Raw genomic sequence first — 61,357 nt, forward strand, 5'->3', positions numbered from 1 at the left:
ATAATAATTCCTTACATTTATTATAGCGCTTTTCCAGATGCTCAAAGCGCTTTACAAATACACATTACACATATTGTTTAATAAGCCCAAACATTAGCATGCTGTGCCAAATGTCCCAGAATCCCCTGCTCACTGCACTTAGCCAACTAGCATCCACATTTCCAAAACAAATAGAGCGCCTTTTCATTAGTCATTACGTTTCATGCTCCACAAACTGAACGGTACGAGGTAACACACACACACACACACACACACACACACACACCACACACACACACACACACACACACACACACACACACACACACACACACCACACACACACACACACACAACACACACACACACACACACACACACACACACACACACACACACACACACACACACACACACACACACACACACACACACACACACACACACACACACACACACACACACACACACACACACACACACACGAAGGATTAAGAGTTGGATAATAAAGATAAGAGCAGATTTTCCACTGCGAGCAGAAAGGCACATAAGCTCCATTTATCCCAGTGAAATTCCACCATTCACACACGGTGAAAAACAAACCAATACATCTCATGCTCTCCTTTATAACTCTGAGCATGCTGCTGCTGTCAGGAAGCTACACAGGTTTTGTTCTAACATAAAATACCTCAGTACATACCCCACTCGTGGATTTAAAAACAGACGTCATCACGCCCAACATTAGCCGCCTTTAGTTTAGCGGTGGTGACGTGAAGTCATGTGACCGTGCTGTAGTTCCTTTATAGCCCAATATTAGCCACCTTTAGCTTAGCGGTGGTGACGTGAAGTCATGTGACCGGGCTGTAGTTCCTTTATAGCCCAACATTAGCCACCTTTAGCTTAGCAGTGGTGACGTGAAGTCATGTGACCGTGCTGTAGTTCCTTTATAGCCCAACATTAGCCTCCTTTAGCTTAGCGGTGGTGACGTGAAGTCATGTGACCGTGCTGTAGTTCCTCTATAGCTCAGCATTAGCCTCCTTTAGCTTAGCGGTGGTGACGTGAAGTCATGTGACCGTGCTGTAGTTCCTTTATAGCCCAACATTAGCCTCCTTTAGCTTAGCGGTGGTGACGTGAAGTCATGTGACCGTGCTGTAGTTCCTTTATAGCCCAACATTAGCCTCCTTTAGCTTAGCGGTGGTGACGTGAAGTCATGTGACCGTGCTGTAGTTCCTTTATAGCCCAACATTAGCCTCTTTTAGCTTAGCGGTGGTGACGTGAAGTCATGTGACCGTGCTGTAGTTCCTCTATAGCCCAGCATTAGCCTCCTTTAGCTTAGCGGTGGTGACGTGAAGTCATGTGACCGTGCTGTAGTTCCTTTATAGCCCAACATTAGCCGCCTTTAGCTTAGCGGTGGTGACATGAAGTTATGTGACTGTGCTGTAGTTCCTTTATAGCCCAACATTAGCCTCCTTTAGCTTAGTGGTGGTGACGTGAAGTCATGTGACCGTGCTGTAGTTCCTTTATAGCCCAACATTAGCCGCCTTTAGCTTAGCGGTGGTGACATGAAGTCATGTGACCGTGCTGTAGTTCCTTTATAGCCCAACATTAGCCACCTTTAGCTTAGCGGTGGTGACGTGAAGTCATGTGACCGTGCTGTAGTTCCTTTATAGCCCAACATTAGCCACCTTTAGCTTAGCGGTGGTGACGTGAAGTCATGTGACCGTGCTGTAGTTCCTTTATAGCCCAACATTAGCCACCTTTAGCTTAGCGGTGGTGACGTGAAGTCATGTGACCGTGCTGTAGTTCCTTTAAAGCCCAACATTAGCTTTTTATTTCAGAAATCATAAAGTGGTGTTAATATGTGGAGATTATAAATGTTTGTTTGACACAGAGATTATTTTCTGACATATCCAAAATCACACAGAGGAATCCCATTGGATCAGAGAGATGATGCCTTCAGGGACCAACACAGAAACACCACAGGAACCTGGCTGCTAACTGCTAACTGCTAACTGCTAGCTGCTAGCTGCTAACATTAACTCTCCTGAAGAATTCAAAAACATTCAGGAAGCATCAAGGCTGATGGGAAATGTAAAGAGTGCTGAGTAATAATCTGACAGTGATGGTTCCAGTGATACAAACAGACGCTTTAAAATAGAAATGTGTGTGTGTGTGTGTGTGTGTGTCTGTGTGTCTGTGTGTGTGTGTGGGAACCAGTGATCTGCAGCTCCTTATTGGGACAAAAGGAAAGAAGCTGCAGCTGCATATTTTGGAAACTCACTCTCGGAGGTCGGAGCCTTCGTCTTCTTTTTATCGGAGATGGAGTTTTCTGTCGGATCTGCAGGAGGACAGAGAGAGAGTTTGATGATCAGAGAACACTCTTGTTTCAGAAGATCAGAACTACAATAACCAAAGTATGATTCATTAAACACATGAAACTATAATCTCATGTCTGAAAAAGAGTTGGAAGATTACTGATTAGATCCATAAGGCAGCGGTAAACCAACTCATGGATACACAACTGGTACAAAACACTGCAAAGAGAGGGAGAGAAACTACCATAGAAATAGATCCAAATATCACACAAATATAAAACATAGATATCAACAACAACAGACATTTAATAAGACCTCAGAGTCGCAAAAGGTCAAACCAAGCAGCAACATAGATCCAAAGCAACACTAAAATAAGCAAAATATAAAATATAGATATATATAAATCATAACAAATACAAAACTACTGCAAAAGGTTTCATACAATTAAAAAATGAATGTTAACAAATATATAAAACTATATAAAATATTAAATAAATATATAATATATATAAAAGTAGCAAAATAGATCTTAAAGCATCAACATTTTGCAAAACCAACACTAAAATATGAAAAATAGTTTCATAAATGTATAAATAACAAAATGTGCAAAAAGACGTCAGACGCTCCAGAAAAGATGCAAACTAAAAGAGATGCCGGATCGACAAATTAAAAACCACCAATAGTTCCACAACAGAGGCAAAGTACATCTTGAACCAATTCTCAGAACTGTAATAGATATATATATATATAGATATATAGATGTATATAGATATATATAGATATATATAGATATAGATATATATAGATGTATATAGATGTATATAGATATATATAGATATATATAGATATATATAGATGTATATAGATATATATAGATATATATAGATGTATATAGATATATATAGATGTATATAGATATATATAGATGTATATAGATATATATAGATATAGATATATATAGATATATATAGATGTATATAGATATATATAGATATAGATATATATAGATATAGATATATATAGATATATATAGATATATATAGATGTATATAGATGTATATAGATATATATAGATATATATAGATGTATATAGATATATATAGATATAGATATATATAGATATATATAGATATAGATAGATATATATAGATATATATAGATGTATATAGATGTATATAGATATATATAGATATATATAGATATATATAGATGTATATAGATGTATATAGATATATATAGATATATATAGATGTATAAAACCACAAAACATTCGCAAAACTGCCACCAAAATCTGCAAAATGGCATAAAATAAATGCAAAAACACAAAACATCTAAAAGACAGACAAACGTACAAAACATGCAAATCAGCCACAAAAAGTTGCATTACAATAAAAAATGCATTTAAATAAGATCGAAAACTGCCAAAAAAACAGATCTAAAAACACCACGAATCAATACAAAGAATCCATGCGTTTGTCTTCAGACCGTTTGTCTCCTTAACAGATATGAAACGTCTCCAGAAAGCTCCTCTCAGACTCTTTGATTCACAGTCTGATTTAATTGAATTACAGGAAACAGACGCAGAAACCGGGGCGAGCTTTTTCTCGTTTACTGGAAATCTGAGGAGTTATTTCTCAGTTATTAAAAGGCTAACATGTTTAGATTGACGGTGAAAGTTTAACGGTGATGATGAAGTTTAGATGGAGTTTGATTCAACATTTATTTTTGTACGTTTCTGCCATCGTGACAAAGACTCCTCTCTAAAGATGCAGATGTCCCAGCAGCTTCTACTGAAGCCTTCCGAGTAAATCTCCAGAACGCCGACACCTCCTCATCTCCACCGCTCCAATGTTTTCTTTTGTGTTGCCATAAGTTAGTCTCTCTGCGCTGGTGCGCTGGGCTAATGCTAATGCTAATAATGCTAATGCCAGCAAATAAAATGGCGGCTTCACAAAACTTTTCTGAGTTTTACGGGCGTGGTTTGCAATCCGCCCAGCCAATAGGAATGGGAACCTTTTTCTCCCACGAAAGTACCTGCTCTCTAGCAGGGACTGAAAGGAAGTGGGAAGGTTCTCATGAACTAAGTTCTAGTTCCGAATTTTTTAGCTTTTTAAACTTTTTTTTCTGAACTATATCGGAACTATACTGGGAAAAGTACTCTGGTGTGAAAGCACCGAATGATGACAGTGAAGAATAATCTAAAATGGAAATTCATATTTAATTAATAATATCCAAACTGACCGATACAGAGAAGTATTAGGGCCACATGTGAAGTTTGAAATGTGTGATGTCTTTCTGATCAGCTGAATGGAGCAGTTATTAAATAATATATAATATATAATGATAGGTCTTACCGTCCACCAGCACCATGCAGCAGCTCTCAGATTTCCCCGCTGAGTTCTCCGCTCTGCATTTATATTCTCCTTCATCCTCAGGAAGAGCTTTCCCTATAGTCAGGGAGCACAGGCCGCCTGCACAACAACAACAACAACAACACTATTATTAAAAATGTATATTAACATTGTTATTAGTATTTTTTGTTTGTTTTATTTAGATATTATTATGATGTATTATATCTTGTTTTTTTAAATTACAATTATTATTATTGTTTTAATTATTTATACATCTTATGATGTTACGCCAAAAAATGTTGTTAAAAATATACAATTAAAAAATATATGTATTTTATTAAAATGTGCGAACATTTAAAAAAATACGTTTATTTAAAAATAAAATCAGTAAAAATTCTTACAGCAATTTATTTATTTCACTTTAGTTTTCCACAACTTTTCTTTAATAATATTAACAAAAAATAACAAACTGAAAATATATTATGTGTGTGTGTGTTTGTTTAGGGGTGTTGTGGGGACCTGTGATTGATCATGCAGTACGCGACCTTGAAGATGTTTACCCTTTCTTATTCCTGCATTTCCCATGATCCTTTTCATTATATCATCCATTATTTTATTAATTGATTTGTTAATTAAATTGTGATTCATTATATTGTAAAAGATATTCAGCTTATTGATGAAACAGGGAAATCGAGGCTGTTTTATTTTTGAAATATTGATTATTAAATTAGGTACAGAATAATTTAGATTCTGCCTTCAGGGGTCCTGGTTAATAACAAGGTTAGAGTCACTGCAGGAAGTCTTTAACCTGTTAAGCCCGAGAGACCCCGGTACCGGGGCCCTCCCACAACATCTTGCAGGAAACAGTGTCTGAGGGCATCCTAACATTTAATAAACTATGAATGCTTTATATGTAACGGGAAGAAACTCATCAAACTGATCTTTTTTTTTCATTTGAATTAGCAACGAGCGAAAAATGCTAACAGATTACTGCACCGAAACTCACTCATAAAACCTTATTATGTATTCTTTCTGCACATCCAACCCATCGATCTGATCGTGAGATGACACATAATCATACAATACAAAAATAAAATACATTATCACTATATGATAAGAACTTGCGACATTATAAACAAAAACAGACATCAAAACATGTGGTGCTAGGTAGCTAAAAACGCTAACATGGCTCACCTGTGTGGTAGTCTGGTCAAAAGTGGTATTCAATGGCATTAAAACGATAAAAACGCTGCTGAAGTTAATCCATAGGTTAATCCAATGTGTCTGTGTCACTTTGAATGATTTCTGATAATCCATGAGCAATAAACCTGCTTTTCCGTTTCCAGATGTCAGAGCGAGAGATAGGTTCACTCTGATGCAAACCTGCACGCGCAAAGCCCCCACCTTTTTTTTTTATCATGTGTGTGTGTGTGTGGGGAAATTCACCTTTGACTCTATTGGCTCTAACGGTCAAACAGAGATGTCAATCACTAAAATCGACCAATGGGTTCCAGAGAAACGGTAAAACCCCCATTTCCACCCAAATCACCTCAGAGGGGGAGTTTTCTTTGCTAAGCCTCTCTAAAAAGGTCAAATATCACTTGTTTTGCACCAACCTTGATACAGGGTACTTATTATATGTTGTACTTTGGATACCTAAAGCTTTTAGTCTATCTTACCATCATCCAAGGGTAGTTTTCACTATAAGTACAAAATATATTTTGGACGGACACTATAATTTGCAATTTTTTACCATGTTCAATCTGAATTTACTTTAAAATAAAAAACATCTATATTGATTCTGACTCTTCTACATCCAACTCACAGGTTTATCATTACTTTGAGAAAAAAGATGATTCATTTAACCCTTTTAGAAGGGAAGATATGGTCATTTGTTCTGGGAATGTCATTTTCGAGCCTGAGACCTGGAAAACAGGCTCGGGGGGGGCTTAACAGGTTAAGTGCAAATGTATACCGATGATGCGTTCATCTTTGTACACGGGAAAAACACTGACATTATCTCATCCTGTCTCTCAAATGCTTTGCACAAGGTTCAACACTGGCTGAACAACATTTGCTTACAGTTAAATGCAAAAAAAAACAGTATGCATGATGTTCAGTAAACGACCAGTCAAAATCGAAGGATCCAATGTGTTTTTAAACGGAGCAGAAATAGAACTAGTCCCCCACTTCAAGTATCTTGGAGTCATTCTGGACTCAAACTTGACTTTTAAGAAACATATTAAGAAAGTATCCAATACCGTTAAATTCAACTTGCAACATTTTAAACAAATGAAACCTTTCTTAACTGTCAATCCTGCAAAGTCATACCTCATACTGTATGATCCTATCCCACATTGAATACTGTTTGACAAACTGGTCGTTTGCTTGAGCCACAAACCTGAAACCCAGAGAACAGCTGTTCAAGAGAGCTACCAAGGTGTTTGACAGAAAGCCACATTCACACCACCACTGTACCATCCTTGATGAACACCATTTCTTGAGTTTTGACCATTTTAAGTCTTTTAAAAGTATGAGCTTTATTTATAAATGTTTACATGGACTGCCCCCCCCCCCCCCCTTAGGGGAATTCATCCACATAAAACACACTGGACGCTGCACTAGGTCAGAAACCAGAGGAGACTGAGGTCCACCGCAGACGGACCACTTTTGGACAAAATGTCCTCTCCGTTAAAGACAGCTCTTTCTGGAACAGCCTCCCGACTGAGTTACGGGATTGTCCCACTTTCAATAGCTATCTCCTCTTGCCCTTTAACAGAGGGGTATCTCCTCTTGCCCTTTAACACAGGGGTATCTCCTCTTGCCCTTTAACACAGGGGTATCTCCTCTTGCCCTTTAACACAGGGGTATCTCCTCTTGCCCTTTAACTCAGGGGTATCTCCTCTCCTTTAACTCAGGGGTATCTCCTCTTGCCCTTTAACTCAGGGGTATCTCCTCTCCTTTAACTCAGGGGTATCTCCTCTTGCCCTTTAACTCAGGGGTATCTCCTCTCCTTTAACTCAGGGGTATCTCCTCTCCTTTAACTCAGGGGTATATCTTCTTGCCCTTTAACTCAGGGGCATCTCCTCTCCTTTAACTCAGGGGTATATCTTCTTGCCCTTTAACTCAGGGGCATCTCCTCTCCTTTAACTCAGGGGTATCTCCTCTTGCCCTTTAACTCAGGGGTATCTCCTCTCCTTTAACACAGGGGTATCTCCTCTCCTTTAACTCAGGGGTATCTCCTCTCCTTTGACACAGGGGTATCTCCTCTCCTTTAACACAGGGGTATCTCCTCTCCTTTAACTCAGGGGTATCTCCTCTCCTTTGACACAGGGGTATCTCCTCTTGCCCTTTAACACAGGGGTATCTCCTCTCCTTTGACACAGGGGTATCTCCTCTTGCCCTTTAACTCAGGGGTATCTCCTCTCCTTTAACTCAGGGGTATCTCCTCTTGCCCTTTAACACAGGGGTCTCTCCTCTCCTTTAACTCAGGGGTATCTCCTGCCCTTTAACTCAGGGGTATCTCCTCTCCTTTAACACAGGGGTATCTCCTCTTGCCCTTTAACACAGGGGTATCTCCTCTTGCCCTTTAACTCAGGGGTATCTCCTCTTGCCCTTTAACTCAGGGGTATCTCCTCTCCTTTAACACAGGGGTATCTCCTCTTCTTTAACTCAGGGGTATCTCCTCTTGCCCTTTAACTCAGGGGTATCTCCTCTTGCCCTTTAACTCAGGGGTATCTCCTCTTCTTTAACACAGGGGTATCTCCTCTTGCCCTTTAACTCAGGGGTATCTCCTCTTGCCCTTTAACTCAGGGGTATCTCCTATTGCACTTTAACTCAGGGGTATCTCCTCTTGCCCTTTAACACAGGGGTATCTCCTCTCCGTTGACTCAGGGGTATCTCCTCTCCTTTAACACAGGGGTATCTCCTCTTCTTTAACACAGGGGTATCTCCTCTTGCCCTTTAACTCAGGGGTATCTCCTCTTGCCCTTTAACTCAGGGGTATCTCCTATTGCACTTTAACTCAGGGGTATCTCCTCTCCGTTGACTCAGGGGTATCTCCTCTCCTTTAACTCAGGGGTATCTCCTCTCCGTTGACTCAGGGGTATCTCCTCTCCTTTAACTCAGGGGTATCTCCTCTCCGTTGACTCAGGGGTATCTCCTCTTGCCCTTTAACTCAGGGGTATCTCCTCTCCGTTGACTCAGGGGTATCTCCTCTTCTTTAACACAGGGGTATATTTTTAAGCCAATAATAATTCAGTTTGTTTGTTGACGCAAAACGTAATAACTTGAAGGATTAATAAAGTAAAATAATATATAAAGAAAAACAAAATAAAGAATTATATTTGTTGTTAATCCGTTTGTTTAATGTCAGTAGCCTGTTCATCATGTTTCATCCTATAAACCTGTTAAGAATATATTAAAACTCACAATAATGTAGTTATTATATATATTGTACAATAATAAACACTAACAACATTAAGACTGAGTTACAAACCATTTCGTTGTTGTCACTCGTTTGTTTTAATAAACCCATAGTACAGTGTTTACCATCAAATTAAAGAAGCTTACTATAAATACACCTGTCTCTTTAACGGATGAGAATTAAAAATAAATACAAGGTCCTCACACTGCGTGGTCCTCACATGGGCAGTAAGACGAACCCCTGTGTGTGTGTCCCATGTAAAGTGATCTGTTCACATGAATCCCAACAATAGCATCACATCCTGTTGTTTCAGAGCTCTATTAATAGATTCAACAGTTGCTCTAAGTCCTCCATCTTTTCTCTCACACAACTTCATCCGGACACTTCGTCCACTTTCAATTTGGAAGGAAAATATAAAAATGGAGAATCAGATGGAAGTTTAACGGGAACGTCAGCCGAGGACGTTTAATAAGCTCCTCACGGGAAGTGAAGATGAAACTCAGATATTTAATTATTACGTGTGTATTCTCCTTTGTAAAAGATAACAACAATAACTCCTTTCTCACAATCTACCAAACTAAAATATCCAAAAAGCTTAAAATATTCAGACTAAAAAGCAGTGAAGACTTTCAAAATAAAGGTTTTATAACGAGGGAGTTAGAGTAAACGTTCACCTGAATCTCAGCAGGGTTTCTCCTCGTGCAAAGTGAAGATAACACAGAGATTATTATGTATATGCTGTAATGTAATACCTTGTTTCATATCAAAGATAACACCTATAACTTCGACCGACAATAATCTCCTAAAAGCTTCAAATATTCAAACTAAAAAGCTGTGAAGACTTTCAAAATAAAGGTTGAATTGTATGTATTATGTTATTGTTGTGCATGAATACAAATGGTAATAAAAAACGTTCATTTTAAAATAATTTGGTGGTTATTAGAGACTACCAACAAAAATATCCACAAAAGCTTCAAATATCCCATAATTTTTTTTTTAGGTGATGCTTTTATACGGAGTAGGCTTGAGTGTGGTCGTGACATCTGACCTTTTGAGTTTGATGCATAAAATAGAATGACTCTTGGAAACAGTGCGGTCGTGCAAAGTGAAGATAACACAGCTATTACATTATTACTTAGATGTTATGATTTCTCTTGTTCTATATAAAAGATGGACACCTATAGCACGATGCAGAGACTCTTGTCTCACAATCTACCAACAAAAATGTCCAATGCATAAATTAGAAATGGCTTTTGGAAACAGTGCCGACATGCATCCGATAACACAACTTTATTCTCATAATCTACCAACAAAAATATCCTAAAAGCTTCAAATATCCCCCCAAAAAAAGTTAAATGGACTTTTTGAGCTGGAGGTTTTAAATGGAGTAGGCTTGAGTGCGGTCGTGACCTCTGACCTTCGTTGGCGAGCACGATGAACTTGGAGGGTTTGATGGTCTTCCCGTCCAGCGTCCAGGTGACAGACGGAGGATCCGAGGCGTTCAGACGGCACTGCAGACGGAGGATCTGTCCGTCGATCACCGTCACGTCACAAAGCTTCTCCAAGAACTCAGGAGCCATCTTCCCCCCCGCCTTCTTCTCCTTCAGACCCTCGTCCACACAGTTGTTCTCCGCCATCTTCTCCCCGTTCTTCTCGGGGCTCGTCTTCTTGATGCCTTCTTCCACCTTTCAGAGATGGATAGATGGATAGATAGATGGATATAAATAGATAGATAGATAGATGGATAGATGGATAGATAGATAGATAGATGGATAGATAGATGGATAGATAGATAGATAGATAGATGGATAGATGGATAGATGGATAGATAGATAGATGGATAGATAGATAGATAGATAGATGGATAGATAGATAGATAGATGGATAGATGGATAGATGGATAGATAGATAGATGGATAGATGGATAGATAGATAGATAGATAGATGGATAGATAGATAGATAGATGGATAGATAGATAGATAGAGAGATAGATGGATAGATAGATAGATAGATAGATAGATGGATAGATGGATATATAGATAGATGGATAGATAGAGAGAGAGATATATGGATAGATAGATAGAGATAGATAGATAGAGAGAGAGAGAGATAGAGAGAAAGGGTAACATTACAATTTAGTGTTATTAAAATTGTGAAGGCTAAACATGTGACATGAGTTAAGATGAGCACGAAAGAGGTACCATTAGCGTTGATAAAATAAGGTATGCTAACAAAATGTGAGTTAGCATAATTAGCATAAGTTATTAGGGGAATAAATAAAGCACACATTCATTTAACAGAGGTCAGCTGAGAATGAATAAAGTAACGTTAGCATTCGAGAAGTTTAGCATAAAGAGAAGCTAAATGTTAGCATTATAAAAGGAGCTAAGTGTTAGCATGATAAAAGAAGCTTAATGTTAGCATTATAAAAGAAGCGTAATGTTAGCATTATAAAAGGAGCTAAGTGTTAGCATTATTAAAGTAGCTAAATGTTAGCATTTAAAAAATAACTAAATGTTAGCATTATAAAAGTAGCTGAATCTTAGCATTATAAAAGAAGCTGAATCTTAGCATTATAAAAATAACTTAATGTTAGCATTATAAAAATAACTTAATGTTAGCATTATAAAAGTAGCATAATGTTAGCATTATAAAAGAAGCTGAATCTTAGCATTATAAAAATAACTTAATGTTAGCATTATAAAAATAACTTAATGTTAGCATTATAAAAATAACTTAATGTTAGCATTATAAAAGTAGCTTAATGTTAGCATTATAAAAGAAGCTGAATCTTAGCATTCTAAAAATAACTTAATGTTAGCATTATAAAAATAACTTAATGTTAGCATTATAAAAATAACTTAATGTTAGCATTATAAAAATAACCTAATTTTAGCATTATAAAAGTAGCTTAATCTTAGCATTATAAAAATAACCTAATGTTAGCATTATAAAAGTAGCTTAATGTTAGCATTATAAAAATAACCTAATGTTAGCATTATAAAAGTAGCTTAATGTTAGCATTATAAAAATAACCTAATGTTAGCATTATAAAAGTAGCTTAATGTTAGCATTATAAAAGTAGCTTAATGTTAGCATTATAAAAGTTTATAATAATAAACATCCGCACGTTTTTCTCGGCTGGTTTCGCTCCGCTCTTCTTCCCCAGCACGGCCCTGAAGTCGACCTGCGGCGCCGCGGCTTTCCGATCCTCCGCTTTCTTCACACCTTTCAGGTTAGCCTTGAAGTCCATGATGATGATGTTTTGGCGGCTGCGCTCTTCCTCCCTCACCTCCTCCTCTTCCTCTTCACGGTTGTTTTTGAGTGCTCCGTGTCCCAGAAACGAGCTGAAGTGCAGCTTCTGGTCCTCCTCCTCCTCCTCCTCTTTCTTCTTCTTCTTCTTCTTCTTCTGCAGGAGCGTCTTCTCCTCCTGCTGCAGGTTCTTCTTCTGCTGCTCGTTGGCCTCCTGCCGATTGACTCTGCTGCCCTGCTGCTCTCCTCCTCTCACTGTTCCTCCTCCTCTTCCTCCTCCTCTTCGTCCACTGGGCGAACGAGCACAGAGACAGATGGAGGGGAGAGAGAGTAAACAGAGCTGGGTTAAATCCCCTGCAGGGGGGGAGACCTCGACTCAAAATGTCCACGCTACATCACAAGTGACTCGACTGCCCTTATATGGGCATGCACCCAGATCGGCCTGAACACACACACACACACACACACACACACACACACACACACACACACACACACACACACACACACACACACACACACACACACACACACACACACACACACACACACACACACACACACACACACACACAGTCGTCCCGGTTGCTTAACGCTCCGTGTTCTTGTGGGTTTTATTTTTACACAGCAGTTGAAATATAATATACTCTTTGTTGCTTCCAACACACACACACACACACACACACACACACACACACACACACACACACACACACACACACACACACACACACACACACACACACACACACACACACACACACACACATATAGCACACACACACACTCACATATAGCACACACACACACACACACACACTCACATATAGCACACACACCCACTCACACACTCACATATAGCACACACACACACACACACACACACACACACACACACACCACACACACACACACACACACACACACACACACACACCACACACACACACACACACACACACACACACACACACACACACACACACCACACACACACACACACACACACACACACACACACACACACACACACACACACACACACACACACACACACACACAGTGTAAACAGAGGGAGAGGAAATGCTGGCTCTGATTGGTTTGGATGATATGGACGGATTAGAGAAGCTTTATTATGAGAATCGGAGGAAATAGGAACAGACAGAGAGACAGAGAGACAGACACACAGACAGACATACAGACAGACAGAGAGACAGACAGACACACAGACAGACAGACAGACAGACATACATACAGATAGACACACAGACAGACAGAGAGACAGACAGACACACAGACACACAGACACACAGACACACAGACAGACAGAGAGACAGACAGACAGACAGACAGACACACAGACAGACAGACAGAGAGACAGACACACACACACACAGACAGACACACAGACACACAGAGACAGACAAACGTTAGCATTATAACATATTGTTAGAGGGTTAGGATTCATCGGCTTTTTCCAATGCAAGGGGGGGGGGGCCCTTAGCGTACATTTTCAACTTTCCGGGATGTCCATCGGCTTCTATAGAGCTCCCTAAACGTATGTTGTAGACGACTTGAGATCGCGAGCGAATGCTACCCACAGATCCATTCTCACAGCGTTTATCAACCTTTTTCTTACTCAATATCAAGCCACACTTATTGTTTTTACTTCTTTATTTTAATTGAATAATGTAGGACTTTTGTTGCCGTCAGTTATGGGGAGAGTAGGGGCTCAGAATACTGAAATCTGTATCTGTATCTGTATTAATGGGCGTGCCGTTGTGCAATTGCCAGGCAACGCAATAATTTACAAACTCTTCAACTACAACCCTAATTATATTTAAAAACATTTTAGAAGGCCTCACCAAATACTTTAATGTAAATTCAAATGTAAATGTGAAGGGATGTGTGTAATGTGGTGATTGACATTATTCACCCACGGATCTATGGGTTGGGGTATTGTTCCGCACGGACATTTTAGTTAACCGGACTTCCTGTTGATGTGAAATCCGAAAACATTTAAAAAAAAGAAATAATACTTTATTCCGAGTTTACTTGCTTTTCTCTTTGGAGGTCATCACATAACGGCATTGTAATACACGGTTCGGCTGCATTGAATATTACACATCTGCCATAGTTCTCTATTTATAGAGCCCTGATGAGAAGACTTCTAGACAAACAGGAACAACTGCCGCCGAAACTGAATACGTGACGTGGATCATAAATATATCAGCAATTAAACTAAATCTTCAATTTCTCTTCACACAATAAGTCTCCTTGCAGTATCAATACTAATTCGGCTGACTTTTATATTTGATCCAATTGGTATATTGGTATATTTACACCATAACGGTGCACAGCTGATAGAAAGGGACACCTGGTGGTTAAAGCACGTTATAATGTATTATTTGTATTATTAGATATTAATAGGAGACACAGACAGACAAACTAATAAGGCTTTATTTAAACATTAAAGAATACTTTAGGTTAAGGTCTTATTTTGAATAAGAAAAAAGCTTTGGGGGTATACATATTAAGCCTGACAAAGTACTAATATACTGCTTTCCTGCAATGTTAACTACAGTATGTTTAAGCACTTATTTTAACTGTTTTTTTTACATATGTATTATACTCTTATAAGATGTACAGTGGGGCAAAAAAGTATTTAGTCAGCCACCAATTGTGCAAGTTCTCCCACTTAAAAAGATGAGAGAGGCCTGTAATTTTAATCCTAGGTACACTTCAACTATGAGAGACAGAATGGGGGGAAAGAATCCAGGAAATCACATTGTAGGATTTTTAATGAATTAATTGGTAAATTCCTTGGTAAAATAAGTATTTGGTCACCTACAAACAAAAACAATTTCTGGCTCTCACAGACCCTGTCCACAACCTCAAACAGTCACACTCCAAACTCCATTATGGCCAAGACCAAAGAGCTGTCAAAGGACACCAGAAACTAAATTGTAGACCTGCACCAGGCTGGGAAGACTGAATCTGCAATAGGTAAGCAGCTTGGTGTGAAGAAATCAACTGTGGGAGCAATTATTAGAAAATGGAAGACAAACAAGACCACTGATAATCTCCCTCGATCTGGGGCTCCACGCAAGACCTCACCCCGTGGGGTCAACATGATCACAAGAACGGTGAGCAAAAATCCCAGAACCACACGGGGGGACCGAGTCAATGGCCTGCAGAGAGCTGGGACCAAAGTAACAAAGGCTACCATCAGTAACACACTACGCCGCCAGGGACTCAAATCCTGCAGTGCCAGACGTGTCCCCCTGCTTAAGCCAGTACATGTCCAGTCCCGTCTGAAGTTTGCTAGAGAGCATTTAGATTAGGGATGCACGATAATTATCGGCCCGATAATTATCGGTCCGATATTAGGAATTATGACGTCATCCCGATAAACCCGATACCAGTATTAATAGCCCCGATAATATACAATATATTTTTTTGGTAAAAAAAAAGAAAAAATACTGCGGTGTGGGTGGATTGGGATGAGAGGCGCTTGTTTTTCACTCGGCTCCTCCCGTTTTGCCAGTACTGTGGTATTAGTGGTTGAGGAAGAGGGGAGTTTTTCACAAATCCAGCGCTCCCTAACTCGTGAAGCCAGGACAGTAAACAAACATGTCGTTGGTGGTATGGGCGTTGGAGCTATGTGCAACTCAAGGCATATGCTCGAACCGGAGCTGCCTGGACGCTGCAATCATGTTGCGCACTATCCGTGCTGAGTGTACTGACTTTTCGTACAATGTCCCACTGTCTGGCTTCCTGCATAAAGTCAAGTGCTCGGCGCAGTTGTGGCGAAATGTCGCTCCTCTGTTTTCATTTAAACAGCTCCGTATATCCGTTAGCGCAGCTAGCTAGCACCAGATGCTAATAACAACAATGCACGTAAGGTCTCTCTCTCGCTCGCTTGGGCCACACATACACACACCCTCCCGGTCCTCCAGATGGCCAGTCGGTGCCTGCCGGTGAGCGTGGAAGTGTGGTCTGCCACAAGCGGGCGACAGGAGCGGGGCTGTCAGCATCAGCTTGTAGATGGTATTTTAAACTCGATGCGCTCTGAAACTACGGGGCGGCCGAGGACAAAAAATACACATGCGTTAAGGCGAGACACCCCAGGTGAATAGGGTAATTTTTTTTAACTTAAAGGTATCAGCTAGAAATTTCTCCAGTTAATTACTTACAATAAGGCAATTGTCTTTTGTATTACAAGTTTTCTGAAATAATATGTTTAAATATGCAAATTATCCATTATCTCATTAAATATGCACATATTTTAACACATTTCAGGAATCGAAATCTGAACTTTGGATATAGCCAGATTCAAAATTCTTGTTTCATTTTGTAGTCATATTAGTATCTAAGGCTTTTACAGAAGGGATATTGGATATCTCTTTTTATCATTCCATAAATCAGAAAATACTGTCAACAGCCCTAAAATATCCATTTTCACCATGTTTTTAGGTATACAATGTTGTATAATTCAGGCTATGAATTATATATGAACAAACCCTTCTGTAAAAGCCTTCATAATATTGATAGGAATATAACTGGAAGGTTTGGTGTCTCTACGTGCTACTGAAGTTGAAATTTCGAACTCAGAGTAGGAGAAAAAACTCATTTTGAGAAAACGACCTTTAAAGATTGCAGTGAGGCGCTAGCTAAACCCTCCTGTTCTTTGGATGACAGCTTGCGCATCGACGCACTCCGTGAAGGTATTTCATGTTCAGGGTCATTTTTTTTTATATAACCTTGCTTCGTGCAAGTGACAATTGTTGTCGTCTTCTCTGTGAACGTTTTTTTCGCCGTTCTTTTGGCATTTTGAGATTTCAATTTCTAGCTGAAAGCTAACCAGGAAGTGTTTTAGCACACCACGTGACGCATCTGAACGAATCACGTTGTCAGAAATTGACACCAGCCAATGAGATTTTGTTTCTTGGTTTAAGACCCCTTTGTGCTTTCACGATTGGTTGCTGATACAAAGGAAATGACCATATTTGGATCCGATGAGATTGTGCAGGAGAGACGGAGCTTTCCAGCGATACCTCTGTTGACATGGTGCACACAGCGGTCGCGGTACTTTATGTTACGTTAGAATGCTAACTTTTGGTGAATTTAGGAGAAATCTACAGACGCAAATAGACAAACTATAGTAAAATAAACACTTAAATGTGTATTTTGTACGTTTTCCTTCCAAAAGCCTGAAAGAAAACATGTTATGGAATCAAAAAAGCACAAAATCTCAAAATTGACCAGTACTTGAAAAACGATGTTTTTGCCTGCCGTGTCTCGCCTTAATCGCGTTAAAATAATTAGTGGCGTAAACGTTTTTTGTTATCGGTATCGGTCTTGAGAAGCAGGAAGTTATCGGTATCGGTATCAAAAAACCAATATCGTGCATCCCTAATTTAGATGATCCAGAAGAGGATTGGGAGAATATCATATGATTTGATTTGATTTTGATATACTTTATTAATCCCCGTGGGGAAATTGTTTCTCTGCATTTGACCCATCCTAGTGTTAGGAGCAGTGTGCTGCCATTTTGAACGGCGCCCGGGGAGCAGTGTAGGGAACGGTGCCTTGCTCAGGGACACCTCGGTAGCACTTGGTCTTGCCGGGACTTGAACTGGTGACCTTCCAGTTGCCAAGACAAGTCCCTATCGACTTTAGATTAATAATAACCTTTATTAGTATAAAAGTGCTTCGTTAATAGTTCTAACGCTCGAAGTGGAGTCGAAAGAGATGAGTTTTCAGTTTGCGCCGGAAGATGTGCAAGCTATCTGCTGTCCTGATGTCAATGGGGAGCTCATTCCACCATCTTGGAGCCAGGATAGCAAACCCACGTGTTTTCGCCAATGGGAACTTGGGTCCCCCTCGCAGCGAGGGTGCAGCGAGTCGTTTGGCTGATGCAGAGCGTAGTGCACGCGCTGGGGTGTACGGTTTAACCATGTCCTGGATGTACGAAGAGCCAGATCCATTCGCAGCATGATAAGCAAGTACCAGTGTCTTGAAGTGGATTCTAGCAGTTACCGGAAGCCAGTGAAGGGAGCGGAGGAGCGGAGTGGTGTGGGAACATTTAGGAAGGTTGAAGACCAGACGAGCCGCTGCATTCTGGATGAGCTGCAGAGGTCGGATGGCACATGCAGGTAGACCAGCCAGGAGGGAGTTGCAGTAGTCTAGGCGTGAGATGACGAGAGCCTGGACCAGAACCTGAGTCGCTTTCTGAGTCAGCTGGGGACGCATCCTCCTGATGTTGTAAAGCGTGTATCTGCAGCAACGGGTTGTAGCAGCGATGTTTGCAGTGAAGGACAGGTTGTTATCTAGGGTCACACCCAGATTCCTTGCAGTCTGAGTCGGGGAAACAACTGAGGTGCAATGTTGATTGTTAGGTCAAGAGTGGGACAATCTTTTCCCGGAAGGAAGAGCAGCTCAGTCTTGTCAAGGTTGAGCTTGAGGTGATGAGCAGACATCCACTGAGAGATGTCAGCTAGACAAGCAGAGATGCGTGCGACGACCTGGGTCTCTGAGCGGGGAAAGGACATAATTAATTGGGTGTCGTCAGCGTAGCAGTGGTGAGAAAAACCATGCGGGCTAATGACTGATCCGAGCGAGTTTGTGTACAGGGAGAAGAGGAGGGGACCAAGAACAGAGCCCTGAGGGATCCCTGTAGTTAATTGACAAGGGTCGGACTCAGACCCTCTCCAAGTCACCCTGTAGGTACGGTCTTTGAGGTATGAGGTGAGGAGGGAAAGTGCAGAGCCTGAAACTCCAATTTTTTGGAGAGTGCGAAGGAGGATCTGATGATTCACCGTGTCGAATGCAGCAGACAGGTCCAACAGGATGATGACAGAGGAGAGGGATGCAGTTTTGGCAGTGTGCAGTTCCTCAGTGACAGCAATGAGAGCAGTTTCTGTGGAGTGACCTGCCTTGAAACCAGACTGGTGCCGATCCAGAAGGTTGTTCTGATTGAGATAACAGGAGAGTTGTTTAAAGACAGCGCGTTCAAGTGATTTAGACAGGAACGGGAGGAGAGAGACAGGCCTGTAGTTTATAACATCAGACGGGTTGAGAGTGGGTTTCTTTAGGAGAGGGTTTACTCTTGCCTCCTTGAGACTGTTTGGAAAGTGACCAGAAGTTAGAGAAGTGTTGATGAAATGGGTGAGAAACGGTAGAATATCAGGAGCGATAGTCTGAAGGAGGTTTGAAGGGATAGGGTCCAGAGGACAGGTGGTAGGGCGGGCAGAGGTAATGAGGGTAAGAACCTCACTTGGAGAGAAAGGGGAAAAGGAGGTTAGTGTGTTGGTGGAAGGAGGGTCTGGTGACCCAGCGGTGAGTAAAGGTGAGTCAGAAAAAGAAGAGCGAATATCATCAACCTTTTTTTCAAAGTGGGTAACGAAGTCACTTGACAGAAGTGAGGAGGGGGGAGGGGCTTTTGGAGGGTCCAAGAGGGTGGAGAAGATGGAAAATAGTTTTTTAGGATTGGAATAGGAAGATTGGATCTTATCTTGAAAGAAAGTGCTTTTTGCCTGAGAGATCGAAGCAGAGAAAGAGGAGAGGAGAGCTTGATAGGTTAGGAGGTCGTCACGATGTTTAGATTTCCACCGTTTCCGCTCTGCTGCCCTAAGGACGGTTCTATTAGCACGCAGTGCATCATTTAGCCAGGGAGCAGGAGGGGACTGACGAGCCTGCCGAGATGTGAGAGGACAGAGAGAGTCCAGAGAGGATGAGAGAGTAGAGAGGAGAGTTTCTGCAGCAGAGTTTGGAGGCAGGAGTTGGAACGAGTCAGAGGAAGGGAGGGCTGAGAGCACCGATGAGGCAAAGGTAGAGGGGGAGAGGGAGCGAAGGTTACGGCGGACAAGTGCAGGATGAGAAGAGATTAGTTTGTTATGTTTGGAAAGGGGTAGAGAGAATGAAATGAAGAAGTGATCGGAAGTGTGGAGCGGGTTTACATAGAGGTTAGAAGTAGCGCAGTTCCTTGAGAATATGAGATCAAGGACATTGCCAGCTTTATGAGTCGGTGGGGATGGAGACAGTGAGAAAGCAAAGGCGGTTAACAGGGATGTTAGTTCGTCTATCTTCCCTGTCTGGAGGTTGAAGTCTCCGAGAAGTACAGCGGGAGGGCCAGTTTCAGGGATGTGTGAGAGGAGATGATCTCATTCCTCCAAGAAGTCCCCCAAGGCGCCTGGTGGACGGTAGAGAACAACAATGGTTAACTGTATAGGATGGGTTACTGTGACGGCATGGAATTCAAAGGTGGAAGGAGTGAAGTTAGGTAGCTTGAAGAGGGAAAAGCTCCATTTGGGAGAGAGCAGGAGACCAGTGCCACCTCCTCTGCCAGTTGTTCTGGGTGTATGGGAGAAGGAATATGCAGTGGAGAGAGCTGCTGGGGTGGATGTGTTGGATGGAGTAATCCAGGTCTCAGTGAGAGCAAGGAAATCCAGAGACTGCAGGGAGGCGTAGCCAGAGATGAAGTCAGCCTTAGGAACAGCTGACTGGCAATTCCACAGGCCACCTGAAACTAGATGTTGGATCTCAGTGGAGCATGTGGGATAGATGAGAGCAGGCCGGTTATATCGATTACGAGATACACGGGGCCAGTGATAATTGCGAGAAGACACATGAACAGGAATGGAGAAAATACACATGATTATAGCATGAGGGGCTAAACAACCAAATAAAATAAGACACCAGCTCAATCAGAGTAGGATTTGCCTCCTCTTTGCCTCCCTCGGGACTCCCGCAGGACTCTAATGTCTTTGCCAGTCTTACTCCCGCAGGACTCTAATGTCTTTGCCAGTCTTACTCCCGCAGGACTCTAATGTCTTTGCCAGTCTTAGCCTGTCTGACGCTGAAGCTGACGCTCCAGGAAAGTGCTACCTAAAATGGACACCTGATTGCTGAGTTCTCACAGCTGTGGGGCAACGTCCCTTTAATTAGTTAACTCTGCAGCTGGTGGCCCTCAAAAGGAAATCTAGACTGGCTTCCTCCTGATTTGTTATTGTCTTTTAAGTCAATTACATTAAACCCTAAGTTATAAAGTTATGAGTTTAACCCTTAATACAGTTACACATACTCAATAAAGCTCTTAGTATTCTACAAATGTTTAAATCAAAGTTAACCCTAGCAGTCAGTTAGTTCACTTTTAAGGTTTCAGTCAAATGACTTGTCCCAAGTTTCTGCCTGACAGATACTGTAGCGGTTTTGAGTTTTAAAATCACAATTCCAGTCAGATCAACTACAGAGCATTGATACAGAGTACACACACTGAAACAGAGAAGCCTAAAAACACAATGTTACTCACACAATTCTAGAAGTCTCCAGTAGCTTTCCTGTCAAAATCGAGTTGCACACTGCTCTAGAGGAGATCTGCATGGAGGAATGGGCCAAAATACCAGCAACAGTGTGTGAAAACCTTGTGAAGACTTACAGAAAACGTTTGATCTCTGTCATTGCCAACAAAGGGTATATAACAAAGTATTGAGATGAACTTTTGTTATTGACCAAATACTTATTTTCCACCATAATTTGCAAATAAATTCTTTAAAAATCAGACAATGTGATTTTCTGGATTTTTTTTTCTTCTCATTTTATCTCTCATAGTTGAAGTGTACCTAGGATGAAAATTACATGCATCTCTCATCTTTTTAAGTGGGAGAACTTGCACAATTGGTGGCTGACTAAATACTTTTTTGCCCCACTGTATGTAGATAGTATAAGAAATGTGCAGAATGACAGTTTAATGGTGGAGGTATACACACATATTGATAGATGTCTTGTAATGCACTGTTGAGGAATCTGCGACCCAAGTTCTTCATCTCCGGCCTTGTCAGGTATTGAACAATCAATAAATAAAGAACACAGAATTATTAAATAAAACACATAATTTGTATGATTATACTAAATGATTTACAAATAAACACCACTGCATATTTACAACTGTTACACATGCTGATGTAACGCAAATGTTTCCAACTTGGGATCAATAAAGTATATCTTATCTTAAGATGATCGATGGCTACTGCCATATTTGCAAAGTTTGCCTCTGAACCTTGACAAGTGCATGTTTCAGGCTTATCAATGAACAACAGGAGGGGTCACAGACATAAGACCAGCTGTTAAATAAAGCTCTTCTGACCTTAGCTGGTATGTGGGTATATATATTAATGCTGCCCATTATGGGCACAAGCAATTTTCACCCATTTATTAATTATATGTTTTAAATGTGAGTGTTTCCTATCCCCTAAACCTCCAGGGATGTACACAGTTTAATACTGGCAACTTCTTATTATGGGAAATACGAAAACGTCTTTTAAAACTACAACTCCCAGTAGAGACGTGCCATAGATAGAGAACATGTTGCGAAACACAATAGCCAGCATGTGTAGTTCTGGGGACGGGGTGGGGGAGGGGGGGACGGGGTGGACCCGTTCAAATCCAGTTTGGACAGTCTGCCGTGGTTCCATCCCATTTCAAAGTGCTGTTCCACGCTCGGTGTAACCCTCGGCGCACACTCAAACATCCAATCACAGAGCTTGAGGACTATCACGGGGTTTGTCAAGCGAAGCGGAGAGAATACTTACTTCCGGACAAAGTTGAAAAAGCCGACACGGCCGCCCCCCCTTGCGTTGGAAAAAGCCGACACAGGGGACTTGACATAACGTCAACATAGGCCGACCTGGGAGTGAGGATGTGTTGCTGAAAGAGCTGTGATGCTGAAGGAATAAAGGGTGAACCAGCATCTCACCTGTCTGTCTCTCGTCCCGTCGACCTGTCTGTCTCTCGTCCCGTCGACCTGTCTGTCTCTCGTCCCGTCGACCTGTCTGTCTCTCCGTCAGTGACAGACAGACAGGCCACAGCGCTGCACTGCCCAACCTGGTTCCTGAGGACAGACGGTCAACACAACAGACAGTTATATTACTCACTGCACTAGACTGAATAATTTCAGAGAGTACCCCAGAGGGTACCCCAAATAGTAGAGAGTACCCTATAATGTACCCCAAAGAGCAGAGAGTACCCCAGAGGGTACCTCAAAGAGTAGAGGGTACCCCAGAGGGTACCCAACAGAGCAGAGAGTACCCCAGAGGGTACCTCAAAGAGTACCCCAAAGAGTAGAGAGTACCCCAGAGGGTACCCCAAAGAGTAGAGAGTACCCGAGAGGGTACCCCAAAGAGTACCCCAAAGAGTAGAGAGTACCCCAGAGAGTATCCTAAAGAGTAGAGAGTACCACAGAGAGTACCCCAAAGAGTACCCCAGAGAGTACACCAAAGAGTAGAGAGTAGCCCAGAGAGTACCCCAAAGAGTAGAGTGTACCCCAGAGGGTACCCCAAAGAGTACCCCAGAGAGTACATCAAAGAGTAGAGAGTACCCCAGAGTGTACCCCAAAGAGTAGAGAGTACCCCAGAGAGTACACCAAAGAGTAGAGTACCCCAGAGAGTAGAGAGTACCCAAGAGAGTACGCCAAAGAGTAGAGAGTACCCCAGAGAGTACACCAAAGAGTAGAGAGTACCCCAGAGGGTAACCCAAAGAGTACCCCAAAGAGTAGAGAGTACCCCAGAGGGTACCCCAAAGAGTAGAGAGTAACCGAGAGGGTACCCCAAAGAGTAGAGAGTACCCCAGAGGGTACTCCAAAGAGTAGAGAGTACCCCAGAGAGTACCCCAGAGAGTACCCCAGAGAGTACCCCAGAGAGTACCCCAAAGAGTACCCCAGAGAGTACAACAAAGAGTAGAGAGTACACCAGAGAGTACCCCAAAGAGTAGAGAGTACCCCAGAGAGTACACCAAAGAGTAGAGTACCCCAGAGAGTAGAGAGTACCCCAAAGAGTACCCCATAGAGTACCCCATAAAGTACCCCAGAGAGTACATCAAAGAGTAGAGAGTACCACAGAGAGTACGCCAAAGGGTAGAGAGTACCCCAGAGAGTACCCCAGAGAGTACCCCCAAAGAGTACCCCAGAGAGTACCCCAAAGAGTAGAGAGTACCCCAAAGAGTACCCCATAGAGTACCCCATAAAGTACCCCAGAGAGTACCCCATCGAGTACCCCAAAGAGTAGAGAGTACCCCAGAGAGCTAGAGAGTACCCCAGAGAGTACCCTAAAGAGTACCCCAGAGAGTAGAGAGTACCCCAGAGAGTACCCTAAAGAGTACCCCAGAGAGTCCCCCATAGAAGCTAGAGAGTACCCCAGAGAGTATCCCAGAGAGTACCCAAGAGAGTACTCCAGAGAGTACCCCAAAGAGTACCCTAAAGAGTACCCCAGAGAGTACCCCAAAGAGTAGAGAGTACCCCAGAGAGTCCCCCAGAGAGCTAGAGAGTACCCCAGAGAGTACGCCCGAGAGTACCCCAGAGAGTACCCCAAAGAGTCCCCCAGAGAGCTAGAGAGTACCCCCGAGAGTACCCCAGAGAGTACCCAAGAGAGTACCCTAGAGAGTACCCCCGAGAGTACCCCAAAGAGTGCCCCAGAGAGCTAGAGAGTACCCCCGAGAGTACCCCAGAGAGTACCCAAGAGAGTACCCTAGAGAGTATCCCAGAGAGTACCCCAGAGAGTACCCTAGAGAGTATCCCAGAGAGTACCCTAATACTTATTTATACCGTATACTGGTCCTTCTCTTGTGTCATGAGACTGTTGTAAGAAAAGCTACTGAACCTGTCTTTGTAGACACGCTTTACTTTTTCTTAGGAGTGCAAAACCCTTTTCTTTTGAATATTAGTTTTCTCCTGTGTTTACAGTAGAGTAGGTAAGAAGATGTTTGTGTTTAAAGGTTTGTTTGTTTTATGGTTTTGTTACTCCTGTGAGTAATATTATTTTGGTAATTAAATGTACCAAACGGCATTCTCTGAGTCCGTGTTCTTGGGAGTGGGGAGAGTGGGGAGAGTGCACATTTTGTGCTGCGCCTAAGTTCCCCTAGACCTGGGCGTAACAGTACCCAAGAGAGTAGAGAGTACCCCAGAGAGTATAGAGTACCCCAGAGAGTAGAGAGTACCCCAAAGAGTAGAGAGTACCCTAGAAAGTACCCCAAAGAGTAGAGAGTACCCCAGAGTGTAGAGAGTACCCCAAAGAGTAGAGAGTACCCCAGAGAATACCCTAAAGCAGTGATTCTCAAACTTTTTTCAATAATGTACCCCCTTTGAAAAAAAAATTCAGCCAAGTACCCCCTGATCAGCGCAAAAAAATGCCTATATAAAGAGGTACAGTACAGCGCTGCACCATCAGTGACTGATTTATTAAAACAACAACCTTGTAACTGAGAAACACTTAAATGCTACATTTCAAATGTTTACAATCCATCACTAAATTCATGGCAAACCAATTTTAACATCATGCAATAACACTAAGACGACATTAGTTGCATTGAACTGATCTTAATTTTAATTTTAATAAGTTGTACTTAATGTAGTGTGAAACATGGGCTTGTGCTTCACTGAGGATCTTTGTCATTCTGACAGGGAGGCAATTGCCGTTATTACACTTCGAGTTTTGAAATATGTGTAACTCTGTTCATATAAAACCCACACTGCTCAAACTTCCTTACTTTTCCTAAAATTGGTATATTTATTTATTTTGGGGCGTGGGGAATCAAGAGAAAAAGTTATATGAGCGTTTTATGAGCATGGGATTTTGACCCCTCATATAAACATATGCATAATGCTGCACTATACTTTGCGGCCACACGCCGTTGCCAAGCAACGCTTATTGTTTATGTCCTTTGACACGCAGGCAGTCATATAATTAACTAGAACTATCTAGATCTGATGGATTTTAACATAAACGTGAGTGAAGTATAACCGGACGCGAGAGAGAGATCAGATCAGCTGCTGCTGACGGAGAACACGCAGCTCTGCATGATCACAGCTCCGCCGCTGTGACGGACCGTTGAGCGAAGTAAAATACACAAGAGTTAGACCTAACACACTTAGCTAGTTGATCTACTCTGGAACTAGCTAAACTAGTTATACATATATTTATTCTTTACTGTCGGTTCACTTATTACAGGTTCAGCGAGCTGCACGAGACTGACGGGCTGTCAGGAGAGGGAGAGGAAAAGAGAGCACTCTTTATTTTTCCCATTTTATTATCCAGAGTTTCTGTAAACCTTTGAATAAAGTAGTTAATCTACTATTAGTAGTTTGTTTAAATGCATTAATTACGTTTTTTTTGTTCATTAACATAAAATAAATCTCACGTACCCCCTGCAGTACTCCAACGTACCCCCCGCGTACACCCATTTGAGAACCACTGCCCTAAAGAGTACCCCAGAGAGCTAGAGAGTACCCCAGAGAGTACCCTAAAGAGTACCCCAGAGAGTAGAGAGTACCCCAGAGAGTACCCCAAATAGTAGAGAGTACCCCAGAGAGTAGAGAGTACTCCAAAACGTAGAGAGCACCCCAGAGAGTACCCCAGAGAGTAGAGAGTACCCCAGAGAATACCCTAAAGAGTAACCCAGAGAGCTAGAGAGTACGCCAGAGTACCCCAGAGAGTACTCTAAAGAGTACCCCAGAGAGTAGAGAGTACCCCAGAGAGTACCCCAAATAGTAGAGAGTACCCCAGAGAGTAGAGAGTACCCCAGAGAGTAGAGAGTACCCCAGAGAATACCCTAAAGAGTAACCCAGAGAGCTAGAGAGTATGCCAGAGAGTACCCCAGAGAGTACCCCAGAGAGTACCCTAAAGAGTACCCCAGAGAGTACCCTAAAGAGTACCCCAGAGAGTTTTCCCGGGTCGCCGAGGGTGCTGGCGTTGTTTGTTCGCCGCTCCTCCGCCACAAATCTTTAGTACTCCAAATAGTAGAGTACCCCAGAGAATACCCCAGAGAGTAGAGAGTACCCCAGAGAATACCCCAGAGAGTAGAGAGTACCCCAGAGAGTAGAGAGTACCCCAAAGAGTAGAGAGTACCCCAGAGAGTAGAGAGTACCCCCAAAAGTACCCCAAAGAGTAGAGAGTACCCCAGAGAGTACACTAAAGAGTACCGCATAGAGTACCCTAAAGAGTACCCCTGAGAGTCCCCCATAGAAGCTAGAGAGTACCCCAGAGTATATCCCAGAGAGTACCCAAGAGAGTACTCCAGAGAGTACCCTAAAGAGTACCCCAAAGAGTAGAGAGTACCTCAGAGATTCCCCCAGAGAGTCCCCCAGAGAGTACCCAAGAGAGTACCCCAAAGAGTACCCCAAAGAGTAGAGAGTACCCCAGAGAGTACCCAGAGAGTACCCAAGAGAGTACCCTAGAGAGTACCCCAGAGAGTATCCCAGAGAGTACCCCATAGAGTACCCCAGAGAGTACCCCAGAGAGTACCCCAGAGAGTAGAGAGTATCCCAGAGAGTATTCCAGAGAATACCCAAGAGAGTACCCCAGAGAGTAGAGAGTACCCCAGAGAGTACCCCAGAGAGTAGAGAGTACCCCAGAGAGTACCCCAGAAAGTACCCCAGAGATTACCCTAGAGTACCCTAGAGCAGTGGTTCCCAAACTTTTTGTGCCCAAGGCACACCAAAGGACAAGTAAACATCTCAAAACACACCTATTGTGCAAAATAGCCCTTATAACACGTGTTATCACTCATATCATGTAAAATATCTGTAAATGTGCATAATTATTTACTAATGCCAAATAAAATGTGACAAAGACAACTATATTATTCATGAAATATCTATTAACGAAATATTTCAGAAATTAATTTGAAACGTTATCAAATTAGGCTTCATCAAAGCAGCAACACACTCATTTAAACCAGACAGGTCACAACATTAACATTTCAGCAATCAGCATTGAAACATGTGCTATTGTAAATATTTTGCCGACTTACAAATTAGTGAGATACATGTGCCTGTCGGGGTGCGCAGATTTTTGTTATCCTTGGTGGCACTGAGGAGAGGGCCACTCGCAAGTCCTATTCAACAGAGATCCGTGACCTCCTGTTGTTCTTCATGTAAATCAGAGTAGAGAACGCCAACTCCAGAGATGGGGTCGTTACTAATTTTTTTAAATATATTACATATTACTTTAAAAAAAGTAATATATTACACTATTTCGTTACTATCTACATAAAGTAACTCGTTACTTTACTCGCCGAGCACGTACGAACTTGCGCATGCCTGAGTGGCAATAACTCTCCTTACCAGCAGGGGCGGCGGTAGTGTGTATTTGTCATTCAAAACAGGCAACAACCGGAAAACAGAGAAGAAGAATAGACGACGTGATATAAACAAACAACAAATAGCGTGTGCGGTAGCTTCACCTTAGCATGTGTTCTTTGCAGGTGTTGTTGAGGTTTGACCACGTGGTGTTTCCAGCAGTGGATAACAGCTCCTGGCCTGGACACAGTTTGCACCTCACCGTCACATTCCTGTATATTCTTCGGACGAACTCAAAGTAATGGGCAGACCTCCACCCCTCGAAAGTTATCGCTGACTCAGCCATGTTTATGCAGCACTGCACGTGGAGATGTGGACGCGCAAGTCACGCAGATTACGTACATATAAACCTACAAAGTACTGATATTATAGTAAAAACATTATTATTTTTGTGTAGTTGTATATTGCAATAATAACATATGGTTGTCACAAAATCCCACGGCACACCCGGACTTGTCTCACGGCACACCAGTGTGCCGCGGCACACCGTTTGGGAACCACTGCCCTAGAGAGTACCCCAGAGAGTATCCCAGAGAGTACCCTCGAGGGTACCCAAGAAACTAGAGAGTACCCCAGAGAGTACCCCAAAGAGTAGAGAGTACCCCAGAGAGTAGAGAGTACCCCAAAGAGTAGAGAGTACCCCAGAGAGTATCCCAGAGAGCTAGAGAGTACCCCAGAGAGTACGCCCGAGAGTACCCCAGAGAGTACCCCAAAGAGTCCCCCAGAGAGCTAGAGAGTACCCCCGAGAGTACCCCAGAGAGTACCCAAGAGAGTACCCTAGAGAGTACCCCCGAGAGTACCCCAAAGAGTGCCCCAGAGAGCTAGAGAGTACCCCCGAGAGTACCCCAGAGAGTACCCAAGAGAGTACCCTAGAGAGTATCCCAGAGAGTACCCCAGAGAGTACCCTAGAGAGTATCCCAGAGAGTACCCTAATACTTATTTATACCGTATACTGGTCCTTCTCTTGTGTCATGAGACTGTTGTAAGAAAAGCTACTGAACCTGTCTTTGTAGACACGCTTTACTTTTTCTTAGGAGTGCAAAACCCTTTTCTTTTGAATATTAGTTTTCTCCTGTGTTTACAGTAGAGTAGGTAAGAAGATGTTTGTGTTTAAAGGTTTGTTTGTTTTATGGTTTTGTTACTCCTGTGAGTAATATTATTTTGGTAATTAAATGTACCAAACGGCATTCTCTGAGTCCGTGTTCTTGGGAGTGGGGAGAGTGGGGAGAGTGCACATTTTGTGCTGCGCCTAAGTTCCCCTAGACCTGGGCGTAACAGTACCCAAGAGAGTAGAGAGTACCCCAGAGAGTATAGAGTACCCCAGAGAGTAGAGAGTACCCCAAAGAGTAGAGAGTACCCTAGAAAGTACCCCAAAGAGTAGAGAGTACCCCAGAGTGTAGAGAGTACCCCAAAGAGTAGAGAGTACCCCAGAGAATACCCTAAAGCAGTGATTCTCAAACTTTTTTCAATAATGTACCCCCTTTGAAAAAAAAATTCAGCCAAGTACCCCCTGATCAGCGCAAAAAAATGCCTATATAAAGAGGTACAGTACAGCGCTGCACCATCAGTGACTGATTTATTAAAACAACAACCTTGTAACTGAGAAACACTTAAATGCTACATTTCAAATGTTTACAATCCATCACTAAATTCATGGCAAACCAATTTTAACATCATGCAATAACACTAAGACGACATTAGTTGCATTGAACTGATCTTAATTTTAATTTTAATAAGTTGTACTTAATGTAGTGTGAAACATGGGCTTGTGCTTCACTGAGGATCTTTGTCATTCTGACAGGGAGGCAATTGCCGTTATTACACTTCGAGTTTTGAAATATGTGTAACTCTGTTCATATAAAACCCACACTGCTCAAACTTCCTTACTTTTCCTAAAATTGGTATATTTATTTATTTTGGGGCGTGGGGAATCAAGAGAAAAAGTTATATGAGCGTTTTATGAGCATGGGATTTTGACCCCTCATATAAACATATGCATAATGCTGCACTATACTTTGCGGCCACACGCCGTTGCCAAGCAACGCTTATTGTTTATGTCCTTTGACACGCAGGCAGTCATATAATTAACTAGAACTATCTAGATCTGATGGATTTTAACATAAACGTGAGTGAAGTATAACCGGACGCGAGAGAGAGATCAGATCAGCTGCTGCTGACGGAGAACACGCAGCTCTGCATGATCACAGCTCCGCCGCTGTGACGGACCGTTGAGCGAAGTAAAATACACAAGAGTTAGACCTAACACACTTAGCTAGTTGATCTACTCTGGAACTAGCTAAACTAGTTATACATATATTTATTCTTTACTGTCGGTTCACTTATTACAGGTTCAGCGAGCTGCACGAGACTGACGGGCTGTCAGGAGAGGGAGAGGAAAAGAGAGCACTCTTTATTTTTCCCATTTTATTATCCAGAGTTTCTGTAAACCTTTGAATAAAGTAGTTAATCTACTATTAGTAGTTTGTTTAAATGCATTAATTACGTTTTTTTTTGTTCATTAACATAAAATAAATCTCACGTACCCCCTGCAGTACTCCAACGTACCCCCCGCGTACACCCATTTGAGAACCACTGCCCTAAAGAGTACCCCAGAGAGCTAGAGAGTACCCCAGAGAGCACCCTCAAGAGTACCCCAGAGAGTACCCTAAAGAGTACCCCAGAGAGTAGAGAGTACCCCAGAGAGTACCCCAAATAGTAGAGAGTACCCCAGAGAGTAGAGAGTACTCCAAAACGTAGAGAGCACCCCAGAGAGTACCCCAGAGAGTAGAGAGTACCCCAGAGAATACCCTAAAGAGTAACCCAGAGAGCTAGAGAGTACGCCAGAGTACCCCAGAGAGTACTCTAAAGAGTACCCCAGAGAGTAGAGAGTACCCCAGAGAGTACCCCAAATAGTAGAGAGTACCCCAGAGAGTAGAGAGTACCCCAGAGAGTAGAGAGTACCCCAGAGAATACCCTAAAGAGTAACCCAGAGAGCTAGAGAGTATGCCAGAGAGTACCCCAGAGAGTACCCCAGAGAGTACCCTAAAGAGTACCCCAGAGAGTACCCTAAAGAGTACCCCAGAGAGTTTTCCCAGGTCGCCGAGGGTGCTGGCGTTGTTTGTTCGCCGCTCCTCCGCCACAAATCTTTAGTACTCCAAATAGTAGAGTACCCCAGAGAATACCCCAGAGAGTAGAGAGTACCCCAGAGAATACCCCAGAGAGTAGAGAGTACCCCAGAGAGTAGAGAGTACCCCAAAGAGTAGAGAGTACCCCAGAGAGTAGAGAGTACCCCCAAAAGTACCCCAAAGAGTAGAGAGTACCCCAGAGAGTACACTAAAGAGTACCGCATAGAGTACCCTAAAGAGTACCCCTGAGAGTCCCCCATAGAAGCTAGAGAGTACCCCAGAGTATATCCCAGAGAGTACCCAAGAGAGTACTCCAGAGAGTACCCTAAAGAGTACCCCAAAGAGTAGAGAGTACCTCAGAGATTCCCCCAGAGAGTCCCCCAGAGAGTACCCAAGAGAGTACCCCAAAGAGTACCCCAAAGAGTAGAGAGTACCCCAGAGAGTACCCAGAGAGTACCCAAGAGAGTACCCTAGAGAGTACCCCAGAGAGTATCCCAGAGAGTACCCCATAGAGTACCCCAGAGAGTACCCCAGAGAGTAGAGAGTATCCCAGAGAGTATTCCAGAGAATACCCAAGAGAGTACCCCAGAGAGTAGAGAGTACCCCAGAGAGTACCCCAGAGAGTAGAGAGTACCCCAGAGAGTACCCCAGAAAGTACCCCAGAGATTACCCTAGAGTACCCTAGAGCAGTGGTTCCCAAACTTTTTGTGCCCAAGGCACACCAAAGGACAAGTAAACATCTCAAAACACACCTATTGTGCAAAATAGCCCTTATAACACGTGTTATCACTCATATCATGTAAAATATCTGTAAATGTGCATAATTATTTACTAATGCCAAATAAAATGTGACAAAGACAACTATATTATTCATGAAATATCTATTAACGAAATATTTCAGAAATTAATTTGAAACGTTATCAAATTAGGCTTCATCAAAGCAGCAACACACTCATTTAAACCAGACAGGTCACAACATTAACATTTCAGCAATCAGCATTGAAACATGTGCTATTGTAAATATTTTGCCGACTTACAAATTAGTGAGATACATGTGCCTGTCGGGGTGCGCAGATTTTTGTTATCCTTGGTGGCACTGAGGAGAGGGCCACTCGCAAGTCCTATTCAACAGAGATCCGTGACCTCCTGTTGTTCTTCATGTAAATCAGAGTAGAGAACGCCAACTCCAGAGATGGGGTCGTTACTAATTTTTTTAAATATATTACATATTACTTTAAAAAAAGTAATATATTACACTATTTCGTTACTATCTACATAAAGTAACTCGTTACTTTACTCGCCGAGCACGTACGAACTTGCGCATGCCTGAGTGGCAATAACTCTCCTTACCAGCAGGCGGCGGTAGTGTGTATTTGTCATTCAAAACAGGCAACAACCGGAAAACAGAGAAGAAGAATAGACGACGTGATATAAACAAACAACAAATAGCGTGTGCGGTAGCTTCACCTTAGCATGTGTTCTTTGCAGGTGTTGTTGAGGTTTGACCACGTGGTGTTTCCAGCAGTGGATAACAGCTCCTGGCCTGGACACAGTTTGCACCTCACCGTCACATTCCTGTATATTCTTCGGACGAACTCAAAGTAATGGGCAGACCTCCACCCCTCGAAAGTTATCGCTGACTCAGCCATGTTTATGCAGCACTGCACGTGGAGATGTGGACGCGCAAGTCACGCAGATTACGTACATATAAACCTACAAAGTACTGATATTATAGTAAAAACATTATTATTTTTGTGTAGTTGTATATTGCAATAATAACATATGGTTGTCACAAAATCCCACGGCACACCCGGACTTGTCTCACGGCACACCAGTGTGCCGCGGCACACCGTTTGGGAACCACTGCCCTAGAGAGTACCCCAGAGAGTATCCCAGAGAGTACCCTCGAGGGTACCCAAGAAACTAGAGAGTACCCCAGAGAGTACCCCAAAGAGTAGAGAGTACCCCAGAGAGTAGAGAGTACCCCAAAGAGTAGAGAGTACCCCAGAGAGTATCCCAGAGAGTACTCCAGAGAGTAGAGAGTACCCCAAAGAGTAGAGAGTACCCCAGAGAGTAGAGAGTACCCCAGAGAGTCCCCCAGAGAGTTCCCCTAAGAGTACCCAAGAGAGTACCGTAGAGAGTACCGTAGAGAGTACCCCAGAAAGTAGAGAGTACCCCAGAGAGTACCCCAGAGTGTAGAGAGTACCCCAGAGAGTACCCCATAGAGTAGAGAGTACCCAGAGAGTAAAGAGTACCCCAAACAGTAGAGAGTACCCCAGAGAGTAGAGAGTACCCCAAAGAGTAGAGAGTACGTCAAAGAGTATCCCAGATAGTACCCAAGAGAGTAGAGAGTACCCCAAAGAGTAGAGAGTACCCCAGAGAGTAGAGAGTACCCCAAAGAGTATCCCAGAGAGTACCCAAGAGAGTAGAGAGTACCCCAGAGAGTAAATAGTATACCAGAGAGTAGAGAGTACCCCAGAGAGTATCCCAGAGAGTACTCCAGAGAGTAGAGAGTACCCCAGAGAGTAGAGAGTACCCCAGAGAGTACCCCAAAGAGTAGAGAGTACCCCAGAGAGTAGAGAGTACCCCAAAGAGTAGAGAGTACCCAAGATAGTATCCCAGAGAGTACTCCAGAGAGTAGAGAGTACCCCAAAGAGTAGAGAGTACCCCAGAGAGTAGAGAGTACCCCAGAGAGTATCCCAGAGAGTCCCCCAGAGAGTCCCCCTAAGAGTACCCAAGAGAGTACCGTAGAGAGTACCCCAGAAAGTAGAGAGTACCTCAGAGAGTACCCCAGAGTGTAGAGAGTACCCCAGAGAGTACCCCATAGAGTAGAGAGTACCCAGAGAGTAAAGAGTACCCCAAACAGTAGAGAGTACCCCAGAGAGTAGAGAGTACCCCAAAGAGTAGAGAGTACGTCAAAGAGTATCCCAGAGAGTACCCAAGAGAGTAGAGAGTACCCCAAAGAGTAGAGAGTACCCCAGAGAGTAGAGAGTACCCCAAAGAGTATCCCAGAGAGTACCCAAGATAGTAGAGAGTACCCCAGAGAGTACCCCAGAGAGTAGAGAGTACCCCAGAGAGTAAATAGTATACCAGAGAGTACCCAAGAGAGTAGAGAGTACCCCAAAGAGTAGAGAGTACCCCAGAGAGTAGAAAGTACCCCAGAGAGTAGAAAGTATCCCAGAGAGTATCCCAGAGAGTACCCCAGAGTACCCCAGAGAATACCGAGTACCCCAAAGAGTACCCCAGAGAATACCGAGTACCCCAGAGAGTAGAGAGTCCCCCAGAGAGTACCCTAGGGAGTACCTTAAACAGAAGCTTAACTCATATTTTCCATATCTTCATGCAAAACAGGTCTATGAAACACATGTTGTCTGCTGGTTAGTGATAGTTATTTCTCTTTCTATACTGTATTGAATGCACAGACTGCAAACTTTTTTGTAAACACTATATCTGTTTTGAGGTATATCAACAGGATTACTCCCCATTTGATCTACCTACTAATGATTCAATATATTTGTAGTGGTTCCTCTGTAAAACACTGCATTTGACTGTCTTATTACCACAAAGTGAACAAGCTGATCCATCAGAGGAGGGCCTCTGTATGTCAGGAGGCCGAGGATAGATTATGGATTTATGGACGGGGGAGGGGTGGTGCTTCCTTTTGGGTTTAATCCTCGCTTCATCTGCATACTGTAGAGGATTATTTTAGCATGCTGCTGTCCAAAAAACATCTGCTTATATTTGTAGTTTTGTCCATATATGTTAAATCCAACTCAAAAACATGTGATGATACAGAGAGCGGTTCTCTCACCTCAGAGTGATCACATACTCTCCAGCGTGAAGATCTGTAACCCTCCTGAGGAAGAAGAGGGAACATGTTCCTGTTAGTGTCACGTATTGATTAGTGCAGGATCTACAGATGTATTTAACCCTCCTGTTGTCCTGGGGTCATTTTACCCCAAGGGACATATTTTGCCGTGAAAATATATATAATATTCATCAAATGGTCTAAACATGATGGGGGTTGTTCAATGCTATACAGGAGAGGACTCTTTAAAGTAGAGACAGGGGACTCTTTAATGACCTGATCAGCAGTGAGATGACGTCCTCTTTCTGCAGCAGTTCGTAGTCGCCCCCGGAGGTCAGAGGTCGTCCGGCTCTGGCCCAGGTGCACCCTGGGAAAGGGTCTCCAGCCACAGCGCAGGACAGCAGGACGTGTTGACCCTGAACCGCTCTCACTGCTTTGGGCTTGGTGATGAACCACGGCTGCACCCCGTCCTGGGGCTCTGGAAACAAACACAAACAAATACTGCGGCTTCAGTAAAACATCTTGGGCTTGTTTTTAAGAATGTATTATCAGGAGGTCCCAGAACCAGGCGCTAAACATGCAATCCAGTTCGTAGTGTAAATGCAGTGTGATGGACTGTAAGGGATTGTTATGTTGATTGCAGTCAAAATATGTTTTATTTATCATTTGTATTTTGTATATCAATTTGAAACATTTTGACCATAATTATCAAATATCCACTCAAAGGTTTTTTGCGATATTTCTTCTGAATTGTCTTTTGTTTACGCTCATTCCTTTTGTGCTGAATTTCAAGATAATTCCAGAAGAGTTTGCGATAAACTGAAACAGATAATGATCCAGTGTTTGAGCCTCACCCTCCACGGTGAGGCGGCACTGGGTCCGGTCCTCTCCGAGCCGGTTCGATGCCCGGCAGCTGTACATCCCGGTGTCCTCTGGGAAAACCTCCTGGATCATCAGAGAGCAGAGAGTCCCGTCACGAAGGAGATGGAAATCCTCCGTCTCAGAAACCTGCTGTTCATCGTGGAACCAGACCACCTCAGGGGGGGGGAGACCTGGGAGAGGACCAGGGTTTCAGGGAAACTACTGAGATGAGTTTCTGCAGCATGGGCCGAGGAAGAACACAATAACCAGAGAGGGAACAAGTACACACATCCTTTACTCAAGTAGAAGTACACACATCCTTTACTCCAGTAGAAGTACACACATCCTTTACTCAAGTAGAAGTACACACATCCTGTACTCAAGCAGAAGTACACACATCCTTTACTCAAGTAGAAGTACACACATCCTTTACTCAAGTAGAAGTACACACATCCTGTACTCCAGTAGAAGTACACACATCCTTTACTCAAGTAGAAGTACACACATCCTGTACTCAAGCAGAAGTACACACATCCTGTACTCAAGCAGAAGTACACACATCCTTTACTCAAGTAGAAGTACACACATCCTGTACTCAAGCAGAAGTACACACATCCTTTACTCAAGTAGAAGTACACACATCCTTTACTCAAGTAGAAGTACACACATCCTTTACTCAAGTAGAAGTACACACATCCTTTACTCAAGTAGAAGTAAAGATACTCGTGTTTAAAGATACTCTGGTGAAAGTAGAAGTACTGACTAAACTTCTTTCCTCAAGTGAAAGTAAAGAGGCTTTGAAGTGTACTTCAGTAAAAAGTACCCATAACTAGCAGCTGTTTTAAAGAGTACCTGACCTCCCTTTATATTAATAGAACAATAATGTCATTGTTAGCTAATGAATGTTTCCATGCTGAACAACGGCAACATGACAACGTTTCCATTGGTCCCTCTTCTTTAGAGGAGACCAGGAAATGATGGATACACGGATCGTGTTCAAATCAATAGGCACGCAATGACTCTAAAGAATAATGATCACGCATCAAACACACATTCAGACTAAAGGAACCAGCTGTTTGGGAAATTGCTCCCATCACTCTTGTACTTATTTCTGTCATCTTATTGGTTAGCATCTAACCAAGTAGCAACAACATGTTCCCCTCTACCCACAAAACTAAGCAGAAGGAGAAAACTCTCTATTGTTGGAAACTTGGCTAAACATTTTTTGAATTGAATGAACCTTTTTTTTGGTGAATTTGTTTTTTTTGGTCAACTTTTTTTTTCTTTTGTCACCAAATGTTTATTTTTTTGTTGGCAGCTATTTTACCCCTGGTTTATCTCAACGATAGTGAACTTCTTAAAAAGATCCCTACATTTTAAAATATATAATTAGTTCTGAATACTAGTGTTTTTTAATGAAACCTCATACAAGGCAAGCAGTCCAGTTTAATTATAATGAGTGACAGCAGAGAGGCTCTCAGGTAGCAGCTTATATGGAGAAAACCCTCTGTGGAAAATCATTATGTAACACACACACATGCGCACACGCACACACACACACAACTGGGTTCATAATGTCCAGCCTTAAGCTATTGTTCACTTCTATAGTACCTGATAATCAATGCATAACTCTGTCAGAACACACACACACACACACACACACACACACACACATGCAATGAGGAAATGAAGAGCCCTGACTTAAATCTGTCCTCATCTCCAACATTTCTCTGGGGGTCTGACAGGAAATACCACAGCCAACACACACACACACACACACACACACACACACACACACACACACACACACACACACACACACACACACACACACACACACACACACACACACACACACACACACACACACACAACACACACACACACACACACACACACACACACACACACACACACACACACACACACACACACACACACACACACACACACACACACACACACACACACACACACACACACACACACACACACACACACACACACACACACACACACACACCGGTTAGCTCCACCGTCATGGTCACCGCGCTGCCGTCCATCACCTTCAGGTCTGCGAGACGGTAGAGGAATCGAGGCGCCTGATTGGCTCTGACCTCCGTGACCTTTGTGACCTTTGACCTGCTGCGGCCCTGCAGTGACCCTGAAACAAAAGCACATGAAGAAGAAACATCACACCTGTTCACCTGTTTAGAAACAAGAGAGAAGCACATTCACAGGTTAAGGGCCGTTCTGTAGTCCTTTCTTTACTTCCGGCACACAGTGACATCACTACATAACACTCACGCTCCTATTGGGTAGTGCTCCAACACATTGTAAGTGATAGGCTAAGGGGGCGGGACATCTCTAAACCATCGACCAATCACAACAACTTTTTTTTCTCTCTTCAGTAAGTGGAGACTCTAGAGGCTTCTCAATACTCAAATTTCCCCTCCTCGACTCCTCGACTCCTCGGTCCTCCGGTAGTGACCCGGAAATGAATTTTAGCGCACCATGTTGAAGGACATCTAATTTCTCTAAATGCACTTCGAGGACCGAGGATCGAGCGTCGAGGAGTCTCTCTGGAGGAGCTCTAACCGAGGAGAGAGGAGAGAGGAGAGAGGAGAGAGGAGGCTCTCTGGAGGAGCTATAACAGAGGAGAGAGGAGAGAGGAGAGAGGAGGCTCTCTGGAGGAGCTATAACCGAGGAGAGAGGAAAGAGGAGAGAGGAGGCTCTCTGGAGGAGCTCTAACCGAGGAGAGAGGAGAGAGGAGAGAGGAGAGAGGAGGCTCTCTGGAGGAGCTATAACCGAGGAGACACTGATGGGTCCTCCACGGTCCTCCACGGCTCCTTCGCGGATGCATTTTCCCCTCCTCGGTCCTCCGCTCGCATCTCCTGTGGGCGACACCAAGTCTCGAGGAGGGGACATTTAAGAATTGAGAAGCCTCTTCTGTGTACTTTAATAATTATGTGTCTCCTCTCTGGCATGCCTGAGATGTACACAGAACAAATCCTGTTTCCACACACACATGTGTGTGTGTGTGTGTGTGTGTGTGTGTGTGTGTGTGTGTGTGTGTGTGTGTGTGTGTGTGTCGGGGGATTTCCTGCTGCAGGAGGGTTTTCTCCCTCTGACTGAATTCCCTTATAAAGAAAGGAAACCCATCCCAAAGGCACGCGGCTAAGTGACCACTAATGCAAAACCAATCACATTCAGTTTTATGGTGGTCTCTCTCTCAGAGGTTAGCATCTCTCTCTCAGAGAGACACTTCGCCGGGTTGATAATCAGGCCGTGTTGGTTGAGCCTCGCGAAAAGGACCCGGATATGTGCCTGGTGCTCTTCGGAGGAGGAGCTGGCGACCAGGATGTCGTCTAAATAGACGAAGATGAATGGCATGTCTCTGAGCGCTGAATCAATCAGCCGCTGAAAGGACTGAGCTGCGTTCTTAAGTCCAAACGGAATACGCAGGAACTCGAAAAGCCCAAACGGTGTAATTACCGCAGTTTTGGGGACGTCCGAGGGGTGCACCGGAACCTGGTGGTAGCCCCGCACCAGATCCACCTTGGAGAAGACCAGCTTGCCCGCCAGATGTGCAGAGAAGTCCTGGATGTGAGGGACCGGGTAGCGGTCTGGCGTAGTGGCGTCGTTAAGGCGGCGGTAGTCACCACACGGTCGCTAGCCACCGGCTGATTTAGGGACCATGTGAAGCGGCGAAGCCCAAGGGCTGTCTGAGTGGCGGATGATGCCCAGACGCTCCATGTTCACGAATTTCGCCTTGGCGACTGCCAGCATGTCAGGGTTGATCCGCCGGGCCCTAGCGTAGACAGGGGGGCCTTCCGTGTCAATGTGGTGCTCTACCCCGTGTTTGGTAGTGGCAGCGGAAAAGGTGGGCTGCATCAAGTCGGGAAACTCACTGAGAAGGTGCTGGAACTTGTCGCCCTGTGAGAGTGAGCTGGAGAGCCCGCTGAATGATGCCTCGCCGCGGGTACACATGAACGAGGCAAACGTCAGTGCGTCCACCAGGCGGCTGTTCTTGACGTCCACCAGCAGTCCGTGAGCGCACAGGAAGTCTGCGCCGAGGAGGGCGAAGGAGATGTCAGCCGTGACGAAATCCCACTTAAACCGCTGACCCTCGAAGCACAGGTCCACTGTCTTTGTGCCAAAGGTGCAAATAGGGGTGTCGTTAGCGGACCTTAAAGGTGGGCCGTGGCCTCCACCGGCGGCGTCCTCCACAGTAGCCGGCAGGACGCTCCGCTGGGCTCCTGTGTCACAAAGGTGTCTGCGACTAGAGAGGGTGTCCCTGATGAACAGGAGCCGGTTGGATGTGCCCACGCTCGCGGCCACTACCGAGCGCAGGCCTTGGCGTTTCCCGTTACCTTGTAGGTGCAGGGAGGACGGCACATCTTCGTTTTCGCCCCGTAGCGTGCATGGTAATAACACAGGCTGGAGTTGCTGACGTCGGCCCAGGAGCTTCTGCTAGATGGCATGCCTGTACCAGGAAAGGTGCCGCTGCGTGTCGGGGCCAGCACCTCCGGGGCAAAACGCTGGGTTGTCAGGGAGTACCGGTCAGCTTCTTCGGCCAAAGCGCGGGGCTCAGTAATAGCCGTGTTAGCGAGCGCTGTCTGTACATGCGGCGGCATGTGCCGAAGAAACAGTTCTATGAACAAAAAAGTAGGTTCTTCCGTACCCAGCAGGCTGAGCATCATCTCCATGTGATCGGAAGGCTTGTTGTCCCCCAGGCTATGAATAGCGAGCAGGCGTCGGGCCCGTTCTGACAGCTCGAAAGTATTTAGCAGGAAAGCCTTGAACGCTGCATATTTATCCTGGGCAGGAAGAGATGTAATAAAGCCCACCGTCCGGGTCGCAGTGGAGCTCCCCGGCGCCGAAACGACGTGAAAATAGTGCGTGTGTGTCAGTCACTCCGCGGAGGGCGAACTGAGCCTCTGCCTGAGCGGACCATGCAGCCGCAGATGTCTCCCAAAACTCCGGCAGTTTGAAAAAAACGGCGTTACTTGCCATGCTCGGTTCAGTCTCGGATCCTTCAACGAGACTTATGTCGCGGTCACCAATGTAGTGCCGAGAGACGGGAGGCGGAGGCGGGGTATCGAAGTTAAAAGCTACACTTTTATTTAGCATCTGAACAATACCCCTACCCATAGATCCGTGGGTGAATAATGTCAATCACCACAATACAATAATATTCAATCCCTATTACACAGCTTATCAAACTCACCACACACACCAATAGTCTCCTGGTGGTCATACTACAGGAAGGAGAAGAAGAAGAATATGCTTTTGAATCATTTTGGGGAATATTTATAATGTAAATCTTCAATAAATATGGCATCATCTTCAATAACTTTACTATCATACAGTATATTTCTACCAAACTCACTATTTGCATTGTTGTCGTTAGCATCTGGTTAGCTAGCTGCGCTAACGGATATTAGAAGCTGTTTCTCAAACAAGGAGAGGGAGAGCTCTGTCCTATCGGACTGAGAGAGAACTACAGCTCAGTGAGGTAAGGGACTGTTTAGATACTTTAGTCTAGTTATCTCAGTGGCTCTCAAACGCTTTGGTACCATTTATGAGAATAAATGAAAAACAGGTTTGAAATACTATGATAGTAAAACAAGAATACAGTTTGAAGGTAAGTGATTTGTAAAGTATCCATAAAGAAAAAGAACACCTGTTTCCAGTTGTGTTTCATCTGGTTCTGAGAGATGTCTCCATAGATCTCTGAATGCTCTCTCAAAGGGCACCAGGTTGATGCTTTCACTTCAATATTTAACAATAATCTTTCCAGGGGAGCATGCCCCCGGACCCCCTAGAGGAGGTGAGGAGGTGAGGACCCCCCTAGAGGAGGTGAGGACCCCCTAGAGGAGGTGAGGACCCTCGTAGAGGAGGTGAGGACCCCCCTAGAGGAGGTGAAGACCTCCTAGAGGAGGTGAGGACCCCCCTAGAGGAGGTGAGGACCCTCGTAGAGGAGGTGAGGACCCCCCTAGAGGAGGTGAGGACCCCCCTAGAGGAGGTTAGGACCCTCGTAAAGGAGGTGAGGACCCCCCCCATAAAATATCACTTCACCTCTGCTTACACCTATATGCCGTGTTTCATGCTGTGAGCTGATTATCGAGCCTTCATTGTAGGAGTCGCGGGTACACTGTGTGTGTGTGTGTGCTGTACACTGTGTGTGTGTGTGTGTGCTGTACACTGTGTGTGTACTGTACACTGTGTGTGCTGTACACTGTGTGTGTGCTGTACACTGTGTGTGCTGTACACTGTGTGTGCTGTACACTGTGTGTGCTGTACACTGTGTGTGTACTGTACACTGTGTGTGCTGTACACTGTGTGTGTGCTGTACACTGTGTGTGTGCTGTACACTGTGTGTGTGCTGTACACTGTGTGTGTGCTGTACACTGTGTGTGTGCTGTACACTCTGTGTGTACTGTACACTGTGTGTACTGTACACTGTGTGTGTGTGTGTGTGTGTGTGTGTGTTGTACACTGTGTGTGTGTGTGTGTGTGTGTGTGTGTGTGTGTGTGTGTACTGTACACTGTGTGTGTACTGTACACTGTGTGTGTGCTGTACACTGTGTGTGTGCTGTACACTGTGTGTGTGATGTACACTGTGTGTGTGATGTACACTGTGTGTGTGTGTGTGCTGTACATTGTGTGTGTGTGCTGTACACTGTGTGTGTGTACTGTACACTGTGTGTGTGCTGTACACTGTGTGTGTGTGTGTGTGTGCTGTACACTGTGTGTGTGTGTGTGTACTGTGTGTGCTGTACACTGTGTGTGCTGTACACTGTGTGTGTGTACTGTACACTGTGTGTGTGTACTGTACACTGTGTGTGTACTGTACACTGTGTGTGTGTGTGCTGTACACTGTGTGCGTGCTGTACACTGTGTGTGTGTGCTGTACACTGTGTGTGTGTGTGCTGTACACTGTGTGTGTGTGTGTGTGTGTGTGTGTGTGTGTGTGTGTGTGTGTGATGTACACTGTGTTTGTGCTGTACACTGTGTGTGTGCTGTACACTGTGTGTGTGTACTGTACACTGTGTGTGCTGTACACTGTGTGTGTGCTGTACACTGTGTGTACTGTACACTGTGTGTGTGTTGTACACTGTGTGTGTGTGTGTGTGTACTGTACACTGTGTGTGTGCTGTACACTGTGTGTGTGTGTGTGCTGTACACTGTGTGTGTGTGCTGTACACTGTGTGTGTGCTGTACACTGTGTGTGTGCTGTACACTGTGTGTGTGCATTGTACACTGTGTGTGTGCTGTACATTGTGTGTGTGCTGTACACTGTGTGTGTGTGTGTGCTGTACACTGTGTGTGTGTGTGTGTGTGTGTGATGTACACTGTGTTTGTGCTGTACACTGTGTGTGTGCTGTACACTGTGTGTGTGTACTGTACACTGTGTGTGCTGTACACTGTGTGTGTGTGTGTGTGTGTGTGTGTGTGTGTGCTGTACACTGTGTGTACTGTATACTGTGTGTGTGTTGTACACTGTGTGTGTGTGTGTGTGTACTGTACACTGTGTGTGTGCTGTACACTGTGTGTGTGTGTGTGTGTGTGTGTGTGTGCTGTACACTGTGTGTGTGTGTGATGTACACTGTGTGTGTGCTGTACACTGTGTGTGTGCTGTACACTCATGAGGCATTTGTAAAACCTGTTTAGTTTGTTGGTGGAATTATGGCAGGAAATTAGCTCCAAATGATGCCGAAGTAACAACATACTGATACCGGTTAGTAAAAACCATGAGTTAATGCTTTGAGTCTGCAGACAGACGGCAGAGAAACACCTTTTAAAATTGTTTTATAAATGGAGATCGGCTAAGCTAACGCAGTATATGCTCCGACCGTCCACACTCACAGCAACGGCCTACAGACATAAATAAACCAGCGACTGTATTCTCCATGACACAGGCAGTCTGTGGTTTGTACTTGTTTAACTGTTGTCTAGTTTCTGAACAGATATGAGGAGCTGTGAGCTCTGAGTGCTAACAGCTAACAGCTAACAGCTAACGGCTGTTTTCTGACGGCAGGCTGAGATCCTCACCGCTGATTGGCTACCGCACGAACGCGTCATTCGCATCGCGTCCGTTGTGAACGCGCCCATGGTTTATGCATGGATCAAGAATGTTGTTAGAATTTTGAATTCATAAGAATAACTAACTTGCATGAAGCTGCAGTGGATAAGCCTCACAGTTAAAATGGCCCTTGATGTTATCTGCTCACTGCAAGATGTTGTTTCTTTCTCTGTTGTTGCTGTCAACAAAATAATTTACTCATTCACTCAAAGAAATGGAAAATAAGTGACATACGTTTATATTTAGGATTGTAATGAAGGAATGAATGAAACTTAAAATGATGTAAATATATATATTTATCCTTTTTGACTTGTTAGTTGTGTTCTTGGTTTAATCAAATTGGAAGTTGCACCAAATGATTTGATGTAATTCAAAGTTAAAAGTTATGTCCGGGCCATCTTTTTCACTCAATTCTGCAATAGATAGATCTCGCCTTTCACCGAGGCCGAGGTCGGGGATCTTGGGCTTAAGAAGGTCGGTGAGCAGTGAAGGATGCAGACCCCAAAACGCTGCTCTCTGACTCAGGCTCAGTTTACAGTCCAGTCTGCTCCTCTCTCTCAAACTGACAGAAACATAGAGAGGAGTGCTCTCTCACAGAGGATCCCCAGGCCATGCCCTTCTTGGGGCGGCTTCAGTGTGTGTGTGTGTGTGTGTGTGTGTGTGTGCGTGTGTGTGTGTGTTTCTCTGTGCGTGTGTGTTTATCTGTGTGTGTGTGTGTTTCTCTCTGTGTGTGTGTGCGTGTGTTTCTCTGTGTGTGTGTGTGTGTGTCTGTTTCTCTGTGTGTCTGTTTCTCTGTGTGTGTTTCTCTCTGTGTGTGTTTCTCTGTGTGTGTGTGTGTGTTTCTCTGTGTGTGTGTGTGTGTGTGTGTCTGTGTTTCTCTGTGTGTGTGTGTGTGTTTCTCTGTGTGTGTGTGTGTGTGTGTGTGTGTCTGTTTCTCTGTGTGTGTGTTTTCTGTGTGTGTGTGTGTGTTTCTCTGTGTGTGTGTTCTGTGTGTGTGTGTGTTTCTCTGTGTGTGTGTTTCTCTGTGTGTGTATGTGTGTGTGCGCGTGTGTGTGTGTGTTTCTCTGTGTGTGTGCTCCTGCAGCAGCGTGTTTTGTCTTTATATGGTTCCCTGCTCTCTCAGTTTAACGGTCTCTGGTTCCGTCTCTTCTTCTCTTCTCACGTTGAGTTCCTCCTCCTCCTCTCACACTCTAACATCACAGTTTTCTATAAACTCAGGAATCTCCTTCATCGGAGCAAAGCCATAACCTTCCTCTCTTCTCAACAGTTTGAACACCAGTCGATTGTAACGATGTGAGACGATGGGGTTCGATAACTGCTCTGAAGAAATCACAGTATTTCATAACATCTAGATAAGAGATGTGAGTTTATCTCTCAGCGTGTTAGGATGTTATGGATTAGGATGTTATGGTTTAGGATGTATGGTTTAGGATGTAATGGTTTAGGATGTTATCGTTTAGGATGTAATGGATTAGGATGTTATGGTTTAGGATGTAATGGTTTAGGATGTTATGGTTTAGGATGTAATGGTTTAGGATGTAATGGTTTAGGATGTAATGGTTTAGGATATTATGGTTTAGGATGCAATGGTTTAGGATGTTATGGATTGGGATATTATGGTTTAGGATGTAATGGTTTAGGATGTAATGGTTTAGGATGTTATGGATTAGGATGTTATGGTTTAGGGTGTTATGGATTAGGATGTAATGGTTTAGGATGTTATGGATTAGGATGTTATAGTTTAGGATGTTATGGATTAGGATGTTATGGTTTAGGATGTTATGGATTAGGATGTTATAGTTTAGGATGTTATGGATTAGGATGTTATGGTTTAGGGTGTAATGGTTTAGGATGTTATAGTTTAGGATGTTATGGATTAGGATGTTATGGTTTAGGGTGTTATGGTTTAGGATGTTATGGTTTAGGATGTTATGGATTAGGATGTTATGGTTTAGGATGTTATGGTTTAGGATGTTATGGTTTAGGATGTAATGGTTTAGGATCTTATGGTGTAGGATGTAATGGTTTAGGATGTTATGGATTAGGATGTTATGGATTAGGATGTTATGGTTTAGGATGTAATGGTTTAGGATGTAATGGTGTAGGATGTTATGGATTAGGATGTAATGGTTTAAGATGTAATGGTTTAGGATGTTGTAGTTTAGGATGTAATGGTTTAGGATGTAATGGTTTAGGATGTTATGGTTTAGGATGTAATGGATTAGGATGTTATGGTTTATGATGTAATGGTTTAGGATGTTATGGTTTAGGATGCAATGGTTTAGGATGTTATGGTTTAGAATGTAATGGTTTAGGATGTTATGGTTTAGGATGTAATGGTTTAGGATGTTATGGTTTAGGATGTTATGGATTAGGATGTTATGGTTTAGGATGTTATGGTTTAGGATGTAATGGTTTAGGATGTAATGGTTTAGGATGTTATAGTTTAGGATGTAATGGTTTAGGATTTAATGGTTTAGGATGTAATGGTTTAGGATGTTATGGTTTAGGATTTAATGGTTTAGGATGTAATGGTTTAGGATGTTATGGTTTAGGATGTAATGGTTTAGGATGTAATGGATTAGGATGTTATAGTTTAGGAGATCCTAGTTTAGGATATAATAGCTTTAATGAAAGTAGTACGTGCTCTTGATCAGGGACGTGCACATTTGGAGGCTATTGCTCTAAACTGGAAAAAGGGCCTCCCCCCCTATAAAAAAGACCTTTAGAAAATTCAGGGAAATGTTTAGTTTAGCGGTCCATATCTCATTAAAATATCTAATGTTAGTAACTATTAAAGAAACAATGGGAACAATCCGGTTCTAATATAATTTGACCATTATACCTGCTGTGCAGACATACTGATAACATGGGCTTCTAACTAATTACCTTGAATAAACTCACTAATGAATGAAACCAGTTCAATACGCATTATTCTTATTCTTATCATTTTGTATGAGCGCAGTAACAGTAAGGTATCTAATTACTTATTTATTTAGTATTCCATAATTTAATATCAGAGATGCTCGAACTAAAGTAGAGACATGGCAGAAATCCTACGATGAAGCGGGAAGTGAAGTATTCTCCTGAGAGAGGGCGATCAAGAGAAGAGAGAGAGGGTGATAGAAGAGAGAGAGGGCGATCAAGATAAGAGAGAGAGGGCGATCAAGATAAGAGAGAGAGGGTGATAGAAGAGAGAGAGGGTGATCAAGAGAAGAGAGAGATGGTGATCAAGAGAAGAGAGAGAGAGGGCGATCAAGCGAAGAGAGTGATAGAAGAGAGAGAGGGCGATCAAGAGAAGAGAGAGAGGGCGATCAAGAGAAGAAAGAGAGGGCGATAGAAGAGAGAGAGGGCCATCAAGAGGAGAGAGAGACAGGGCGATCAAGAGAAGAGAAAGAGGGCGATCAAGAGAAGAGAAAGAGGGCGATCAAGAGAAGAGAAAGAGGGCGATCAAGAGAAGAGAGAGAGGGTTAGGGAATGCTCCGGGTTTGGGACAAAATTAACATGGGATCACTCCTGTCATTGTACGTACTTCGTCTCACTGGAATATTAACGGTCAGATTGAATACAACATCGACCCAATTTCTCCGGTCAATGACAGGAGAGTTTTGAAAGTGACAAAACACTGTTTTCGCACACTTAAACAATTAAACAATGTTTACCCAGGATTCAGGCACCTTCCCTGGCTTGTAAAATGTGGTGATGCGCCCTGGAGGTCTCAGACTATTTAAAACATGTATACACTTTTCCTGGCTTGCAAAGTGCTGTGAAGCAGCCTGTTCTCTGGGTGCAGTCTGGGTGCAAGAGCCATGCGCTGCAAGGAGATCTCTGGGTGTGCTCTGTGGCTCTCACAGCCAGCTTCTCTCTGGCTGCTCTCTCCCTGTATTCACAGCACTTTTCCCCGCCTTTCAAACACTTATTGCTGGGTATGAAAGCATTGTGCATCACCCTGGATCTCTGCCTAGGTGCCTTTGAGTGTGAGACCCTGCTTACAGCAGTGAACCTGCTGCCAGCATTACAAACATATTAATCAGGCGTTTTAACACGTTTTTCCATGAAAATGATTTGTATTCACTATCATGGGGCTATATAAATCAAATTCCGGGTAATTAGGAGCACAATTGTACCTTTTACTATTTAAATGTATTATATATTTTTGGGCTATAAAAGTGAAATTTCTGGGTGACTTTGTCAGTTTATGGAACTTAGCCCACAATTCCCGGAGGTTCCAGGCCAAATTCTAGGCCGAATTTGGGAGCTCATAGGCGGCCTGCCATGCGCCCCCACCCGTGGAAAGCAAAACAAAGTAAAGGAAACGGTCAATTATATCTTAAAATAATCAAAAATGAAGTTTAAAAACATTCTCGAAAAAACGACAGAGTGCCAACGGAGGAGGGGCTCCAATAAGCGCAAGTCTTCGGTGCTTCGGGCGGAAGCCCCGGACACTTTTCCACTTCCCTGTTGCATTTTACAACAGAGAGGGGAATCGAGACCTCCCCTCCTCCATCAAAAAAATTCATTCATGTTTTCCAAGCTACCATCTGCACGAAATCGGAAAACCGGTTTTTGAGAGCACTTAGAAAGAAAACGGCTGTTTCACATCATGGAGGAATGTGTCCGCTACATGAGTGCTTTGGCTCGGATACAATTGTTGCCTGGAGGAACCCCAATCATGGTTCTTACCAGACCTTAAGTGTTTGAACTGGTCTCTGGAGAAATGCAAGGGGAGTTTGATAGGACTCTACCTGCATTATGATTACTATTTTCGGATACATTTGGCCCGGTTTCATGGTTCTCCCAAAAGATAAGATACTTTTTCTGACTGGAGGAAAGTAAGGAGAGTTGTCAGGGGACTCTACCCGCCTTAAGAGACACTATTTTGGGATACAATTTCTCAATTTGCACCCGGTTCCTCTGGTTCTCCCAAAAGATAACGTACTTTTTCTGACTCTGGAGGAATGTAAGGAGAGTTGTCAGGGGACTCTATCCGCCTTAAGAGACACTATTTTCGGATACAATTTCTCCATTTTCACCCGTTTCCTCTGAAGCATCGGTTACGCTAACGCATATAAACGGAGAAACACAAAATAATTGAAATACAATTCACTGTGTCTGTTTCAGTAAGGATGTCGTCCGAATGCCCGGTGTGCAGACTCTTCTATCTGGCTTTGAACAAGCACCTTAAGCACAAACATGCAGTGTGGAACTTGGAGCAAAGAGGCATCATTCTTAAAATGGCCAGTGGCAGAATAAATGTTCGGCCCAAACCCTGTCCCATCACAGGGTGGTCGTATGTTGGGAAGAAACTGGACCGTCATGTCACTTATGGCCACCCTAAATTATCCTGAGATGAAGCACATCAGGTCCTGGCAAGGCTGAAGCATAGTGTGGCCCTGCAATTGCTCCATGACCTCAGAGAGACTAATCCCATCACCTCTCTGATGATGTGGGTCATATCAGACTGGGTGCAGGCTCACCCAGTCTGATATGACCCACATCATCAGAAAGGTGAAAGCCAACATGAACGACTTGAAAAAGTCTGTCACTGTCCACCAGTTCAAGATGAAGAGGGACAAGCTGGATCGTCTGCCGAGCCAGGCGAAGCTTCTCGCCGCCATGGCGGCCGCTGAGAAGCGCATACCTGATCTCCTTGACCTGATGGCTTGCAATCCGATCTCAATCACCCGGTACCTGCTATTTGGCTATCTAACCCTCCATTGGAGCCTCCTGTATGGCCACCGTCCGTCCGGGTGTGTACGCAAACATGACCAACACTGAGGTCTTGGAGGCGGACAGAAGGGTCACTGCTGAGGTTATGGAAGTACACATGTCAGGGACACATCCTGGAGGTCATTAGTCCGTCCTTTGGGGCTCTTTGAGGGGCCACAGAGAGGTGCAATTACTGGTCTCTCTCCTGGAGGTGTGAAATAACCTAAGTGCCCAGGTAATGGAGGCATGCTGGAGATCATTAGTCCGTCTTTTGGAGCTCTTGGAGGGGCCACAGGGAGGTGATTTCCCCAGTCTCTGTCCTGGATGTGTGAAATAACCTGAGTCCCCATTTCAGGGACACATGCTGGAGGTCTCTCTCCCGAGAGTGGATGTCCATTGCCTTTGAATAGAGGTAAAATTAGGTCTGTCACTTTGGGTAACCGCACCACTGTCAGACGTCTCCCGTCCATTGTCTCTAAATTGGTTGATAGAAGAGAGAGAGGGTGATAGAAGAGAGAGGGCGATCAAGATAAGAGAGAGGGTGATAGAAGAGAGAGAGGGTGATCAAGAGAAGAGAGAGGGCGATCAAGAGAAGAGAGCGAGGGTGATCCAGAGAAGAGAGAGAGAGGGCGATCAAGAGAAGAGAGAGGGTGATCAAGAGAAGAGAGAGAGGGCGATCAAGAGAAGAGAGCAAGGGCGATCAAGAGAAGAGAGAGAGGGTGATCAAGAGAAGAGAGAGGGCGATCAAGAGAAGAGAGCGAGGGCGATCAAGAGAAGAGAGAGAGGGCGGTCAAGAGAAGAGAGAGGGCGATCAAGAGAAGAGAGCAAGGGCGATCAAGAGAAGAGAGAGAGGGCGATCAAGAGAAGAGAGAGGGCGATCAAGAGAAGAGAGAGCGGCCCCGTTGAGGGAGTTTACAGATGGAAAGATACAGAAAGACAGAAGCACAATAAAAAGTATATTTAGGTATTTTCTTTGTAAGTAACCAACGGTATTAAGAGGAAGATAAGTCCCCTGTTCTGTTCCCTATACTCTAACGCCAGGCAGGCATTTGGTGTGATCACTATAGCCATATGAGGCCGTACTCGGAGGGCTTTCCTTTGCTTCCAGCTGTCAGATTGTAAACAAAGTCACGTGACGGGGGGCAGATGACAGCGCTGACAAGTTGTGTTTCCCGCAGCGAGACGCGGCCGTTGCCCGGGCAACATTAGCCCGTACCTGTGTACTGCAGTAGCAGGAATATAGGCTTATAATATACTGTTTATACATGATGATAGTATATGATTTACATACAGAAAATAGTTTGTCCATTTTCAGAACCCTCAACATTTGAACCTTCTGTACTTTAGCGTCTGAACACAAAGAGCTCTCACCTTCACGTCTCTCCTGGTCCAGAGGAGGGGCCTCGAGCCTCGGGTTGGACCTCCTCTCCACCCTGAAAACAACCAACAGGGAACAGGAACATCAAACTGAAGAGCAGGAGCTAAACTGCTAACAAATAACTTCACATCACAGTAATTTAAAAACACATTTTAAAGCTAGGGAGGGCTCAAATTGAATTAAATTAAAACTGAAAATCCAATATCAAAACAATGTGTAATATCATGCTAACATTAGCTAGTAGACTAAACTACATCATGTACAAACTGGGGTTTCCTCAATGGATGATCTGTCAACCCTTCACACTATACATGCTAATTGACATGTGTTAGCTAGTGACATAAGTAAGGTAAGATGAGCTAACAAAGAAGCTAACGTTAGCTCTGTACCTGCTGCTCCTTTGGTCCCGGACAGAACGTTCTGGATCCGGACTCAACACCGGCTGCACCTGTACGATTAGATAGAAGTCTATGAGAAAATGTTCCTGCTTCTTCTCTCCGTGTCTTAATCTTGCTACTTAAAACATTTTGCAATTTGTGATGCTGAACATACAGTTTATGATACGACCTGATTTCAAACCATCAACAACCCCTTTAATGTCAGCATGAAGCAGAAAACAATAGAGATGTGACTGACCGGAGTGGCTGCAGTTCTGCTGACAGCCTCCAGAGGGAGCTGTACAGGAGGTTTGATCCTCCAGGAGGAAACTGAGCTGCAGCTGGGAACAAGAAGAAGACTTTTAAAATAACTTAAATCAGTTTGAACAGAAGTCCATCTGGAGCCGAAGCTTTTCTAAAACTGAAACATCATGTGAGCAGCAACCTTTCTTTAGAAAGCTGTGACGCTGAGAGACTCACCTGGACGACTCTCCAGGAACACCTGAGGGGAGAAGAGTTCTGTTTTATTCTGAAGGAACCTCATTAACAATCAACAGACTTCCTGCGCTCTGATTGGTCGACTCACCCTCTATGTTTAGTGATGTCACGGCGGTTGCGTTTCCAGCGTCGTTGCTGATCAAACACGAGTAACTTCCTGCATCCCCCACGCTCACTTCCTTTATCTCCAGGAAGTGGAGGCCAGCACGCTCGTAGATTAAGACCCGCCCACAGGACTGAAGCTCCGCCTCCCCCTGAAGCAACAAGAAGGCGCCCAATAGCAAGATGGCCGACAGTTTTACTTTAGCAATTACTGTAGAGGGGGGGGGCTACAAGGATCTGTTTGGGGTTTGGAGCAGGACACTTCAGAGACATGTCCTTAGTAACAGCTGGAAGAGAGGGGGGGGGGGGGCTACAAGGATCTGATTGGGGTTGGGAGCAGGACACTTCAGAGTCATGTCCTTAGTAACAGCTGGAAGAGAGGGGGGGGGGCTACAAGGATCTGTTTGGGGTTTGGAGCAGGACACTTCAGAGAATAATCAGGTATTTGTTTTAATGTCTTTATTTTGACATAAATTGCTTTAAAGTTCTTTAGCACATTTCATAAGTCATATTACAATCGGTAAAAGTGAAAGTAGTAGTTCAAATGTTTTTAATAGTCCCAAAAATGTAAGAAAGATATTAAAAGTGTTAGTGTGATGCCTCTGCTAAGCTCCGCCCACCTTGTACCATGTGACGCGGGGTGGTGGGCGTCCCGTCGCCTTGGCGATTAACTTCCCGCTCTCTCCGAGTTTAGCGACCAATCGGCTCGGCTTGGTGATGAACTTCGGAGGACTTTCCCCCCAAAGACTGGAGCGACCCCTGGGGCATCATGGGAAATGTAGTTACATTTTTTTTAAATAGAAATTGTTCTATCTTTTTTCAAAAAGTCAGCATTGAGACTGCTTCTCGGAGTATCGACTTTGATCTCAGTATTCCCAGTTTTTTTATTTATTTTTTTAATGATTTTTGGAATACCAACTTTTTTCTCAGAATTTTGAGATTGAGGTCAGAACTCAGATTTAAAAAGAAAAAAATTGAATTATTATTTTTCTTGGAATTCTGACTTTTTTCTCTCCGAAATGTTCAAATGTGTCCCAAATCCTCTTCCGTATTTAGCTACAGAGTGCTGTCTCTCACCTGGTCAGCTGCTCACTTATTGTACCTGTACCCACTAAGTCGGATCTGGTATCTGCAGCACTACACAGAGAACCACAGAAGAAGAACTCACCCTGATTTCCCTGAGGACGAGAGGAAGAACGTCTTCATGGATATATCTGAAGGAACGTAGAACATGAGAGCTTCAGAGAAACACCTTTATTCTGACAACATGAGAAGACACCTTCATCTGAGAACAGCAGCTCAATGGGTTCATAAAGAACAGAATAAAACACTTAGTTTTTATTATTATTAATATATTATTTATTATTATTCATATTATTCATTATTCATATTTTTTTATTATTATTTGTATTATTATTATTCAAATTATAGTTTTTATATTATAGTTTTTATTTTCTCATAATAATGGTCGGTACCTTCCAGGAGGATCTCCACGGTAACCTGCCTGCTCCCCTCCTGATTGGTCGCCTGGCAGGTGTAGGGGCCGGCGTCCTCCTCTCTGACTCCGCCCACCTTCAGGCTGAAGTAGCCCCGCCCCCCTCGCTCCACCACGCAGCGCTCTCCTCCAATCACAGCCCTGCCCTCTCTGAGCCATGTGACCTGAGGCTCTGGGTGACCTCGCACCTGAGGGAGGACACACCTGGTCAGTGTGTGTGTCTGTGTGTTTGTGTGTGTGTGATTGTGTGTGTGGGTGTGTGTCAGAGATGTTCACAAGTCTTTTTTTGCAAGTCCAAGTCAAGTCTCAAGTCTTTGGTCACGAGTCCAAGTCAAGTCTCAAGTCTTTGTGGGGTGAGACTTGATCAAGTCTCAAGTCTTTGGTCACGAGTCCAAGTCAAGTCTCAAGTCTCTAAAAAATAAAAGTCTCATGTCTCTTCTGGTTGTAATAAGCCTTCTATTGTCTGCTGCTATCCAGTCTGTTAAGAATACTGCACAGCTATATCTAAGACATTCAAAGCATTGACTGTATTATTATCACTCCTATATCTATTAGCATACAGTATCAGTACTGATTAGTTGTTTGTTATATGATCACTTTAAACAGGCTATTGCAATGCAATATGAGGACAAACATCACACTTTAGCTAAATGCAAACAACTTATAAGCAAAACGCTTCAGAATCAAAAATCAGTATCACAAATATTGTATTAATCCCCCGCAGGGAAACTGTGTTAAAAGTACTTCAAAGTAAACATTTGTTCTGTGCCATTTGCAACTAAAAAACTATTGCTGCAATATTATCTGAAATATACTGAACTGGTGATATTAAAACATGACCTGTTCCAAAAGAGATATCTACCATTAACACCATTTACCAGCCAGATGCTGGTAAATCATGCAAGTGGCTGGTACTGTATGTTGCACGCACCAGCCACAAATAACAATGGCAATCTATTGAGTGGCTGGTAACATTTCAACATTCACTAGGCTAGCCATTTGGCCAGTGGACAAAAATGTTAAAATTTGACCTCTGCAACCGTATTGTTTAATTACACTGGGTCTCTAATTACATCTTTTAAGTCTACTATAAATAAACATATTCCTCTATCCTCTCACTCAAACCCAGTGTAATGGTAACCTGATAAACCTGTAACATTAACGTTACGTGGTCAACAATAAACCTGTAACCTGCCTATAAACCGACAGATGTATTTATGTATGTAACTATGTCTTTTTCTACGTTTAACGTTAGCCAGTAGATGGTGGCAGCGGAACGTAATGATTAACGTTACCGACCTTTTTTATGTCATGTCAAGAGTTGGATGTCAACGCCACTCAACGCAAACAAGTGTGACAAGCAAACATTCACTCATCTTTTCAAATATTCAGTTACAAAGCTAGTAGCAAGCTAAGTTAACATTACATAGCTGATGCTGAGCTAAACATGTTTGCTAACCGTCCATATGCGTTAATGTGACTGACCTCTACGGGTGAGTTTTCAAGTGCCTGATGAAATGTGACGTTGTTGCACCAGCATCCTTGATTTTAATATTGCAGACTTTGCAGCGTGCGCTCCTTTTGTTGGTGCCGCCGGCGTTTTGTTCGAAGTTGTTATAGTTGAACCTAATTACAAGCGGTACAGCTGCAGGTGTGCCGCCGGTCGCCATGGTGTTACCATGATGTTAATGTTAAAGGTGGGGTAGGTAAGTTTGAGAAACCGGCTCGAGATACACTTTGTTATATTCCATGGAATGCTCTTAACATCCCGATAGCCGGCCCGGCTAAAGTAACTGGATGGCCTACCTGCCTGTCAGCCTTCCATCGGGGCACAAACGTATCTCGTGCCCTCATTGGTCATGTGCGCGTTCGTGTGTGTTGGAGGAGGGGCTCTGTGAGGAAGTGGCAGATTTTCTCCGGTTGTATATTTTCAAATTCTAGCGATCTCGAGACGGTTTCTCAAACTTACCTACCCCACCTTTAATACGCCAAAAATAGAAAACACAATGATTGTTCACGAGTCCCAAAACACGAGTCCAAGTCGAGTCCGAAGTCTTTTGAGCAGGAGTCCAAGTCAAGTCTGAAGTCTCTGTGTGTGCGACTTAAGTGCGACTCGAGTCCGAGTCACAGACTCGAGTCCCCATCTCTGGTGTGTGTGTGTGTGGCAGGGTCGGCTCTAGAACAAATCAAATGGGGGGGCAATCATTTACCAAGGGGGGGCACATACTGCCGTCAACAACCAACACACAAACACCAACGCAACTTCAATTAAAAAAAACATGCTGTAAAGTGTATTGTCTTTCACACACATTGCAGGGTGTAGTGCTATTTTATAGCGCACCTATGACTTGTGCATACATGCAAGGTTGTGGCACGACCACCAAAACAGAAACATATGGACATAGGCCACCATATGAAAAGTGTGCAAATGTATTTAGTATCCTATCCATGTGAACATGTTTTAGGTGGGTGTGGACCTAACCTCCTCTAGGAGGGTCCGGGGGCATGCTCCCCCGGGAAGATTATTTTTAAAATATTGAAGTTAAAAGCATCAATCTGGTGCACTTTGAGAGCAAAATGAAGAGATCTATGGATACATCTCTCAACATCCATATGAAACAGAACTGTACACAGATTTACTTTTTCTTTATGGATATTTTACTAATCACTCCCCTTTTAAATGGTATTCTTGTGTTATTGTCCTATAGTAGGTCATACCCGTTTTTCATTTATTCTCTTATTCTTTAATGACTATAATGATCATATAAAGGTAGCCTATTCCTCGCAAATACTTGTTTACATAAATAGTCACCAAACCGTTTGAGACCCACTAAGATAACTTACACTAAAGTGAACTATCTAAACACTGAGAGTCCTTACCTCACTGAGCTGACGTTATAAGATCCTCTCAGTCTGACAGGAGAGGACCCTCCTCCACCTTGGTGTAGAAACAGCTCTTTATATCCGTTAGCATAGCTAGCTAACCAGATGCTAACAACAATATTCCACGTTACCGCTCGCGCACTGACAAAATGCGCTCGTGCCACACACAGAGAGCCGAGCTTGAATGAAACACAGAGACCCATGTACTTGTACTGTACTGTATATCATATTATTTTCGATGGCTTTACTGTATAATCAGTATAACAGATGGACAGATCGCCACTGGGCTTTCATCTAAACACACAGCCATGTAATGATAACAAAACAAAAGTTGGGGTCATTGGTCAAGCAACACACCAATCAGAGAGCAGCAGTGAGCACACCTCAGGCTGTGTTTCATATAAAGAATAAATAAAGAATACAAATGTGTATTCTTTATTTCTGATGTATTTCACACAAAAAACTTTTGGTGGAAACGTTTTAACTTATATGATTAAAAAAAAAAAACCGGCAAAGTGGCAATAAGGCTTGCCCACCCTGCGTTGGGGGGGCACAGTGACTCATTTGGGGGGGCATGGCCCGCGAATGACCCCCCATGACGCCGACCCTGGTGTGTGGGTGTGTGATTGTGTGTGTGTGTGTGTGTGTGTGATTGTGTGTGTGTGTGTGATTGTCTGTGTGTGAGTGTGTGGGTGTGTGTGTGATTGTGTGTGTGTGTGTGTTGCTCTGATCTCACTTCCTAAAAATCCTCTTCCTCTAACATGTGTCCCCGGTGTGTCAGGAGACTCACTAAGTGATGTCTTCTCTACATCACCATGTGTCCCCGGTGTGTCCCGGTGTGTCCCCGGTGTGTCCCCGTGTGTCCCGGTGTGTCCTCGGTGTGTCCCCGGTGTGTGTCCCCGGTGTGTCCCCGGTGTGTGTGTCCGTGTGTCCCCGGTGTGTCAGGAGACTCTCAAAGTGTCAGGAAATAAACCCCTCTCTCTTTTCCTCCATACCCACATCTCTAAAAAACGGGGAACAATGGAGCTTATCCAGATTTGCTGCGTCATGACCACATTACTAAAATGTGGCCGGGCTTTACCCCCCGGGGCCAATCAGAAACATTGCTGTCAGAAACAATGAGACGTGTTCTGGAAGTGATATGGTCTGTGTTAACATTAGCATGCTAACACTCAGAGCTAACCTGTGCTGGAGAGTGTGTGTGTGAAGAAGCAGGAAATCAAAAGCTACTGACCCAGAGTCAGCTCTTTAGGAACAGCTGGAACAGAGGGGGGGGGGGCTACAAGGATCTGTTTGGGGTTTGGAGCAGGACACTTCAGAGACATGTCCTTAGTAACAGCTGGAAGAGAGGGGGGGGGGGCTACAAGGATCTGTTTGAGGTTTGGAGCAGGACACTTCAGAGACATGTCCTTAGTAACAGCTGGAAGAGAGGGGGGGGGCTACAAGGATCTGTTTGGGGTTTGGAGCAGGACACTTCAGAGACATGTCCTTAGTAACAGCTGGAAAAGAGGGGGGGGCTACAAGGATCTGTTTGGGGTTTGGAGCAGGACACTTCAGAGACATGTCCTTAGTGACAGCTGGAAGAGAGGGGGGGGCTACAAGGATCTGTTTGGGGTTTGGAGCAGGACACTTCAGAGACATGTCCTTAGTACAGCTGGAAGAGAGGGGGGGGGCTACAAGGATCTGTTTGAGGTTTGGAGCAGGACACTTCAGAGACATGTCCTTAGTAACAGCTGGAAGAGAGGGGGGGGGGCTACAAGGATCTGTTTGGGGTTTGGAGCAGGACACTTCAGAGACATGTCCTTAGTAACAGCTGGAAGAGAGGGGGGGGGCTACAAGGACCTGTTTGGGGTTTGGAGCAGGACACTTCAGAGACATGTCCTTAGTAACAGCTGGAAAAGAGGGGGGGGGGCTACAATGATCTGTTTAGGGTTTGGAGCAGGACACTTCAGAGACATGTCCTTAGTAACAGCTGGAAGAGAGGGGGGGGTCTACAAGGATCTGTTTGGGGTTTGGAGCAGGACACTTCAGAGACATGTCCTTAGTAACAGCTGGAAGAGAGAGAGGGGGGGGGGGGGGGCTACAAGGATCTGTTTGGGGTTTGGAGCAGGACACTTCAGAGACATGTCCTTAGTAACAGCTGGAAGAGAGGGGGGGCTACAAGGACCTGTTTGGGGTTTGGAGCAGGACACTTCAGAGACATGTCCTTAGTAACAGCTGGAAGAGAGGGGGGGGCTACAAGGACCTGTTTGCGGTTTGGAGCAGGACACTTCAGAGTCATGTCCTTAGTAACAGCTGGAAGAGAGGGGGGGGGCTACAAGGACCTGTTTGGGGTTTGGAGCAGGACACTTCAGAGTCATGTCCTTAGTAACAGCTGGAAGAGAGGAGGGGGGGCTACAAGGACCTGTTTGGGGTTTGGAGCAGGACACTTCAGAGACATGTTCTTAGTACAGCTGGAAGAGAGGGGGGGGGCTACAAGGGACCTGTTTGGGGTTTGGAGCAGGACACTTCAGAGACATGTTCCTTAGTAACAGCTGGAAGAGAGGGGGGGGGGCTACAAGGATCTGTTTGGGGTTTGGAGCAGGACACTTCAGAGACATGTCCTTAGTAACAGCTGGAAGAGAGGGGGGGGGGGGCTACAAGGATCTGTTTGGGGTTTGGAGCAGGACACTTCAGAGACATGTCCTTAGTAACAGCTGGAAGAGAGGGGGGGGGGGCTACAAGGATCTGATTGGGGTTTGGAGCAGGACACTTCAGAGACATGTCCTTAGTAACAGCTGGAAGAGAGGGGGGGGGGCTACAAGGACCTGTTTGGGGTTTGGAGCAGGACACTTCAGAGACATGTCCTTAGTAACAGCTGGAAGAGAGAGAGGGGGGGGGGGGCTACAAGGATCTGTTTGGGGTTTGGAGCAGGACACTTCAGAGACATGTCCTTAGTAACAGCTGGAAGAGAGGGGGGGGCTACAAGGACCTGTTTGGGGTTTGGAGCAGGACACTTCAGAGACATGTCCTTAGTAACAGCTGGAAGAGAGGGGGGGCTACAAGGACCTGTTTGCGGTTTGGAGCAGGACACTTCAGAGACATGTCCTTAGTAACAGCTGGAAGAGAGGGAGGGCTGCAAGGACCTGTTTGCGGTTTGGAGCAGGACACTTCAGAGACATGGCCTTAGTAACAGCTGGAAGAGAGAGGGGGGGCTACAAGGACCTGTTTGGGGTTTGGAGCAGGACACTTCAGAGACATGTACTTAGTAACAGCTGGAAGAGAGGGGGGGGGGCTACAAGGGTCTGTTTTGGGGTTTGGAGCAGGACACTTCAGAGACATGTCCTTAGTAACAGCTGGAAGAGAGGGGGGGGGGGCTACAAGGACCTGTTTGGGGTTTGGAGCAGGACACTTCAGAGACATGTCCCTTAGTAACAGCTGGAAGAGAGGAGGGGGGGGCTACAAGGACCTGTTTGGGGTTAGGAGCAGGACACTTCAGAGACATGTCCTTAGTAACAGCTGGAAGAGAGAGGGGGGGGGCTACAAGGACCTGTTTGGGGTTTGGAGCAGGACACTTCAGAGACATGTCCCTTAGTAACAGCTGGAAGAGAGGGGGGGGGGCTACAAGGACCTGTTTGGGGTTTGGAGCAGGACACTTCAGAGACATGTCCTTAGTAACAGCTGGAAGAGAGGGGGGGGGGGGGGGCTACAAGGACCTGTTTGGGGTTTGGAGGCAGGACACTTCAGAGACATGTCCTTAGTAACAGCTGGAAGAGAGGGGGGGGCTACAAGGACCTGTTTGGGGTTTGGAGCAGGACACTTCAGAGACATGTCCTTAGTAACAGCTGGAAGAGAGGGGGGGCTACAAGGACCTGTTTGGGGTTTGGAGCAGGACACTTCAGAGACATGTCCTTAGTAACAGCTGGAAGAGGGGGGGGGGGCTACAAGGACCTGTTTGGGGTTTGGAGGCAGGACACTTCAAGAGACATGTCCTTAGTAACAGCTGGAAGAGTGGGGGGCTACAAGGACCTGTTTGGGGTTTGGAGGCAGGACACTTCAGAGACATGTCCTTAGCAACAGCAGGAAAGAGAGAGGGGGGGGGGCTACAAGGACCTGTTTGGGGTTTGGAGGCAGGACACTTCAGATGAACATGTCCTTAGTAACAGCTGGAAGAGAGGGGGGGGGGCTGCAAGGACCTGTTTGGGGTTTGGAGCAGGACACTTCAGAGACATGTCCTTAGTAACAGGCTGGAAGAGAGGGGGGGGCTACAAGGACCTGTTGGGGTTTGGAGCAGGACACTTCAGAGACATGTCCTTAGTAACAGCTGGAAGAGAGGGGGCTACAAGGACCTGTTTGGGGTTTGGATTGAGCAGGACACTTCAGAGTCATGTCCTTAGAACAGCTGGAGAGGGGGGGCTACAAGGACCTGTTTGCGGGTTTGGAGCAGGACACTTCAGAGTCATGTCCTTAGTAACAGCTGGAAGAGGGGGGGCTACAAGGACCTGTTTGCGGTTTGGAGCAGGACACTTCAGAGTCATGTCCTTAGTAACAGCTGGAAGAGAGGAGGGGGGGCTACAAGGACCTGTTTGGGGTTTGGAGC

At 44.2% G+C, this 61,357-nt stretch overlaps 1 protein-coding gene across 2 annotated transcripts; it reads right to left on the minus strand.

Annotated features, from left to right (window-relative positions):
- Positions 1-1,780: 1,780 nt before the first annotated feature.
- LOC117532798 (myosin light chain kinase, smooth muscle-like) lies at positions 1,781-54,083 on the minus strand (the record flags this gene model as incomplete). Of its 2 annotated transcripts, none has more annotated exon segments than XM_034196295.1 (17): positions 1,781-2,317; positions 4,649-4,765; positions 10,489-10,756; positions 12,203-12,614; positions 23,081-23,215; positions 35,390-35,434; positions 35,663-35,864; positions 36,241-36,438; positions 38,271-38,411; positions 51,417-51,478; positions 51,813-51,871; positions 52,060-52,141; positions 52,281-52,302; positions 52,387-52,552; positions 53,021-53,147; positions 53,569-53,614; positions 53,876-54,083. In XM_034196295.1, coding segments are annotated over 17 exon segments (2,397 nt in total), but the record flags the coding sequence as incomplete, so codon positions are not given.
- Between the last annotated feature and the right edge of the window lie 7,274 nt (positions 54,084-61,357).

The sequence above is a fragment of the Gymnodraco acuticeps genome, unplaced genomic scaffold (genome assembly GCF_902827175.1).
Source record: "Gymnodraco acuticeps unplaced genomic scaffold, fGymAcu1.1, whole genome shotgun sequence".
NCBI lineage: Eukaryota > Metazoa > Chordata > Actinopteri > Perciformes > Bathydraconidae > Gymnodraco > Gymnodraco acuticeps.